The following is a 55189-nucleotide window of genomic DNA, read 5'->3' as shown; positions in this document are numbered from 1 at the left end:
TTTTTTTGAGAGGGAGTCTAGCTCTGTCACCCAGGCTGGAGTGTGCAGTGGCTCAACCTTGGCTCACTGCAAACTCCACCTCCCATGAATCACAAGTATCTGGGATTACAGGCGTGTGACACCATGCCCAACTAATTTTTGTATTTTTTAGTGGAGATGAGGTTTCTCCATGTTGGCCAGGCTGGTCTTGAACTCCTGGCTTTAAGTGATCCACTCTCCTTGGCCACCCAAAGTGCTGGGATTGTAGGCGTTAGCCACTTCACCTTGCCTATAATTTTTTTTTTTTAATGGGGTCTTGTTCTATCACCTAGGCTAAAGTGCAGTGGCAATCATAGCTCACTGCAGCTTTGAAATCCTGGGCTCAGGCAATCCTCCTGTCTCAGCCTCCCAGGTAGCTAGGGCTACAGGCACCCACCACCATGCCTGCCTGATTTTTAAACTTTTTATTTTATTTTTTATGAACAAGGACTCACTATGTTGTGCAGAGGCCTCAACCGCTTGGGCTCAAGTGACCCTCCTTGCCTCAGCCTCCTGAGTTTCTAGGATTACAGACATAAGCCACTGATCCTGGCTAATTTTAGATTTTGAGTGGGATGGGTGGGGACTGAATCATCAGCATGGAAAATGAAGGTGGGATTCAGTGGTGAGAGCTTTTGGAAGAAGAAAGAGGGGTGAGAAATTTAAACTCATCTTCTTGTTATTTTTAGGCATTAAACAAGTCAGCACATTTAATCTTAACCACCATACCAAATAAGGAAAAATCAAATCATTGTCCAAGGTCATACACTAATAAGATCATAAAATGAAACTTTACCTAACCAGGAATGAGTTCTTTTTGGAATTCAGAATGCTCTCTGAGAATACATTTATTCCCCTGGCAAAGTTCTCTCTTACAAAATTTCCTTTTAACTCTTTTTCATATCTCCTTTCATATCCTTCTTAATATAAGTAGTTTGCAGTTAACAGCAAGCTTCATTTAAAAAAACCCAATAACCCTATACTATAATGCCTTCATACATACATTCACTCATCCATTCAAAACATTTTATGAGCAGTTACTTAGTGCTCATGAGGGTTTTTTTTTTTTTTTTTTTTTTTTTTTTTGAGAAGGTTTTTTTTTTTTTTTTTTTTTTTTTTTTTTGGAGACAGAGTCTTGCTCTTATAGCCCAGGTTGGAGTGCAGAGGCATGATCTCAGCTCACTACGACCTCTGCCTCCTGGGTTCAAGTGATTCTCCTGCCTCTGTCCCCCAAGTACTTGGGATTACAGGTATGTACCACCACACCTGGCTAATTTTTATATTTTTAGTAGAGACAGGGTTTTATCACGTTGGCCTGGCTGGTTTTGAACTCCTGACCTCAGGTGATCCGCCCACCTCAACTTCCCAAACTGCTGGGATTACAGATGTGAACCACCATGCCTAGCCTAGTGCTCATAAACTGTTTTGAATGGATGAGTTAATGTATTACTATGTGCACTGTGCTAGGTGTTGGGAATTCAGAAATAAGCAAGAGACACAGGATACTTGCCCTTTTATAAGCATGACTAGTATTTTTATTGCTCCTTCTCTCTCTTTTCCTTTTCTTTTTTTGAGACAAGGTCTCACTCTGTCTCTTATACTTGAATGCAGTGGCATGATCTCAGCTCACTGGAGCCCTGACCTCCTGGGGTCAAGTGATCCTCCTCCTACCTCAGCCTCCCAAGTACGTAGCTGGGACTACAGGCGTGTGCCACCACACCCCCAATAGTTGCATTTTTTGTAGAGGTGGAGTTTTGCCATGTTGCCCAGGCTGGTCTCTAATTACAGAGCTCAAGTGGCCCACCCACCCAGCCTCCCAAAGTACTGGGATTACAGATGTGAGCCACTGTGCCCAGGCTTTACTGCTTCTTTTATTAATAGTGCTGAGAATCTCAATCGCACCTAAAAATTCTGCATGAAAGATTCCTATGAGATATTCTAATTATTTAGCCAAGACTTACTTTCCAGTGTTCTTCTAGGAAAGTTGATTTACATGTTACTGTAAATATAAATGTTTTGAATAAAAACAATGGAAACACATCTAAAACTGGAAATCTCCCGAGGAGTGTCTGCTTTTAATTTCTTGGTGAGAACATAGGTCTCAAAAAGGTGATAGTACTGTTAGCTCAGGATGAGTTTCTGAACATATACCTGGACCTGCTGCTATGGTCTGAATGTGTCCCTCTCAAATTCATATGTTGAAATCCTAACCTCTAAGTTGATGGCATTAGGGGTAGGGCCTTTGGGAGATGATTAGGTCATGCGAACTCCACTTCATGATTAAGATTAGTTCCTGCTATGGTTAAAGTCCATGTGTTAGAAACTGAATCCTCGGTGTAACAGTGTTGAGAGGTGGGGCTTTTAAGAGGTGACTAGGTCATGAGGGTTCTGCCCTCATGAATGGGAGTGGGTTTCTGATAAAAAAGGATGAATTTGGCCCCCTTTCTCTTGGTCTCAAGTGCTTGCCCTTCCACTTTCCGCCTTCCTCCACGGGATGATATCGCATGAAGGCCCTCACTGAATGCTGGTGTTGTGCTCTTAGACTTCCCAATCTCCAGAACTGTGAGCCAAATAAACTTCTGTTCTTTATAAATTACCCAGTCTGTGGTATTCTGTTATTGCAGCGGAAAATAGACTAACAGTGCCATTTAAAAAAAGACCCGAGAGACCTGGCTTGTCTTTTCTCCCATGTGAGGCTATAGTAAAGATGACTCTCTATGAGAAAGTAAGCCCCTCACCTGACCCCAAATCTGTAGAAGTTAGATCTTGGACTTTCCAGCCTCCAGAGTATAATAAATACATTTCTGTTGTTTATAAGCTACCCACTTCATGCAATTTTGTTGTGGCAGCCTGGACAGACTAAGAGACCTGTTTTCTCCAGAGACACTACAACCACTTTAAATCTAAAGGGCAAGAATGGGGAACCACTAGAATAAAGCTACATTCCAGTATCACTGCTGGGATGTAGAGGTGATGGTGGAAAAAGGCTTGGCAGAGCGCATGGATGATGGCAGCCCCACGTCTGTTCTCACCCTGGGACTTTAAGACATGAATGAGTTGAGGCCAGATAGGTGGCTTGAATTAAATACCAGGTGATGTTTTTATAGTTCTTGGCACCAGCAAATGGGTATCAGAGGGCCTGCATATGGAGAGAAGAGTAGAGGGTGGGGGTCTAGGCTAGCTGTATATTGCTATATGTTGATAGAAGCCATTGATGGTAGACTCTGGATGAGGAAGACTAGGCAGGCAGAAAGGGAATGGCACCAAGAAACATTAGGTTGGCCTCTAACAGTTGGGCTTGCCATCTCTGAGAGACTGGCTGGCAATAGGATAGGTCCTGCTGCAGTGGAGCAGTGGGTGCAGAGGAGGTTATTTTTGCTTTTAATACGAAGGTAGGTCCTTAATCATCAGAACAGGAGCTGAGTGATGATGAGGGATTCTGAAACAAGAGCCATGGGGGAATGGAACCAACCCTTTTTCACAATTTGTTTGGCAGTTTCACAAATTAGCTTCTTTGAAACTAACTTCCATTCTAGATAAGGAAGCCAAGGATCAGAGAAATCGCATAGCTTGTCTAAGTCACATCCCTGGTATGCAGGCAGAGTAGGGATTTGAACTCAACTGTCTTCAGAGGGTGTGGTCTTTCCAGAACTCAACTGTCTTCAGAGGGTGTGGTCTTTCCAGATCTTGTGTGGAAGACATGATGTTCCTCCTTTCCCTTTGTATCTAGCCCTTACCTTCCTCTTCAGCCACTCTCTCTTGTTTTTTCTGCTTCATGCAATTCATTCTCCTGCCATCGTTTCTTCTTAACTTGCCATAATTTGCAACAACTGTATTTATTAAGCAAAAACAATTTTTAAAGTAGACTAGTTGAAAATTTTATAATTTTCTAAAAAAACAGGATTCCAACTCTTTTAAAATTAAAGTTATTTTGTACTTATTTATATAGAGCCTATAACTCGTTTTCTCCTTTTTATGTGTCAGTATAATCAAGGGAAACAGTAGGGCCATGAATATATGATTAAAATATTAGAGTTGAGAGATGCAGAAACTAAAACACAATGAAGCTCAGTGACTTATTTAGAAAAAATTGTCTAGTTCCTGAATGATCCAAGTAATTGAGAGAAATAGGGAAAATCCTGATTTAACAAATAAGTTGAGTTTCAAAAGCGTGTTTGTAAATTAGTACTCTGCATTTGGTATATGTCTCTAATAAAAAGAAAACCAATGTGACCTGAGTGTCTCATAGAAAACAGCTGACACTCACTATTTACATCCAAGAATAGTATAACAAACTAGCCAAAATTATTATGTAGTACTTATAATGAACACAACACGAAGACAATACACTGAGAAAGAACTTTGATTTTAAATGTATAGGAAGAGAAACTTTAATTAGGAAGATCAGAGTCAATTGGAGAATCTGGCAGTGATTCTAAAGATGACATTTGGACACTGATAAAGGACATTGGGGGATGAATGACAGACACTTGATTTCAAGAGTGTAAAAGCTGTCAGCATTAAAATGGAGTCACTTGTGTTAAAACACAAGACAAATTCCTGGCAAATGGCTAGGGAAGGCCATGAAGGGAGAGTTCTAATACATAAATGCCTGATAACAAGAACTATTGAAAAATACTGAAAAACCACAACTTTGGACAAAGGCCATTGCAACCACACACACACACACACACACACACACACACACAGAACTTCTGCAGAGACATCTGCCCAGCAACTGCCTGTACAACGTTGGACTGGTGCCACTCTTGTTATTGATTACTACAGCCAAAGACAATTATCTCAAAACAATGATGTAATCCTCCTCCTTCTTCCTTGAAAAATCTTTGTTTTCCTTTACCTCCCTGAATACACAAAATAGTTTAATATGGCATGCATATTCCTACTGCAATGCCCATTCCCAAATAAATACCATTTTCCTTTTAGAAAGTCTCCCTCTCTGTTTGTTATTAGGCTGACAAGAGGTAGTGAAAGAGATTTCCTGAGTGCCTATCATTTATAACACTCAGAAGTTAGGAACATCAGTTGTTCCAAATCCATCAGTTAGATACATGATTCAACGCAGAATCTTTATGCGGCAATCCCTCTTTATGTACCTTCCACTGCAGCCATTTTAGACAGTTCAAATCACACAGATACAAAGAGATCCTTTCCTTCTTTTGGTTTTGCAGTTCACTTAACCAGACCACCCTTTCTTTCTTTCATAGTCTGATAAAATATCCTCTCTCAAATGCCTAATTCAAATGCCATCTCAGCCATTTGACAAAACATTAGCTCTTTCCTCTGAAACTAATCACATTTTGATTGTATTCTATGCATTTCTTTCATGATTTATAGTCTGTCTCTCATTGCAGTGTCCGTAAACCTGCTTTATCCATACTATTAACGTGCAAACTCTTGGTATGGCTTTTCCACAGGTGCTCAGTGTATAGTTGTCAAGTACAATTAAATTGTATCAATTTAAGTTTATGTTCAAGGCTTCTCAGAAATGGCTTCATATCATTTTTGCAAAATAGTGTTCCCTTTATATTCCCTAGCACTTTATTTCTTTATAGCACACATCACGCAGGACATATTAGTTATTTGTTTATTGTTTGTTTCCTCCACTAGAATGTATGACCTATGAGGGTAGGGCCTTTGTTTCACTTACTGTGTTATCCCCAGCACCTAAACCTGTGCCTGGTCCAGAGTAGGAGTTGAATAAACTGATATTACTGGGAGTGAAAGAAATGCTAACTGGGGTACATCAAGACTCTGGGTCCAATAACTCATCGATTCTGTCAGTATTTGGCTGCAGGACATACAGCTAGTCATTAACCCATGATGAGTCTCATGTCCCTATAAAATCAATGATCATTACATATAGGATCTCTGACGTCCTGTTTAATTTCATTAATGTAAGAGTAGAAAATGAGAAAAGCAAACGGAGTTCAAGTGGATGTGGGTGGGAAAGAAGAATGCTCTAGGCAAGATTAAAGGACCTGCTTTTTGGTGCGGGGAAGAGAGAAAGTAGAAAAGCAGGAGCAACAGAGACAGATGCTCAGAAAAGGGCTGCCTTCACATATATTAATGCATGTAAAGAAACCCCGGGGGAGGTGCTGACTTGGGGAGAGCCTGAGGCTTAGTAGGCAGCTGAGCTGGTAGAGAGGAGGCTCCCAGAGGAAAGGCAACCTGCCAGTGGAGTGGGGGTGATGGGGTTGCCAAGCTCCACATACTTTGCAATTTTGCCTCCTTTTCCAGAGAACAACCACTCTGTTGTGCCTTTGTCAGGGCTGGGATAAGCATGTGGTTCACACGTGAAAGCAAATGAGAACTTCTATACAAAGAACCGCACTTGCTATCCATTTAATTCTTCTTCATTCTCAAAGAAGACTAGCTCCTTATCTCTTACCCTTAACCTCCATGTTGAGAAGCACTCTGCACTTCTCATTCTAACATATGTTTAGAACACTGCATCTAGTGTCACAAACTTGTCCTCTTGCCTCTTCTGCCCTGGTACCTTCCCTCCCCATACTAGTAAGTCTGAGAAGGTCACTGTGTCTTCTACTCTTTCTTTCTCAGCACGTAGAGACAAAAGTGATTATATCCTGGATGTGAATCTGCCACGTCGGCCTTTGATGAACCTCAGTCTCATGAATACCTCCTGATTCCTAGGATTTTTTTTTAAACTGTCCTTAGCATAAGAACATGTCAAAGTTGATGCTATTGTACACATTATAGGCTATGACACATACAGCATTTTCACCTGTCCTGGAGGGCTGCCTTTAATTGTCTTGCACAGAGCAGTATGCTGTTTCCTTAAGGCACAAGGCCAGGGTCTGGGGAGTAACAGCTGAGAAATCTATCTGCTTGCCGCCGCCCAAGGCCACGCTTCTGTCTACAATATCCTCCAATATCCAGACAGACTGGATTTGTCTGCCTTGTTCTTTAGTGTCTTGGTTCCTTCGCATTTGGGGGCTGCTTTGTATATAGGGCCCTTTCACAGAACACAGCAGCATACTAGTACAATACGCTGCAGATTGTCCCTTCCTCTCCCCTCTCTCTCATATACTCATATTTTATGTTGAACCAATATGAGGCATGGCTCAAATTTAAGTCATTAAAGTTCTAGGCTAGTTCTGAAAACAGAAACTGATTGGAAATAGAGGCTATGGAATATGCTACTAGAAGGCCGTATATTTAAGAGAGGGCCATCTAGGAAGCAATCATTGGCGTTAAAAACAACAACAAAACATAACAGAAACAAAAACAACTTGGGAAACGGCCCTCCCTTCACGTTTTTTCTATCCCATGGTCAAAGGCGCACTGTCCTTAGCTGCACTGATTTTGTCTCGCCTCCAAAAGACGCCCAAGCACTGCTATGTGGAGCACCCGAGTGAGGCTATGTTCCTGCGGTAACAGAGGCAGGGAGGCTCAAACACTCCCAAACCCCGAGTCCCGGACAGCTCCCCACGCCCTTCCCGCGGTGCAAGGACCAGGCGGTCCCCAGGACACTCAGGGGAGCGGCGCCCCCTCCCGGTTCCAGCAGCGCGGCGGCCGCGCCCCACCCAGGCCCGCGGGACCCGCGGGACCCGCGGGACAATCCGCGCCCGGGGAAACCAACTGGGACGAGCCGCGCCCACGCAGGCGCGCTGAGGCCCGGGCAGGGACGGGCCGGGAAGGGGCAGCCGGCCTGTGGTCGAGGCCCCGGCGGGGTGGGCCGGGCCAAGCCGGGCAGGGCCGGGGCGGGGCCGCTGGCGTTTCCGTTGCCTGGATCAGTCTGGGTGCAGCTGCCGGATCCTTCAGCGTCCGCATCCCGTACCGCCGCCCCGCGCTCCGCTGCTCTCCCGCAGGTTCGGGGCACTTGGGTCCCACAGTCTGGGTGAGTGGCCGCCTGGCCTCGGGAGAGGACTCCCTCCGGAGAGGGGAGCGGGTCGCCGGGCACTGGGTTTGGGCGGCCGCGCGGCCGAGCGTTGTCCCGGTAGCTGCGAGAGGGCGGGTCGGCCTGTTGGCGGGGCCCTGGGGTCTGTCTGAGCGCTGCCGCGTCACCGCCGACCTGCGCTTGGGGAGGGCGCGAGTTGCGAGTGGCGCGCTAAGCCAGAGGTCTCTCGTCTCTTGCAGTCCTGCTTCACCTTCCCCTGACCTGACTCGTCGCCATGGCAAAGGTAAGGCCGTGCGCCCCGCACCGCGCTGGATTTACCCACAACTTTGTATGCTGGAATGAGGGACTTTTAGAATTTGTCTGAAAGTCACAAACTTTAGGAGGAAACGAACCTGCTTTGGGGACATCGCTTCCACCTTTCTTGTTTCCCTTTGGCTTCCCCACTCCAGTTCCTGTGTCCCGATTCTTCCCGTGGAGCACCAGCAGCGACGCCACCAAGCTGCCCTCTCGCGTAGCAGCCGGTGACGTGGCCGGATTTGTGTGCGCTCCCTTTTCATGAGTGAATGTGTAAAAGTGGGCCTTCCCCAAAATCCGGAGAGTCACTAAAATTAGAACCAGAATGAGAACAGCTCATCGTGGTCATGTGAGGGGAACGCAATTTTTCCCCCTCCTTGACTTCCTTTCTGTTTTTTTTCTACAAAGTATTTTAATACTGTGATCGAGCATTGGCTTTTTCCAGTTGCTCAGCCCAATTTTACTAAAAGAAACTGTTGGTTGTACGCTCTGATTATTTTTTTTTTTATGCAAAAGACTAAACACAAGCGCTTGTGTTTTTCTTAAGCAATGAACTCGTGGAACGAGTTCTCAATTGAATTTGCCTTGGGACAGTTTCAGAAATGGATAATCTAATACAGGCTATGCAGGCTTTCTTTACTGTGTTTTCCCCTTTTTAAAAATATTTATTTATTTATTTTTTATGAGAAGGAGTCTCACTTTGTCACCCAGGCTGGAGTGCAGTGATACGATCTCGGCTCACTACAACCTCTGCCTCCCAGTTCAAGCAATTCTCGTGTCTCAGTCTCGAGTAGCTGGGATTACAGACACGTGCCAGAACGCCCGGCTAATATTTGCATTTGTAGTAGGGACCGGATTTCACCATGTTGGCCAGGCTGGTCTCAAACTCCTGGCCTCAAGTGATCCTCCCGCCTCGACCTCTCAAAGTGCTGGTATTTCAGTCCTGTATCACCATGCCTGGCTTCTTTACTGTAATTAATGTTTTCAAAAATGTAGGAAAGAGAAAATGGTTTCAGGTTTTCAAAAATTGAGGATGTTATACAGTGTTTTATGAGTAAGATATCAGGGCTTAAAAATTGCAAAACTGATTCCACAGATCTTGTCAATCTAACTGGCTTGTCAGGGTCCAGATAGTTTTCTTTAAAGAAGTGTTTTAACTGCTAAAACAATGCTGTCTCTTATTTGTAGTTCACTTTTTATCAGATTGACTTATCAAAATTGAATAAGGTTTCTTGGTCCTTTCCAAGTGAAAATGGGAGGATTAAGATGAGTTGGCTACTTCATTAAACTTTTACAGTGCTCCCATTCTTACTTCCTCTTTTGCACTTAAATGTTACAGTAAACCAATTCTCATATTACTCAAGTGGAAAGTTTGGTTTAGGTTCTTCCCCATAGAAAGGATACTTTTATGTGGAATTAACTTTCCTGAGGAATGTTTTTCCTATCTTGATATGTTGGTGTGGTGATTACATGACGATTTAGCAAGCATCGAAGAATAATTCCCCTTATCTCTGCTCATTTGACAGTTTCTTGAGTCTTTTTTTTGAGTTCTGCAGTGATGTCTGAGGGTCCATCAATTCCTTTTCATTGTGTAGACTGTTTACCCAGATAGTATAAGTGAACACATTTTCCAGTCATGAACATTAATTTTAATAATTTCAAAGAATTATTAGTATCATGAAGGCCATGTGTATATAAAACCTAGGAGAATGGTGGTTTGCATATAAAATTATGTACCTGAGCCCTATGACAATACCAAACTGTTTTCTATCAAAACTGCAGTTTTTACTCATCATAAAAGTTACAAGTAATGTTTAAAAAAGATAGAGTGTTAAATTTTGTTCTAGTTTTGTTACTAGTTACTCTTGGAAACCATGAAAGTAAAACACTTTGTTAAAATGTTTAGTATTAAAGCTGGGTGGGGCGTCTGAGTGGTAAGAATGTCATGAAGGCAAAACTAGATTACGTAATTGTTCATTAGAAATTTCATAAATATCAGAATTATCTCCATGATATATGTTTAAGTTACAGGGTTTGATCAGAAATATTTTGGGTTGGTTTAACATTAAAATAGTAATTAAAAAAAAAAAAGCCCTGTGCCAAGCAAGCAAGATAAATGTAAGTAAGTAAATTTGAGATGAAGCTCATACCAGAGGAGCTGACTGGATATAGATTGTATCTTTTCATGCCATTCTTTTTTTTTTTTTTTGAGTTGGAGTCTTGCTCTGACTCCCAGGCTGGAGTGCAGTGGTACAATCTCAGCTCACTGCAACCGTGCTTCCCAGGTTCAAGCAATTCTCCTGCCTTAGCCTCCTGAGTAGCTGGGATTACTGGTGTGTGCTAACATACCCGGCTACTTTTTGTATTTTTAGTAGAGACGGGGTTTCACCATATTGGCCAGGGGGTTCTTGAACTCCTGACATTGTGATTCACCCACCTCAGCCTCCCAAAGTGCTGGAATTACAGGCATGAGCCACCGCACCCAGCCCATGCCATTCATTGTTAAAGTCAAGGCTCTCTGGAGCTAATGTTCGCTTTTAGGATTTTAGGCCATGGTTACCTGTTTACCTATGGCCTTTGCTGCTCCTGTTGGTCCCTCTCAGTTTCTTGTCTCTTTGACTCGTATCTTCATTTTAGCTGCTGAGAAATAATTAGATCTAAAACCGTTTGGCTGCTTTTTAGGGCACTGAGCAATTCATTGGCATTCAGCAAACCCTAATTTCCTTATCTAATATTCAGTTCTCTTTGGAGGGCCTGCATAGGTGATCAAGCCAGTTAGAGGTAGGCAGTTGGCTTTCTTCTTTTAATGACTTAGAAGTTCACAATGATAGAAATGTAACAATACTTTTACAGCATAGATTCATTCCTGAAGTATATTTTATTCCTATAACCTTCATACTATTCTAAAATTTCACAAATGCATCTGTTTCTTACAAATTAGTGTTCCTAAGACCTTTGCTTTAAGTGCCCCTTAGACCCAGTCTTTCAGTTTAGTAATTTGCATAATATGTAAACATATCATCAATTGATTAATTGCAAGGAATTATATTCCTGCTAGCTTCATTTCTTTGGTGACTTTTTTTTTTGCAACCCCGAGATGGAGTCTCACTCTGTCATCCAGGCTGAAGTGCAATGGCACACGATCTCAGCTCACTGCAACCTCTGCCTCTTGGGTTCAAGTGATTCTCCTGCCTCAGCCTCCTGATTAGCCGGGATTACAGGCCTATGCCCACCACATCTGGCTAATTTTTGTAGTTTTAGTAGAGACAGGGTTTTGCCATGTTAGCCAGGCTGGTCTTGAACTTCTGACCTTAGGTGATCTGCCTGCTTTGGCCTCCCAAAGTGCTGGGATTACAGGCATGAGCCACCATGACCAGCTGGACACTAGTTCTTAACTGTTCTCATTTTCATTAGTGCATGCATTCATGAATGTATGAGGCTTTTGCACTTTCACTATGTGCCAAGTATTGTTAAACATGAGTGCAATGGGAAATGGATCTAAGAATTATTGACATAATAGATGCAAGTTCTTTGTGTGTATTATTTAGTCCTCATAACACAATTTTGGAAATAAGTATTACTATTTTTGTTTCACAGAAGAGGAAATTGAGGTTACCTATCTGGCATCGTTTGTATGGGACAAAGAAGGGAAGCCATTATACAGAGAGGCAACAATAGCAAATAAGTACTTAGGGATATAAAAGCGTTTGGCATGATGAAGTGAAGCTGCAGTGAGGTAGGGAAATTAAGCCCTGACTTGGAAAGGGATGCCAGATAGGTAGACAGGAGCCAGCACTGAAGATTATATGTACCATTTTATAGGTAATGGAGCACTATCAAAGAGTTGCAGGTTGAGGTGTGCCATCGTCAGATTTATATTTAACAAAGCTCACCCTGGGTCCAGTGTGATGGTTGCATTTCTGGAAGATGCAAAGGCAGGGTGGTGGAGTGGGGGTTGAGAGAGGGGAGAGGGAGGCTGAGTACTGGAAAACCACGTAGGCTCTGTTGTGGTAATCCCAGGGAGACCTCAAAGGCTTAAACTAGGCAGTGTCTTAGGTTTCAGATAAGAGAGACCAGTGGGGCAGGGTGGGCAAATTTGGTACTTGAGTGGGGTAGTTTTTCACTGATGGAGGATCAGGGGAGGGTCAGGAGGACTGGCTTGCTTGACCATGGTTGATTATGGTTTTTTTTTTTTTTTCTGAGGAAAAAAATGCAGGTTTGAAGCAGGGAAGAAACAGTAGAGGATTTGTTGAATTTCAGTTTCTTATAAAACACTTAGGTGGTATTATCTGGTAAATAGTAAGGTATATATGATCTCTAAGTCTGTTAAATCCTCTTTTATTTCTGTAGGCTCTGTTTGTTTTTTGTTTTGTTTTGTTTTGAGACAGAGTCTCACCCTGTCACCCAGGCTGAAGTGCAGTGGCACTGTCTGGACTCACTGCAACCTCTGTCTCTGGGGCTCAAGTGATCCTCCCACCTCATCCTTCTGAGTAGCTGAGACTATAGTGGGGTGTGGTGGTGCCTGGCTAATTTTTGTGTTTTTTTGTAGAGATGAGGTTTCACTAAGTTGCCCAGGCTGGTCTCAAACTCCTGACCTCTGGTGCCCTGGTCTCCCAAAGTTCTTGGATTATAGGCATGAGCCACCGAGCCTGGCCAGATCCATTTGCTTATGTATTATTTATCTCGTCCTACCACTAAAAAAGATTTGAAGCTAACTTATTTCTTACCTTTGTCTAGGATCAGCCATGTTCATTGGATTTGTGCCCCTTGTTTAGATACAAAAGGAAATAAAATTGTGAATCTGTATACATTGTTATCTAATATGAGAAATCCATACCGCTGATTGTTTTTGAAGTGTTGGTGTGAATGAATCGGTTATTGATAGAGTTTTCAAGTGTTATTTATGAAATACCCAATGGAACAATTTGGTAAAACAGAATACTCTCCTCTGACCTCTAATGTGAACTCATGGGAGGTCAGTGCCATCTGCTCACTTTAACTCACTCAAGACATCACTGGAGTTATTCTTGGGTGACTTGTAGGAGCACACAATTTACCTTTCCATTGTATTGATGTTTGCCAAGGGAAGTCATTCTTACACTGGCAAAGAGACACAACATTAAACACAGAGCATTAAAGAAATACACAACAAAAATTTAAATTATTTTACAAATCTGTACTTTTTAATCAAAACTTTCTTTTCTATCACGATGCAAACAACTTAATCTGTTTTCCAGTGGTACTTTTTCTCTCTTGGATTTGATTTTAAGATATAGGTCAAAGGTAGTAGGATGGATAGACAAATGGAAAGAAGTAAAAACAAGTAAGAAGGGGCATGTAAAGGAAAGAAAGTTACACAGAAGCAACAGGCCAGTTCGAGTTTAACGCTTTGAAATATAACATTCACTTTTTCTAAGTTGGGATTGGAGCAAGGGTTAGGATTGGGGGTTGAGAGCATGTCTCTGACCTCTGATGTGTTTGTACTCCTCAGTCCTTTTGGAGGTCCTATTTTTCCCCCGATATTTATTTTACTTTGCAGTTCAAAGCATAATCAGGTCACACTGACATTTCCTCTTTTCATGCTTTTCTTATGTTTTTCTTAGTACAGTGATGTATATTTTTTTCTCATTAGTGGGAACCATTATTGCAGGAAATATTAACGGGCCTCTAGTATGTACATCAGGTAGGGCCCTGGTGTACCTACATGGAGTGGGGAGGCAATTGTCTTCCCAGCTTACTGGTTTTGGAGTGGCTCCAAGGTCTTTGGAAACCTGAGCCTCAGAAGAACCACCCCTAAAAATCACTACACAGCAGCTTAGCAGTTGCTATTTCGTGGTTTTCTTCATGATTTCTAGCTCCTAGTTAGTATTAGGTGGAATGCCGGGGTTGCGGGGGGAGAGGTATTTGAGTAAATATTGATTATGTGGAACAGGAGTGCAAAGAGGGTTTAGTCCTCGTCTGTGTCTTCAGGAAAGCTTTATTTAGTGTTCCAGACAGGCGAATACTTTCTCATCTTTAAACTTGAAATTGTTATTTATATCTAAGTTCTGTGTCTAGAAAAGCGACCCTTCCCTTGTTGTTTGGTTGGTTTTATTCATTTTATTTTGGCATACCTAGTCTTTGAGGGTAAAGAACTTTTTCATTTAGAGAAAAAAAAAGCCAACAAAATTATAGACCTAAGGCATGGATGTTTTTGAAGGTGAGAATTAAGAGTGAATTGTATCTTTTGGCCAAGTATTATCTAAGAATATATTATAATTCTCTTCATAAGGCATTGGTGGTAACAGATAAAGGAAATTGAGGATGAACTGAGTATGGGTGAGGGAGTAGGTATACTTAAGGGTTGGTGTTAAACTGGGTAAAGTATGGGGACTCCAGGAAACAGGGGAAGCCCTCTTAAATGAGTCATTTAAAGTCACAGTTGCAGTCAGTTTTGTGTGGGCAGTGATGGGGTTTGGGCAGGATGTCCAAACAAGGATTCTGCCCTTATGACTCATTTCTCTTATTCACATCTGGTCTCTTAATCCTGCTACGTGGCTTTGCTACCCTTGTTGGGTGACTCTGATTGTATGGAATGTAGCAAAAGTGTTTCACAATTTCTAGAAAGCTCTCAAAAACAGGACCAGCAGTTGTTCCTTCATACAACTGAAGATTTTTAAGATGCTTTTCTTCCATTCATCTTTCACCTAATTTCCTTCAGTGTCTGGTGTCAGATATTCAGATATCCTTTTTTCTTTAGGCAACTCCCTCATGTCTCTTCTGTTTTTAACTTCTCCCTGTTTTTAACCTCTCTGTCCAGAAGTTTCTTCATAGCCTACAAACTGGATCAAGCCCCCCCCCCTCCCTTTTTAAACTGTGTTTTTAAAAGCCTGGTTTATAAACTATTGTTTCATTGAGACAGTCTTTCCCTCAATTCATTCCTGAGAGTCCTATAGCCAGGCTGATAAACGCCGTCAAAGACCTCCTAGTTACCAAATCCAGGCGACCCTTTGCGTCTTAGCTCTTCCTTGACTTCCTGTAGTATTGGACACTGCCTCCTTTTCCTTTCCTCTTGGAATATTTGTCTTCTTCAGCTTCCATACCATCACCCTCCTTGGATTTTATTCTTGCCTTTGGGAGGGCAGTGTAGCCAAGGTCCTGTGGCTTCAAGTCCCATCTCTGCTTTTTGCTTGTTTGCTGGTCACTTGGATGACTCACTTGCTAAAACCTTTTTGAGCCAGTATGTTTCTTTGCCTGTAAGATGGGATTTCACTGAGATGATCTATGTGAAGCTCTGTGCATGGTGCCTGGTGCACTGCTGCACTCCGCGGATACTAGCTGCCACTCTGATTATAGGTCACCTTCCCTTTCCTTCTCCTCTGGTCTTTCCACCCCATTAATATTGCCTTGCATGGTGGCCTCCAGCTACTACTAAAGTATGCCGACAACTCACAAGCCTGCTATGGAGAAATGCAAAGCCAGCCATCCTCTTCCCCATCCAAAAAACAGAATCTTCCTAAATAGTTTCTGTTTACATGGGGCCTGCTTTTGTCCCTTTGTTTATGTCTTCCTTTCCTTCTTTATGTTGTTAGTTTCTAAGTGGTCTTTATCACTCTTGGACAGTCTGTTCCATTGTGTCCACTGCTGCCAGAGGCATATTGCTGTGCAGAGCTGACATTGTTCTTTTCTTCTTGAATGTTGTCCAGTGGCTCCTGTTGCCTACAGGATGAGGTCTGCACATTTTAGCATGGCTTTTATGCCCTTCCCCTCCCCTCACTGTGACCTTTCCCTTGCTTTTATTTCAGCCTTACTGCTTTTTCCAGTCTGTTGAAATACTTAACTCTTTATCAAAAGTACCAGATTGGCCTGGCAAATCCACAGGCAACTTTCAAGACTCTTTTTGGAATTTTTTTCTCGAATTTTTTCTCTTTTCACACTTCCCAATATAGTCCTCTCAAATGTGCTCACATTACCCTAATCCAGCCTATGTGTTCTACTGCACTTGATTAGTTATATGCCTGCCATTTCATACTCGAGGGATCCTGACTTTTAACTAGTGGTTAGTATAATACTTTGCATGTGGGAAGCATTCAAAAGATGGTTGAGTCAATGAGTGAAAAAACAGATGAACTGCAAAATAAATTCTCACATTAAGAAAACTGGTGGAGTGTATTCATTTTTACACTGATATGGATCAATTTGAAGTGGGCTTATTAAAGAGAAGCTGTAATTTGATCTGAGAGAAATAACTTTCCTAACTCACGCTAATGTTGCAAGGTCATCCTCCCAAATCTTACTGATTTCTCCTTTTAACTATGTTGAACCACTTGAAGTTGTCAGTATTCAACCATTCAGTTTCATATGGATTAAGCTATAGAATGAATGGCAGGGAATCTATTGGTCTTTAGGTATCTGCACTCCTTAGATGGGGTGGAAGTGGAGGCCAGCCTGGCTGTGGGCGGATTTCCCTCTTGGTAGAATGAACAGCTCTGGCCTAGTTTCATAACCTCTCACGAGACAAGTGGGAGAGAGGCTCCCATTTCCCCTTTTCCTAGTTGGCCACAGTCCCATGTTTAGCTGATGGTCAGAGGTAGTGAAAGCTGCTACTAGTGGTGCTTTCAACAGCCTGGGGCCGGGACATCAACCTGGAATCACCTCTTTTTTCTGTTGAATTGTATTCTTTTGGTCTCACGATCATACCACTTGACTTAGGAGTTAAGGTCATGTGGGGCTTCATGAGGTCAGGTTTTCTGATAAGTTCTGTCATAGATGACCCTGTTCACAGGAAAGAACACTGTGTCTTCTCTTCTTGAACAACAGTAAGGACTACAGTTGAAGAAAAAGTTATTATGACGATAAGGAAGACCTCAGTCAAGAATATTACAATATAAGTCATGACTATTACCACAGGGGAGAGAGATAAGGTTCAACTCCAAATACAGTGAGGACAGTTGGGGATTTATAGCCAAAAAGCAGAGTGAGGTCAGTGGATGGAAAGTTACAAAGAGGAAACATCAAGTTAGGGGGACTCGTGCTAAACTGACTTAATAGGATTCTTGCTGAAGGCAGGCCAGGATGATCAGATTTGTAGGGTGGGGATGAGGAAATTGATCAGAAGTAGGGTTCTGTAGTTCATTGGGCTGCTGTAACAGAATACTATAGACTGGATGGCTTATGAACAGCAGAAATTCATTTCTCACAGTTTTGGTGACTGGAAGTCTCAGGGTGCCAGCATGGTTGGGTGTGGTGAGGGCTCTCTTCTAGGCATGATCGTAGCCTCACATGACAGAGCAGAGAGAAGTAAGCTGTCTCCGGATTCTTACAAGGATGGTATTCTCATTTTGGGGGCCCTGCTTTAATGACTTCATCTAAGGCTCTATCTCTGATTTACCATCATGTTGTGCGGTAGGGTTTCAACATATGAATTTTGAGGGGTCACAGATACTCAGTTCATAACAGAGGGTGATCAGCCACCAAGAGTAGGGGTATCCTTCTTAAACTGACTTAGCAAGATTCTTGCCAGGCAGGCAAATGGGGCCCAAGGATAAGGACTAGTTGAGAAGAGGGCTCAGGGGAGCCTGTTCAAAGTGTGGCCAAAGAGAGAGTCTTTGTCACTCTCTCCTGGATCCATGAGTGTCACTTTTTTGGGAAGTCTAATTTAGTGCCACTAAAGAGAGAAGGCCACTGAACTGACCTTTGATACTGTCCAGGGGAAGTTCTTCACCATGCCTATCTCTCCCTGTTGTCATCATTTAAAATTTCATTGGTATGTTAATTGTTGGCATATGCAACAATTGGAGGCTGAGGTGTAAAAGAAACTTTCCCCCTTTTTGGTGACTGTGCTTTTGTGCATTTATAATAAGAGGCATAAGACTGTAAACTTGGCTAGCTTTACAGTCCTTTTAGCTGTTTGTTTCTCAGTTTAGATTGTACCTTAGCACGAGTTTTGAGGAAATACAAAAACATTTATTAGTAAAGTAAATGCAGGGAGCCTCCATTTAGCATAAGATAAATATTTATGGCTCAGTAGTAGTAAAGCCTTCTGACTCTAAGGATCTAATTCTATCACTAACTTTTTTTGAAATATTAAGATATTTTAATTATTAAAAGCAGTGTATGTATATGATAAAGTAATGTGTAACAGGAAGCTTTATGAAGAGTGTCTTCCAATACACCTTTATAAAGTTCTAAATTCAAAGATTTGTATTCTTCTGACACATGAACTGTCAAGTATCATTTCAGGCTTTGCCAGATTGTCTTAAAATCCCTATATAAGTATATAGAAACAGGACTTAGATGAAAAGGCATGTAATAAGAGCATTGCTTAGAATTGAACACTCAGGATAGGGCATTAAGATTTAATGTGGATTCTGTATTCTTGTAGATCAAAATGCTGTGAGACTTAATTGAAGGGAGCCTGCAAAGAAGTGCCCTCTGTGAACCAGGAGGTGTTGGTGGGGTTTGGTCACAGGGAACAGGGAGCCAGCCTTCCAACTGATGGCATTGCAGGTGGATCAGGGTAGCTTTTGTGCTGAATCGGTCCTGCCAATCCCCATTGTAAATGGTTCACTTCCCAGTTCAAAAGGGGTCACAAATCTTATCAAATGGTAAATTTATTCAATGACTGAATATGATATGTAGCAAGCAGCTTCCTGTTTATGTTATTTGCTTTGTCATATTAGTCATGATATGAATAATACCACTGTGTTTCCTGAATTAGGTTCTCAGAGGCACTGTGACTGACTTTCCTGGATTTGATGAGCGGGCTGATGCAGAAACTCTTCGGAAGGCCATGAAAGGCCTGGGTAAATTTAGCTTCCTCTTTCTAAAAAAATGTGATATTTGTTTTTCCGAACAAGTCATTAATTACAGTAAGAATAATTTTAGAATATTTGGATCTGAAATCTGTTGGAGAAGAGGTATGTTAAGATAATAAAATAATACTATAAACCAAGAGTGTCCCATCTTTTGGCTTCCCTGGGCCACAATGGAAGAAGAATTGTCTTGCGCCACACATAATGATAGCTGATTAGCTTTAAAAAAATCGCAAAAAAATCTCATAATACCTTAAGAAAGTTCATGAATTTGTGTTGGGTTGCATTCAGAGCTGAACTGGGCCACATGTAGCTTGCCGGCTGTGGTCTGAACAAGCTTGCTATAAACCATCCCTAACATTCAGTCTCTAGAGCTCAATAGGCAGTTAAATTCAGCCTCTGTGCTTTTCAGCTTGTTATCTTCACCTGTCTGGTAGAGGCCTGAGTCCATAAGGCAGCCGTCCCTGCGTGTGAGCAGCTCTGTTTCCAGTCAGATATTCCATTCTCATTCTGCAAGTCTATTCTCTTTCCCCAGCCTCTTTTCTAGTCATTTAAAGGATTCCCATGTGTCACTGATCTCCTGTGCTCAGCCTCCTTTGTACTACTGTTCATGTGCTTCCTGGCCCTCAAGTCCTTCCATTGTATCCAGCCCACCTTTTCAGACTCATTTCCCATTACTACTTAATGTGTTCTCAGACCCAACCATGCTGGCTTATCTGCTGTTTATGAAAGCCCTGTATTTCCCGACTGCTGAGCTTTTCTCTCATTCTAAAAGCTGTCCTTCCTTTCATCACTGCCTTTCACAATCCTTCCATCCTTCAAGACTGTTTTGGGTGTCACATTCTCCATGAGGCATTCTCCAAGACTCCCTTCCACCTTCTATCAGCTAGGAGACCCTTCTTTGAATCCTGTTTAACACCTAGACCTTTCCTGAGGCACTTATCACATTTTGCCTTAGCTCATAATTATTTGTGGGTTTTGGTATTTCTACCTTAAATTGTAATTTCACGCCAGAGTCTCTATCTTTCTCGTCTCTCAATCCCCTGTAACACCTAGCACATTATGCCTTATGAATAACTGTTATTTAAGTATCTGTTGCATGAAAAACTAGGTGCACTAAGTTTTTTAAGAGGCAGAAGTATTTTTCCATCTACTTTCCAATACATTGGGAATAGCGGGATAGAATATATTGGAAACAACATTTTATATATCGTAAATTTTTAATAAACTGTTTAGTAAAACATTTATGTGTGTGTGCATATATACGTGTGTGTGTGTGTGTGTGTGTGTGTGTGTGTGTGTCTATGTATTTTTTTTTTAAGAGATGGGGATCTCACTATGTTGACCAGGCAGGTCTCAAACTCCTGGCCTCAAGCAGTCCTCCCATCTTAGCCTCCCAAAGAGCTGGGATTACAGACGTGAGCCACCATGCCTGCCATAAAATATATTATATATTCGCATAGGGAGAGGCAAGGAAATAAGGTGACTGGGAAGTGGGTTGCAAAGATCATTGGGAGAGTATGCATGCAGGAGCCAAAATGTAATTATTAACCATAAATTACAGGCACAGATGAGGAGAGCATCCTAACTCTGTTGACATCCCGAAGTAATGCTCAGCGCCAGAAAATCTCTGAGGCTTTTAAGACTCTGTTTGGCAGGGTAAGACCATACTTCATCCCAGGAGAGAATGAGGGAACAGCTATCAATTATAAGACTAATTTGAAATATACTGGTATTCTTTTGTAAGCATCATTTATTTTGTGATTCCGAGTTCCCTATTTCTGTTTCTTTCCACTCTAAATTATCAGCTCTTGGGATGCAGTGCTCACCCAACTTATCCTCACGTAATTGTTTTTCCTTGCCTAATGCTGTAGAGGTGCCAAAAGATCCCGTGGTGAGAATTCTCCCTTTTCTTTTCCTCTGTGCTTCTCACTCATGTTCACATGGATGTCGTACTGTCTCTTTTCTAGGTGTAAGCCTGTATTACAATATGTTTTGTTTTAACACTGTCACAAATATTAGTTCCTTTTGTCATGATTTTAACGAATGGATTTTTAATTAGTTGATTTAAATGCTTTGAGTAACAATTTAAAAAATTTAAAATTTATTACTAAATGAATTAGTGCATGCATGAAAAACTTAAATGTAGTCTTGTTATTCTGAAACCATATGTCACTTAACTGAGAAAACAAATGCAAAAAAACTATTCTAAACACCATTTCTAGTTGTGTGGTGTGCTGAAACTTGTGGGTAGGAAATATTGTTGTTTTTTTTTTCATAATTACATATACAATTTCCCCATAGGAACAAATGTCTCTCAGTGGTCAGGAGCCATAGTAATGACTGTAATCTATTATGTATTTGAATATTATTATTGAGAGAAAAGAAAAAATTATTCTATTTGAGTATGAGAGACTAAATGTTACCCTTTGTAAAAATTCATTATATGATTATTTTTTAGAATTAAAAAAGGTATGTTTCTCAGAATAGTATTTTTAAAATAAAATCTTAGCCTACTTTTAAGGTATTCATTTTTTTTCAAGTTAAGGAAAACATCTTTTAAAAATAAACATCTTGACATGTAAGTGGGTTTGCCTTAGTTTAAGCTGTTGATCACAGGTTAAAGGTATATTATTCAAGGTTATGGGATTTTCTTTAGCTCATGGGCCCTCTACTTGGAGACAGCAACATAAAGAATTCATTAGAGCAAAGGGCTATCATTCATATTTAAGAAGAAGAATCTCATTACAATTTCTGCTGGTTAACAAGTTTGTCTTTTCTGTGAGTTAGGATCTTCTGGATGACCTGAAATCAGAACTGACTGGAAAATTTGAAAAATTAATCGTAGCTCTGATGAAACCCTCTCGGCTTTATGATGCCTATGAACTAAAGCATGCCTTGAAGGTAAAAAGGATGAGTGAAAGGAACACTTTTGTCATAAATAGTATTATGTTGTTTTGGTAACTACTTCATCTTATTTGTTATATTTTAAAAATTTTATCTGATTATTTCAGTGAGAGATGCTTGGAAAACAAAACTGGGAGGTAATAAGCAGTAAAGGAGGGAGAAAATTACAAGTGTGCCATTTCATTTTTTTTGCAGATTTAAACCCAATAATACTGGCTATTTAAAATTTTAATATTTTTGTAGCTTCTTGTATTTTATTTTCATGCCTGTCTTCTGATTTTGAGAGTGTTTAAAAAATATTACAGATGACCTATTTTATCTTTTTAAATAGAAAATTGCCTGATAAGGGAACAATAATATTACTTATTTTAAGTTAAAAGGTAAAGCTTCAGAGAGAATTTTCAAGATAAAGATTTTCTCATACTTATTCCTTCTTTCCTATTCCTCTAAACACTAAAATGAAGTAGCTGGTAAACTGCCTCATTTTAGGTGTAAGCCTATTGCAGAGAACTATAATTTCAGTTGCAGCAAAAACTAAATGTGTGTTCCCTTGACTGGTGTTTGGAATGTTGTATAAATAGGACAACCAACATTGGCACATTTGTTTAGGCTCATGGGACAGGATGCAGCTCAGTTGTTAGAAGTTAGATTTTGAATGGGGACATTGAGATTTAACAAGGAAATAATATTTCTCAAGGATTCCCACTTATGGAGTGGAGGGAGAAGGGTCATCCCCATAGGGCCTAGTTTGTGTTCAGTCTCTTCATTTTTCTATGGTGATTCTTTTGGAATAAACACAAATCTTAGGTTATTGAGAAAAATGTTTTCTAAGTGCTTCTGAAATGTCAGCAGTAGTTGAAATTCTGCCAGATAATTAACTCTAGGTTTTTCAGTGCTTAATTTTTGGCAAAATACAGAAATAGAAAGAAAATAAGGCTGAAATATGCTATCTTTTAAAAAACATTTAGTTCAGCTGTATTGTTGCATCTCCTACTTTAATGATGCAGATGTGATTTTTAAAAGCAGAAAAAGGAAAGCCAACTAAAATGATTTTTCAAAAATCCAGAAAGCAAGTTGCAATTCCTTTTTACTGCTCTAATTCCTAGTAACTAGGCAATGCTATATTTATTGTTACCTTTGATGTAGAATTTCCCTGTGACTGCACAGCACTTAACTTGGGGTGCATATCATTTAAGTATCAGTGCTCTTCCATGTACATTTATGTGAAGTTTTCATTTTTACTCTTTCAGTTTTTAAAAAATTACTTCATGTTTCATTAAAATGTTTTACTTTTAAACTAGAATTAACTGATCAAATTAAATGTTACAAATTTATATAACTGGTTATATATATGTACACATATATATATACACATATATACATGATAAACATTGTTTTCCATTAGACAAAAAGAATAAAATGGTCTTTGGAGAGAAAATTATTTAAAATTTCTTATTTCTATAACTAATAGAACTCATATATGAAGAAGTCCATGTTATACTGGATAATATTTATATAGCCATGCAATTGGGGGAGGATAACTTTCTTTTTAATCTTATTGACATGTTTTACTCTGTTAAAATCTCCAAACAGGGAGCTGGAACAGATGAAAAAGTACTGACAGAAATTATTGCTTCAAGGACACCTGAAGAACTAAGAGCAATAAAACAAGTTTATGAAGAAGGTAAATGTTTCAGAGTTATATTTTGCCTTTACCGCCACTGTCACTTCCTTCATTTCTCTGATTTGAGTGTAGTCCTTGTAGGTACAGGAGGCAGGCAGTAAATGATGGTTGAATGAATGAATGAATGACCTGCAATTCAAGCTGTTTTTCTCCTTCAGTAAGGAAAACACTGCCTTGTTATCCTCTACTATTTTAATATTTTATAAGAATCTGCTACTGAAGATGGAGTTTACTTTTGCATAGGATTTGCAATTAGTGTAGGGATACACAGGTTCTTTATGTTAACATTAAGGTAAAAATGGTTTTTCTTTCTTTAAAAAAATTTAGTTTTATGTTAGTAAACTTTAGGAGTTATATAAAAAGTACTTTTGATACTTTGGAAAAGAAATCTAAACCCTTTCCCACATCAGAGTTGATAAAGTACATTTGAGTAAATGTATGTTGTCTTAGCTAATGGCAGTGCTTGAATGAAATAGTCTGCATTATGATTTTTCTTTCTGGTGTGCCTTTTTCATGAACAGAAATCTACATTTCAGTCTAAAGTATGTCCCATGAGTAGAATCAAGGAAATGAAAAAAAAAAAAAAAAGTAGAGGTAGAGAGTCCTTTTCTTACAAGATTTCTTGTAGCCGACTCTTCTGCCTGACTGAGGAGGGTCATACTATCCAGTTTCTCAGCTCAGTCAACAGACACCAAGCCTTGTGTCTTTTACTAGGGGCTATATCTTGCCATTTGTTTGTTAATCTTAGAAATGGCTTTGTTAACCCAGCAAGTCAAAACACTGTGATTGTTTAGAGCAACCGAATAATTACCTTTCTAAAGGGCTGAATCTCTCCCACCTGCTTCTCTCTTTATGGGCAGTAAGTTCCCAACCACTAAGGCAGAAGTGATACATGTATCTCAACTTTGAACTTTATTTGATGTACTATTCAAAGACCTCTTTCTGGGGATGTTGACGTTGATGAGAGCCTTTGTGCTACTGGATTACAAATGGTGTGCTGATAGGGGCTAATAACTGTGTGGTCTGTCCTACTCAGCTGTGTAATTGAGCACTGGCTATGTGTCTGGCAGTGTGTTGGCTGTCATGAGTGACAAAAGGTGTGAGCAGTTTGCATGCAGTCTCTTCAGGGCTTTACATGACAGAATGACTACAATTGTTAAAGGATAATAAAATTCAAACTAAAGTAAAATACCAACAATGTTAAATGCAACAATGCATTCAGAAGAGAGAGGTCATCATAGCTTTGGATGTTAGAGAGGCTTCATGATGCAAATCACTCATGCAGTAGACTTTCAAGACTAGATAGGTTTACTTGGTGTCCATTGACAGATGAATAAGGAATACACACAAACACACACACACACAAACACAGACACACACACACAGGAGTACTATTCAGTCTTAAAGAGGGGAAATCCTGTAATTTCAACATCATGGATAAACCTGGAGGACATTATGCAAAGTGAAACAAACTAGGCACAAGGCATAAGCTATGGATGATCTCACTTCTTACGTTGAATCTAGAAAAATCAAACTTATGGAAACAGATAGTAAAATAGTGTTTGCTAGGGTGTATAGGGGTGGCATGGTGAATGGGAGAAGGGACTGGTGAGATATTGATCAAAGCTTACAAAATTTTAGTTAGGCAGGATAAGTAAGTTGGGGGGATCTAATGTACAGCATGGTGACTGTAGTAATAGTATAAGATATGCTTGAAATTTGCAAATAGAGTGTATTTTAAATGTCCTCACCACACACAAAAATATAGGCTGTCTGAAGTGATAGGTATGTTGATTAGCTTGATTGTGGCAATCATTTCACAATGTACACATATATCAAAACATTGTGTTGTATACTTTAAATATATACAATTTTTATTTGTCCATCATAACTCAATAAAGCTGGGAAAAAATACTAGATGCGTTTTGGGTAGGTAGAAAAGGTATTTTTGGTTGAGGTACTGCCTGTCTTTAATGGCATGGAGACTGGACTGTGGAGAGCGTATTGAGGGATGGAGAGGGCTTGGCTGTCGGGGAGGATGTGTGCACGTCCATTGCTGGAGGTAAATGGAACACGTGATGTTAGGCTTGGGTGTAGATGGTTTTGCATGACTGGATTAGGAATTTGGACGTAATGCAAAGGCACTGTAAATTCCTGAATGGGCAGTGAAGTGTTGAAGGAACAATTGAGGGAGGAAGGAGACTTGACTCAAGAGGCTAATTGGGTAGTTACGTGAATGGGGAGGTAAGCTAGGTATTTAGGAATTATGGCCCAACCCAGGTTAGTGAGAGGTGTGAGGAGGATAAATCAGGGACAGGAGAAACATGTGATAGGATTTGATGGTTAATATATACAGGTGTTGGCATAGAAGAAGGAATTAAATATTCCTACAAGGTTTTGTATTTGGGTAACTGGTTGAAATAAACATGTAACCCTTCTGGGTCTTTTAAAATAGAAGTTTCAGGCTTTTAAAGTTCGCTTTCTTTCACATAATGATTAAATATTTAAATACCTTAGAGGAAGGCCTCTTTTCCTTTAATAGCAACTATTTGAGAGTAGTGAGAAACACATGCAGACTCTTGTAGATCCCAGTTCTCTCCTTTTTTATGGCCTTACGTTATCAGCTGGAAATAGAGGTAGGAGGGGCCATACTTTAGAATATCATTGCTGTCTCTCAGAGTTAACTTTGTTTCTGCAGAGAAAAAATATCTTATTAGGGGGAGTGATGGTCATGCCTAAAGAAATCTTAGAACATTGGAGAATGGAAGACATTTGGAAAATAACCATTAAAAAGATTTGAAAGAAAGCAAAACAAAGTTTAAGCTTTTGATTAAGTGTATTTAGGAGACTTTCCATTACCTTGATGTGTCTATAGATTAAAGACTACATTGGTCAAGAGAATTTCTAAATGGCTAAGTCTTGATTTAAGTTTGAATAGAGTGCCTTTAGGAGACTTCAATTCATTTTTTTCCAACTACTCACCGAAAGGATTTGCTTAAAGCATTCAGAGATGGAATAGAGGGAATTTATGTTAACCAAATATAATATTTCTTCTTTTACGTCTCTTTCATTTTATTAATGGGGCAAGATTATTTTTCTAGTTGAAAGAAGATGTAAATAAGTATGAAATTATTTTGTTGCAGAATATGGCTCAAGCCTGGAAGATGATGTGGTGGGGGACACTTCAGGGTACTACCAGAGGATGTTGGTGGTTCTCCTTCAGGTATTGGGTGGAGATGAATTACGATTTGATTAAAAAGCCTGAGATTGAACGGGGCTGAATCTAGTCAAGTAAGGTCACTTAAAATTCTTTTAATAATTTCTGGTACTTGCTGATTCCTGCTGCAATGATTCTGGCTGTATGTCGCCTGTGCTTGTTTGTATTTCAGCATATCTGGTCTAAATTCTTAATAGCTAACTCATACATTTGTTTTAGATAGCAGTATCTTGTTTCTTTCATAGAATGATAACAGTATCTTGTTCCTTTCGTAGAATTTAAAATCAGGGGGCCCATATTGGTTTTAGACAGTGCTGTATGATGCTAATGGGAAATAGTGCAAGATTGATCTTAATAAAAGCATATTATTCCCAGAGAAAGAGTTTTATTGCATAACCATCAGGTGGAACCACTTTTCCTTTTGAATGAGAATGCTCTATAGTTCAGTAATGTGATGTATTACCTCTCATAGGCTAACAGAGACCCTGATGCTGGAATTGATGAAGCTCAAGTTGAGCAAGATGCTCAGGTGAGTGATGCCCAGGATATGATGGCTTTATTATGCTGTAGAAATGAAGAAGTAATTCATGGTAATGAAAAATCACAATGTATGTTATAATAGCCTCTAGTGACAATCTTGTTAGTGGGTTCTTTACATTGCATAAGACCTACATAAGTAGCTTTCTCTTATTCTGATCTGGTCAGCAAAATATTTTACCCCAAAGCTGAAATGCAATAAAATAAATTATATGAGTTCCAATTCTCTCTCTCTCTCTCTCTATATATATATATATATATACACACACACACACACACACACATATATATATATATATACACATATATATATATTATATATGTTTTTGGTGATTATTGAACATTCACAAAATAGAGAATTTTACAAGAAAAGAAAACAGGTGTTATTAATTCTACTGCCAGTTATACAGTGGATGTCTTAGCAGGAGAAAATAAAGAAGAAATAATAAATTATTTAACAGTATGTAGTGTTATAAGAGATGACAAGTTATTTTGGTATTAGGAAATTTCTCTTCATTTCCTTTGACAGAATTTTAGGTAGGATTGGTCTTTTGTCAGCTGCTTTTTAGTGACTCCAAATGAAAATTTCCACTTAAGTAACTTTTAAATCCTTATAAAGGCTCAGTATGTTTAATAAAACAGTTATTAAAATATAGGAAAGGAAATTTGAAACAGAGTTGACAACTGGAACTTGGTAATAAAGGAATTACTTAGATTCCTAGAACCACCAATCATAGACCTCTTTCTGGTTACAAGTTTCAGTTAAGAGAATATCCAATTCTTGGTTGGTTATCACATATCATTGAAAAAGGAAGAGCCATATTCACTCCTCCAGTGGAACAACCTATGGGTATGTGATCACACTTTGCTAACAGAAAAGAGGAGAGAGGTTATTCTTTTGGGTAGGTTGATTTTATAAGGGCTTCAGAATGCTGTCTTCTCTGTCTAGCTGGAGAGAGAAAAATAACTGAATGTTTACTGAGGGCTCTCTGTGTAGTACTTGACTCTTGCTTCACTTTGTTTTAGAAAATGCAAGCTAATTGTGTCCAGCCGCTGATCATAACCTTCAGGTTCCTGAATGGGTTATGAGCCCCTTTGTTATCTGCGTCTTTACTTATGCCTCTAGCCTCTCTCACATACCCTGTCTTCTGCCCTCTTGCCCCTCCCATACCGCTTCACCTGAGTCCTCTTCAAGAGTCAGTCTTCAGCTTAGATACTTTAGAGTTAGGTGCCCCTTATAGGGAAAACCATAGCCCCCCAGGCTTCCTGTCACAGTTCTTGCCACCTTCTCTGGAAGCCACCTATTTACTTGACTGCCTTCCTGGGCACTCTGAGCTGTCAGTTCAATTGTATCCTCAGCTTCTGGCATAGTTTAGGTGCTCAGTAAATAACTGATGAATGAATGAGCACTTAACTCTACCAGAGAGGGGCAATTTCCCTTTTATAAATAAGGAAATAAGCTCATGGCTTCCACTGAATAGCAGTGGAGTTGGGATTCCTAACCAGGCCTGTCTGACCCCAAAGCTCTTTCTCTTTCATTATAAGATAGTCATTGTTCTCAAATATTAATATTTCACTATAAGATATTTCACTATAAGATCTTGAATAGTAATATTTCACTGTAAGGTATTCAGTGTTCTTGAATATTAGCACCTTCTCTGATTATCTCTATCATTAAACGATTTATTAAATATTGATTGCAAGCATAGTTACAGCTTAACTTCACCTTCTTTCGGGGAAAGGGCTAGAGCAACCCTACAAAGTTGTACTCCTGTAAGGAGCTTTGTTCGGTACTGAGGTGATCTTACTGCTTTCCAAGCATTGTTTGTGGCTTTGCTAGGAGACAGTGCTGATTCTGTCATTCCTACTCTCAAGAGTAGGATAGGAGTTCTGGGAGCTTTTCAGTGGTCACAGTGTAAGAAGCCAACTCTAGTCCTCTCAGATGTCTGCAGTGAGGCCTGTATTTGTGAGCAGAGGTAGGGCAGATTTCCCAGCATAGTCAGTGATGTAATGAGAGCATTGCGGCAGTGTGAGGCTCCTGAGGGGAAAACAGTACACTTTAACCTTGTTTTCATTAATTTCCCTCCTCAGAGCACTCACTGGATAGCACCGCTGCTCAGACTTTCATGGGCATGTGAAGCACCTGGGGACCTTGAACTGCAGATTCTGATTCTGTGGGTCTGGGCGGGGGTTGGGAGTCTGCATTTTGAACACGCTCTCAGGTAATGCCTGCATCCTTGGTACTTTGATTGCCGAGGCTGTATAGGTGACACTTACCTGTCATGCAGTAGATATAACCATTCACAACCCTGAGAGTGCATGTGAGACTGTATATGTGAAAACTGCTTTATAGAGTTACTTTAAAATATCCCTTGAATGGAATCCAAGCTTTTCTTAGCCTTCCAGTGACCAGGAGCAACACAGAACATGTTACACTGGCTATTAGTTTTTGAATCTTTAAAATGTATTGTTATTAACTAATAAACCTGTTGAAAACATATAATCTTTTAGCATTATAAAAAGGAACACACCAACTTGTACCTTGTAGCAAGGGCAGCTAGACTGTTATCACTAGTGAGAATTTGAGATTTCTTAGTTGAGAGTAAGCTGAGAGAGCTGAAGGGCCCTTTCATAAGCTTTTGCATTTTTTTCTCTACTGATACCTGGCACTAAGAGGATTTCTATTACTTATGAGGTTTGATAAGCCATAGTGAATCATTCACTTGGGAACTGAACATTTTGTAGATAATCCAGTTTAATTTTTAACATTTTTAATGTGTTAAACTGATTTAATATTTTTAATGCATTAAAACAGATTTTATCTTCTTCCCCAATAAGTCCTTACTTCTTCTCTGGAGGCGGAGTTGAACTCTTAGAGGAAAGAGGGGGAAGGAGAAGGGAAGTAGTTTACTGGGCACTTGCTACTGAGTACCTGACACTGTTCATTCAAAGTATTATGTAAGTTATATAATCTTCATTAGTGACTATACATATATTCCTACTCTGCTTGCAAGGACCTAAGGCTGAAGAAATTAAGTAATTCATCTAAGATCTCACAGATAAGAACAAGGACCACATCTATGTTGATTCAAAGCCTTATCCTTTGCATTGAACCAGGGCTTATCAAACTGTACTTAGGCTGAACTGTAAAGCTGAGGGAAGGGATATAAGGGTCCCTCATCCAGATGGATCCATGAATATTGGGCATCCTCCTTTAGAAGAAAGCATGCTTAGATTAAAACAAAACTGTTAAATATCATTGTTTTATATGAAGAAGCCATCATCATTGTTGCGTATTACTTAATAATAGTTTTACAATAGATATTGATCCCAAACGTAATTCTCCCAAGAAAATTAAAAGATTATGGTAAACATAGTTGACATCTCACCAATTATTCCTATACAGGCTTAACTCCTGTACCTACTAGAGAAAATTTCTAGACATTTTAAACAGTTGATAAGAAGTGTGTGCATCAATGTCTGTGATATTGTCCAAGATGAGTCCCTCACCCATTTAGGTGTTAATATATTTGAATATTTTATCTACATATAGAAATATACTAGAAGAAGCAACCAGCCCCCTCAGGATATTGATATTAATGGTAACTTTTTTTTTCCTTTCCCTTCCCCCTTTTCCCCTTCCCCTTCCCCTTCCCCTTTCCCTTCACCTCCCCTTCCCCTTCCCCTTCCCCTTTCCCTTCACCTCCCCTTCCCCTCTCCTCCACTCCCCTTCCCTTCCTTCCCCTTAACTTTCCTTTTTGCTCTTGTTGCCCAGGCTGGAGTGCAGTGCCACCATCTGAGCTCACTGCAACCTCTGCCTCCCGGGTTCAGGTGATTCTTCTGCCTCACCTCCTGGGATTAGCTGGGATTACAGGCGCCCACCACCATGCCCAGATAAATTTTGTATTTTTAGTAGAGACAGGGTTTTGCCATGTTGCCCAGACTGGTCTTGAACTCTTGGGCTCAAGTGAACTACCTGCCTCAGGGGTTCCAAAGTGCTGGGATTACAGGCTTGAGCCACCATGCCTGACCTGCAACCTTTATTTTCTTATTTTTGTTTTTTTTTTTGTTTGTTTCTTTTACAAAATTTCTCAATGAACTTGTGTTGTTTTTGTAATTAGATTTTAAAAGTTATTTTAAGAAAGGTCTATGTCATCATGATATAGCTCTAAAGTTTAGATACATGCATGATTTTCATAGTTACTAACTTTTCAGGTCTGAAAAACATGTTCACATGACCAAATTGACATTATTCATTTTTATCATTAAAATAATTATTTTTAAAATTGAGTTTAAAGATACAAGTCTCATTTTTTTCTTATTCTCCAGAAATATAATAAAAATCAGATCTTTATCACCATAATCTATATTTTTAAACATACTGTGATCAAAACTTCTATATCCAAGCCATTATTTTACTTCCTGTCTTTATTTGGATTACTGCTTGGGGGCATAAGGCAAACTGCAAATAGCACCCTCAGCAAATTCCATTCTTCTGCTTTAATATGTATGCTTAGTTTGAAATGAATAAAAGGATAGTGTAATCATTGTAAAGATTGATTCTTTGGGTTTTAATAAATTATTTACATCTCAATAAGTGGATTCAGAGTTGATGTTGTGTATAAGCTTATTTTTTAGGTAGTTATGTGAACACAAGAAAGCATGTATTTTTTTCCCATGTCAAAAAGGAAGTATGGGCACTCAAAAGAGTCAACCGCTATTTATTGAGTGTTTCCATATGCCACACTGTGCTTTACCCACAACCTTTAAAAAATTTATTGTGATCTTTGGGAATACAAAAATATTTTATAGCTAGCCTTGGTTAAATCTCAGTTTTAAAGAGAAAATATGACGTGTACTCTTAATCATGTGCTATTGAACAGCTATAGAACAAGCAAAACAGAAAAGGCAGACAACTTAGCTTCCAGTTAAATCCTTTCCCTGTCTAAATAGATGTATCAACAGTGAGGGAGTCATAACTTTCTCTTGACCTGTACTACTGCTTCTGAAAGATTAGAGATTATGGCAGACATTTTGGGAACATGTAACCTTGTAGCATTGCAATGTGTTGTTGCTTGGACCCATTAATCTTCTGTGGCACAGTTCAGTGGCAAGTTCCAAAGTTGCTCCAAACTCAGTGAGCTGAGCTTCAGAATAGGAAACACTAGAAATAAAACTATTAATATAAGATGAATCAAGTGAACTATTTAGGGAGTAAAAAACAAGTATGATTAAGAACCTGGAAATGAGATGGAGGAGCAATTCATTAATTGAGTTTGAACTTTTTGCAGGCTTTATTTCAGGCTGGAGAACTTAAATGGGGGACAGATGAAGAAAAGTTTATTACTATCTTTGGAACACGAAGTGTGTCTCATTTGAGAAAGGGTGAGTGAAAAAAAATCTGTGTAGGGCAGATACATTGGTAAATTTGGAAAGTACATGAGCCAGTGTGCCAGAATACCTGCTACGTAGAAGGCAGTTAGTGAATGAATCAGCTTTTGTATTTCTTCTTTTTGGTGACCTGGAGAAATCTCACATTCTTTTTGCTGCTGTTGTAGCTTTTACAAACTAGAGATCATTAGTCCACCTTTTACTATTGGAGGGTGGCAAGGGAGGTCAGGTCTCTAGAATCTTCGTCTCATAGTCACACATCACTGAGTAGTAGCTCACTGTAAGTATTTCCTCCTAGAGCTTGGCACCCACAACCTCATCTCTGGATAGTCACCAACACTTGTGATGTTAGTTGAGAATGAATTTAGTGCAAGTGACAGAGAACCCTAATAATGGCTTTAAAAACTGGACTTTTTTCTGGAGGTGGGATTCCATGGTTGATTTGGCAGGACCTGAGATCTTTCTGGTTTTTGTTTTTGCTTTATTATCCCTAGTGTTTTGGTTTTCTTTCTCATGTTCATTTCTTCATTATCACAAGCTGCTTTAGTGCCAAACTTAACTATTTTCATAGCAGGAAGGAAAGGAAAGGGTAAACCAGTCATATCTGTGTATCACTTTTTTATAAGTGAAGAGACTTCTCAGCATCCCCTCCAGGAGATTTACCTTTAGGTCTCATTGGCTACAACTAGTAAGGAGGCTGGGAAATCAGTGAACAAAGTATGCTTGCAATCCATTACTTAGGGTTGGGCATGCTGAGGCTCTGAGCACAGGTTCTGTCAGCAAGGAAGAAGGGGAGATTTGTGTTCAGTAGGACACTACCTAATCAGAGTCAATATCTTCTTTCTGGAAAGAGTGATCCTATGTGATTAGGAAATCATTTTCATTTTTTCTAGTGTTTGACAAGTATATGACCATATCAGGATTTCAGATTGAGGAAACCATTGACCGGGAGACTTCTGGCAATTTGGAGCAACTACTCCTTGCTGTCGGTAAGTGATTTACAATGTATTGATATTTTTGGTGATAAGAGCTAAAGTATTTTATTTGATTGAGGCTGCATCTGAAAATAACTACCTAGGTGTAAAGGGAAGAGCTTGATATGATATTTGGATGATGCAAACTCCTAAATTTCCAATTCAGAAATTTATTTTGATGTTGGAAATATAGTATTGTCTGGTTAGTTCATCTGAATCCTATGGAAATACTAAGATAATTGTTTAAAAATTGTTTTGAAGCTGCATTAAAAATATTATTTCTTGATGAACCTGAAATGTTGTAGACATTATCTCAGGGGCTTGTAAATGTTATTTCTGATACCTGGAGAATTTTAGAATTCTTTTTTGTTTGTTTGTTTTTTGGAGACAGTCTTGCACTGTCACCCAGGCTGTTGTGCAATGGCACAATGTCGGCTCACTGCAACCTCCATCTCCCGCGTTCAAATGATTCTCCTGCCTCAGCCTCCCAAGTAGCTGAGATTACCAGCGCCCTAGAGTACATTTGAATACTGTTTTCTCAGCTTTGAGGCAAACTAAGAAATTGTCATCTGGTATAGAAAAAAAGAATATCTTTGGTGTAATAGAAGATGTGATGATGGTTGTTTTCAAATTAAATAATTTAGTTTTATTTTAATTAAATATTCAGAATAATCTGGAAAAATTGGAGAACTGAATCAGTGCAGTTGATTGCGGTATTATATGCTCTCCAAAGCTAGGGAGAACCTAGTTTGTGACTCCTGTGGTCCTTTTTTTCATATGGATCTGTGGTGAGTCTCTGTCTGCTGTTTGTTCCAAATATTTGGCGTTGAGCTGACACTTCAGTGCTCTCTGTCTTCAGGAGAGTAAGCTAAAGATGTGCATGAAACAACCCTAAAAGTAGCCTTTCACTTGAGTATGCAGTTAATGAACTTTTACTAGAAAACTTTTAGATAGGTCCTCCCTAATTAGAATACACATACAAATTATGACATTTTCAGTTACTGGTGGCTGTTTTTCTTAAGACTTAGAAAAGGGAGAATTAAGAAATCTCTCCATGCAAAGATTATTTTTGTATATTAAGGAATTTTCGTGATAGGTTTTCTGAAGCCAAGCAGACTGAGGTCTGAGCAGCCCCAACCTACATTCAACATGTACATGTTCAGAGAACATATCCTTTCTGATATTGATTCATCTGTGTTTGTACCGAAATGGGTAAATCTCATGCTGTTCTGTGAATTATTGATTTAAAGAATATGTAGAGAGTATAGGAACATCGCCCAAAAGTTTTAAACAAATTAGATAGCATAGTAATCTTGTATTATTTGCTTGAATGTCTTGGAATGAAACGTTCTGAGGGGTTTGTATAATTTATTGGTGATGAAGAAGGTTGTGGTATTATGGTAACCCAGCTGCCCAGACTGCAGTATCCTAAAAGTCCTCACAGAACAGAGGGGCATAGAAAAACCTGTGCCCTTATTCTCCATGCCTTTCTGTGCATACTTCAAAACTCCTAGGAAAACCCAAGCCAGTGTCTAAGAGAATACTTGATGAGTGAGGAAATCAGATAAGCTTACAACTCTTTAGCCTCTGGTATTTCTGTGTTTTTATAGAAGTAGAGCTATAAGCAGGAAGCAGCATTTGATTTTAAATTACTTAATCCTTTTCATATCAGAATAGCTTTTGACCATTGTATTGTTTATTTTCTTAGTGAAATCTATTCGAAGTATACCTGCCTACCTTGCAGAGACCCTCTACTATGCTATGAAGGTAAGTGAATACCATGAATCTTATATGTAATACATTTCTCTTTCTAAATACTATTCTTCATCTTTGTTTGTTTTGGATGATAGACCTTGGGAATTTTTCTCTTCTATAATATTCAACCCAGTTCTACTAAATTGTTATACTTTATTGATTCACCTGCACCTGGGAGCATTTGATCCTTTGAAGTTTTTAAACAATGTGCCTCTTTCTTTTTGCTTTTTTTTTTTAAAGGGAGCTGGGACAGATGATCATACCCTCATCAGAGTCATGGTGTCCAGGAGTGAGATTGATCTGTTTAATATCAGGAAGGAGTTTAGGAAGAATTTTGCCACCTCTCTTTATTCCATGGTTAAGGTAGTAGAACCTTTCTTTAAATTATGTTTGGGAATCCAAAACAGACCAGTTTGTTGCATGAAAGACAAGGATAGGAGAGCCTGATTCTTGTGTTAAGTCTAAAATTTTAGTGGCATGATTAAAGCAATGAGTTAAAAAGCTAAGCATGTTTCCTGGAGTAGAGATGATGGCTGCCAAGTGAAAGCATGGGTATTGATGTGGCTCTTGGTGAACTCAGAAGCATTATTTAGTACTGGTGACAGATGACTCAATGAACCAAACCCCTTGGCTATGATAATAATGTGTTCTTTCTGTCTTTTATCAGTTCCAGCTGTCTTTATTAGTCCTTCTTTTATTTCATGTCAGCTTTTCCTTTCTATCTTGTCTGTTATCACCTTATCTCTGATGCTGGTTTCTAATTCAGGAAAGAGCCAATCAGGTCATATTGGGAGTAAGTAAGGAGCCCCTGCGTATTAGTATCATTTTTGTTCTTTTTGAAACAAGGTATTCTGTGGCCTGTAATTACATTTAATTGAAGGTTAATGCAGACCATATGCAAAACAATATTTCAATGGAGCAAAAGCTTTTAGTTTAGTGTGCATGTGGTGTGGCTGGCCTGAAGGACACTAGAGAGCTTACCCGTGCACTCGTAGCTTGAAACATTAATTTATCATGCATGTGTGCATGTGAGATAAGCAGATGCAAGCATGTCCTGCCCCTCTGTCTCTGAGGCAGAGCCATGACAGCCCTGCAGCCCCAGCACTGCCTGTGTTAGCCAATATATACTAAGTGTTAGAAATCTATTTAGAAGGCTTGCTTTAAATATAGTTGTTAAAGTTTCCCTGTTCTTTGTGTTACCAGAGGGATTCTGAGTTTCTGAGGTTACAGTGGTAGGAAACTCCCAGCCTAACATTCCTGATGTGAAGGTCATAGATTACCCACTTGGGAGAAGTCTTATGAATATAATTTGTTGCCAGTCATTTGTTGGTTTTAAAATTTTCTATGGCTTCTGTGAGTCATGGAGGTTAATGGAATACATTTGGTTTCAGGGAGATACATCTGGGGACTATAAGAAAGCGCTTCTGCTGCTCTGTGGAGGAGAAGATGACTAATGTGTCACGGGGAAGAGCTGTCTGCTGTGTGCCTGAACTGCCCCACTGCCTTCCTTTAGCACCTCTAGCTGCATTTGTATGCCAGTGCTTGACACATGGCCTTATTCACACTAGCATGCTCTCGACCAACACATATGCATCTTAGAAGAAAATAGTGGTGCTTCCTTCTGATCTCTGGTGGAGATCTCACTGTCTCTTCAACCGCTATAGCACTAAAGTGTACTTATGTTACTAAGTTTAATGCCTGGCCATTTATATTTTTTTCTTTAAGAGGCCAGATTGCTTTTAGCCTTTTTTAAAAACTTCATTTATATTACATTTATAACCATGATACCTTAATCAGAACCTTAGCCTTGGAATTGTGAACTCCTGGAAATGTTATTAGTCAAGTTTGCAACTAAACTAAACCGGCAAAATTATGGTGATTGTATTCAAAAGCTTAATGAAAAATAAACATTTCTGTCCCCCTGAATTATGTGTGCCTGTGTGTTTAGATTTATTGTTAAATTTATCTATTTAACAATGATATCTTTTTTTAAGCTAATAATTAACAGTGGTGTTAGTTGAGAACTGAATTTACAGTTGGTTTTTTGGGCAATAAGAAATGCAACACCATAGACTGAATTTCCTATTTAGTGAATAGAGGGAAAATTGAAGGAATTTCTGGTTTATTTGCACCATGTTTATTTAGGTGTCTATTAAACCAATGCTTGTGGTACTACTTGCTTAGTAGAAAAGCTAATTATAAAACTTAATGCAAAAATTCAAAGTACTACCTTTCTCTTTCCTCTTTCCTATTGTGAACTTCCCCTCCATTTACCATCTGTCACCTTCTTTGAGGTAAATAAAAAAGACAGTACCTTTTTTTTTTTTTTTTAGAAAGAAGCAGTTTATCGATCTCTTCTACTATTTACCTTTCAGTTTTCTGTTTTCAAATTGCCATTATAGTTGGTGTCATTTTTTTTTTTTTTTGTATTTATGCCCTTCTGTATGCATTTTTTTTAAAAGCAAAGTGATTGCCATTAATAAGATTTTTTTAAATAAAATGAACTAATATTCCTTTGAAAACTTTAAAATAGTGATAATATTCTTTTCACAACCTTTGATGCTCATCAGAATAACCAGGGGAATCTTAAAAATTGTGTATATGTGAAATTGGATTTTTTTTTTTTTTTTTGAGAGGCCTCATAGGTAATTTTGATATAGAGGCAAGTTGAGAATCAATTGCTTATATTTTTCATATGGAAGATGATATGTTTCAAAGAGTTATGTTATCTAAAATAGACAATGTGTTTTAAATATAAGCCCTGGATTATTTATTTGTCATACTTCAAAAGAAATCAACCAGTGAGCTTTAACATTTTCTATATTTTCTGAGGGTCTAATTAATAGATCTGAAAATTTATTAACAAAAGAATAAAAAAATAAAAAACACAAAAACCATTTGCTATATTTATCTACTTAGTGACCTTCTTCCTAGCTCTTTCTGTGAGTTTATTGAGAGACAAGTAAGTTTTTATGGAACTAGATATGCTGATTCTAAACGCCATACCAAAAAAAAAAAAAAAAAAAAAGAATTGTTTGTAAAACTTAAGAGAGTGGTGAGGGAGCACTATTCTTTACATGAGTCAGACTATAGATCCTGAATGAATAGCTGAAACAGCATAATACTGGAGCATGAATAGACAGAAAGACCAAATAGCAAGTTCAGATATGGAAACAAATCATTTGGAAATTTAGTGTATATTGAAGGTAGGTCTTAATTTGCTGGGTAAAGATAGTGTATTTTTCTAACAAATGGCATGAAGACGTTTGGGCAGCCATCTAGGAAAATAAAAGGCTGGTTCTGTACCTCATGTATCAGGTAACTCTCAAAATGAAACAGATGTAAACTTAAAAATCAAATCATACGAGAAAGAAGCATGGGGGTATTTCATCATAGCTGTGCCTTTTAGGTTCTCTGGGAAGCAGATGCTGAGATGGAGTTAGGGATGCAACAGGTTTATTGAATGGAGCAGGCAGAAAGCGGGATTGGGGAAGGGGTGTCATCAGACTGCACTGCAGACCTGACCAAATCTCTGCCTGTCCCATGTGGAACTCTGAGGCAAAGATTTCTCACAAAGAGCCCTGTGTGAGACAGAGTGCCTGGGCCCTGTGCCACCACCTTGCTCAATTATTGGCTAAGTGTCTTCTGGAGAAGAGCTTGGCTTAGCTGAAAAGCTGAGGCAAAATTTGAAGGAGATTAAGAGTTGGAGGCTGTCAACAACCCACACTTTTCACAGCTTGAAACTGAGTCTTCTTGAAAGGAGATCTGAGTGGTGCAGTCCCATATCTGCCATAATAAACTTGAAGTGGGAGGTCTTTCTATCACCCAAAATCCAGAAGCCATAAGAGAAAAGATAATTATTTTTGATTATCTAAAAATCAAAAACTACATGAAGAAGGAAGGAAGACCAGGCACAGTTGCTCATGCCTGTAATTCCAGCACTTTGGGAGGCTGAGGTGGGTGGATCACTTGAGCACAGGAATTTGAGACCAGCATGGGGAACATGGCAAAACCCCATTTTTATTAAAAAAAAAAAAAACAAAAATTAGCCAGATGTGGTGGCACACACCTGTGATCCCAGCCATTTGCGAGGCTGAGGTGAGAGGATTGTTTGAGCTCCGGAGGACAAGGCTCCAGTGAGCCTGGAAGGAGGGAAGGAGGGAAAAGGGAAGGAAGGAGGGAAGGAGGGAAAAGGGAAGTAAGGAGGGAAGGAGGGAAAAGGGAAGGAAGGAGGGAAGGAGGGAGGAGGGAAGGAGGGGAGGAGGAAAGGGAGGGAAGGAGGGGAGGGGGGAAGGAGGGGAGGGGGGAAGGAGGGGAGAGGGGAAGGAGGGGAGGAGGGGAGGGAGTAAGGGAGTAAAGGGAGTAAGGGAGGGAGATGACCACCAAGGAAATTTAAAGGACAAATGAAAAACGGGAAAACATTTGCAGTTCATACAACAAAGATCTAATTTCCTTAGTACATGCAGATACACCTTGTTTTATTGTACTTTGCCAATAATGAAAAAAAAATGAATTGTAAGTTTGTGGCAACCCTGCATCGAGTAAGTCTATCAGCCCCATTTTTCCAACAGCATGTGCTCACTATATCTGTGTGTCACATTTTGGTAATTCTTGCAATATTTTAAACTTTTTCATCATTATTATGTATCTTATCATTGTACATAATAGTATGTGATCAATGATCTTCAATGTTAGTATTATAATTAAGGTGCCATGAACCATGCTTATTGAAGGCAGTGGGCTTAATTGATAAATATGTGAGTTCTGGCTGCTCCACCGACTGGCTGTTCCCTCATGTCTCTCACTCTGTCTCTCTCTCTCTCTGGTCTTCCCTATTCCCTGAGAGAAAACAATGTTGTTAGGCCAATTAATAAGACTGTAATGGCCTTTAAGTGTTCAAGTGAAAGAGAGACTCACACATTTCTTACTTTAAATCAAAAGTTAGAAATGATTCAGCTTAGTGAAGAAGACATGCCAAAAGTCAAGGTAGACTGAAAGCTAGACTACTGGTGCCAAATAGCCAAATTGTGAATATGTACCGGAAAAGTTCTTGAAGAATATTAAAAGTGCTACTCCATTGAACACATAAATGGTTAAGACAGTGAAATAGCTGTATTGCCGATACAAAGAAAATTTGAGTGGTCTGGACAGAGGATCAAAGAAGTCACAACATTCCCTTAAGTCAAAGGCTACTCCAGAGGAAGATCCTAATTCTTCAGTTCTATGAAGGCTGAGAGGTGAGGAAGCTGCAGAAGAAAAACTGGAAACTAGCAGTTTTGGTTCATGAGGTTTAAGGAAGGAAGCTGTCTCTGCAATAGAAGAGTGCAAATTGAGGCAGAAAGTGCTGATGCAGAAAAAGCAGCCAGTTCCTCAGATGACCCAGCTAAGATAATTGATAAAGGTTGCTACATTAAACCACAGATTTTTAATGCAAACAAAACAGCTTTCTACTAGAAGATGCCACTTATATCTAGAGAGGAGACATCAACACCTGGCTTCAGCTTCAAAAAGCAGGCTGAGTCTTTAGGGGCCAATGCAGCTGGTGACATTAAGTTGAAGCCAATGCTCATTTACCATACCCCGAATCCTAGGGCCCTGAAAAATCATGCTAGATCTACTCTACCTGCATTCTATAAATGGTACAACAATTCCTGGATGATAGCACATCTGTTTATAGCATGATTTGCTGAATATTTTAAGCTCACTTTTGAGATCCACTGCTCAGAAAAAAAAATCCTTTTCAAAATACTACTGTACATTCACAATACTCCTTGTCACTTAAGAGCTCTGACAGAGATTTAGGAGGACCTGAATGTTGTTTTCAGTTCTGCTAACACAACATATATTCTGCAGCTCATAGATCAAGAAGTAATTTCAACTTTTAAATTTTATTAAGAAATATATTTTATAAGGGGATAGCTGCCATAGATACATGATTCCTTTGATGATCTGGACAAAGTAAATAGCAAACATTCTGGGAAAGAGTCACCATTTTAGATGCCATTGATACGGTGTGTGATTTTCATATATAAATATCAAATATATATACCTAATACAAACACAGTGGCTTAAAATATTACAAATGATTATCTTATAGTTCTGAAAGTCAGACGTCCAAAATTACTATCACTGGACTAAAGTAGAGGTGTGGGCAGGACCATATTCCTTTCTGTGTGCTCTCAGGAACATCTATTTCCCTGCCTATTTCAGCTTCTGGAGACTGCACACATTCCTTAGGTTATGGTCCTCCTCTATCTTCAAAGCCAGCAATTGGTTAACTCTGACATTGGCTTTCTGTCACCATATCCTCTTCTCTGAAGTGAAGTCCTTCTCTGAAGGACTCTCCTTCCTCCCTCTTTCTCTTTTGAGGAACTTGTGATTAAATTCAACCCACTTGGGCAATCCAAAATAATTTCCCCATCTCAAGATCACATCTGCAAAATCCCTTTTGCCATGTAAGATCCCACATTCACAGGTTTTGGGAATTAAGACAAAGATGTTCATACATCTTTGTGGGTGAGGAAAGCTTTTTCTGCTTAGCTTATAAGCAGATCATGTCAAGAACCGTGATTTTGTAGCATGCACACCATTTTATTCTTGTTAGGGTAAAAGTGATGCTCTTTCCAGCTTTCTATGTCTTAGGCAGAAGTACAACCTCCAAATAACATGCCTTCAGTTAATTTAGCTGAGATGAATGAGGCAAAACAGTTATTTATTACTTGATTTAGAACTTATACTTAATTTTAGTTATCAAAAACTTCTGTGGATGTTTTTCCTTGTGTGTGTGTGTGTGTGTGTGTGTGTGTGTGTGTGTGTGTGTGTACATCCCAAGTCTGAGCAGTCTATTTTGTGCCCAGCGGGTGGTGCTGTTGGCATAGGTTTACTTCCATTACCTTCCAACTACATTTTTATTTATAGTAAACTTTTTTTCTTTTTTCAGCATTACAGGATACTCTTTTATTTTATTTTAAGTTCTGGGATACATGTGCAGGACGTGCAGGTTTGTTATGTAGCTAAACATGTGACATGGTGGTTTGCTGCATCTATCAACCCGTCACCTAGGTATTAAGTCCAGCACACATTAGCGTTTCCTAATGCTCTTCCCCCATCCCCCTTCCTCCCTCAATAGGCCCCAGCAAGTGTTGTTTCCTTCCTGTGTCCATATGTTCTCATTGTTCAGCTCCCACTTGCAACTGAGCACGTGTGGTGTTTGGTTTTCTGTTCCTGTGTTATCACAGGGTAATCTTACAAAATTTTCCTCACCCCAACACTCAGACAAAAAGTGAATCTAGATTTTAATTTTCTTTGTTAGTCATTTGCTGCTTGGTGGTTTAGAATCACTTTATATTTTCATTTTAGGACATTCAGGTTTTTTTTGAAAGCACTGGTTTATATTCCTTCGTCTGATTCCCACCCTCTCTCCTGCTCCCAGTCCTTCAGTGGATCAGGGAATATGTCTCTCTTTTGTAAAGTTTTAAAATTTTTTCTATGAATATTGTACATTTCTCTCCATTGTTGTTCCCTGACAGCAATGAGCTATATAGCTGCAGATGCACATAAGAAAAAATATTCCCTTCTGCAGAATCCATTTGCCAGCTAGGTTTTGACATTTGAAATAAAAAAATATTTTAGAAATGTAAATTCACTTACTGCTACCATTATCTTCTCATACACAAATGGCTCAAAGTACATGCCTCATATTTCCCACAGACAAATATGCCCTCCTAATTTTTCTATTTTTGGTGGCTCTAAAGAACCTTCTGAGTAAAAGGCTTCAGATTCAAATATTTGGGAATATTTTTGTTTCACCCTTCTTTGTCTTTTGCATTAAATTAATGATCAAGTCTGGACACTTCTTTCTTCATTCTGTCTTTTCCATCTACTCTTTCTTTCCATTTCTGCTGCTATCCTATTTTTGGAACCAATTACTGCATTTGAATTATACAAATGAATTATTTTTATTAGAGAAAAAATTTAATATTTTTATTAAGGTAATAAATACAACTGTTTAAAAAGTTAAATAGTATGGAAGTGTTCCTAGGGAAAAAAAAAGTCCTTATCTCTCAGTTTCCCATCCCATTTCATTTCCCATGGTGTGGAACTCTTTTTAACATTTTTATCATTTTCCATTGTTATTTGTTCTAGGTAGTTCTATCCATACTTATAAATAATATGCATAAACTATGATTTCTTCATTCCTTCATTTCAGGTTTTTCTATTGGATTCCTGCCATGATAGATGGTGGTTAAACTCATTTACCCCATTTACCTTTCATTTTCTCTTCTACCTTCTTCAGCAGACTTAAGTGACTGTTCTTAGTTCCTCTTTTCATTATCTATGTAACTTTAAATAATATATTTGCATTTTGATTTCTTGTTCCAATATCTATAGAAAGGATCTACTCATTTTGAAAGGTTAGAGCACTAGAGATGCTCCTTCATCTCTCCTCTTCTCTTTTCATCTTCCAATACGTCACCTGTAATTCTGCTTTGAAATTCTTAGGGTTGATTCTATTTATATTCTCTGATCCCAATTAAGTCTTGTGTGCTTTGTCAGTATATTGGTTCTGCAATTAGGAATAAAAACGTTTAGATAATTGGCTAATAGCTAACCCAGCTGTGCCATTTGATTTCATTCCTCTTCTTGTGTACTTGTCCTTCCCACCCTCACGACACCTGCCTTTATTGTTTCTTAAATGTTTGTAATATCCAAGCATTATGGAATGTTGATGGCACCTTATCCATATTTTTCTTCCTGAAAGTTTTCCCCTGGAGTCTCCATCCTTTGATTGCATTGATTTCTCTCTAGGCTTGCTGCACAGCCATCATCCTGGGGTCCTCAAAATGTCAGCATGTGTGGGTGGCTGTTTTAGTCCGTTTGTGTCATAAAGGAATACCTGAGGCTGCGTAATTTATAAGGAAGAGAGGTTTATTTAGCGCAAGATTCCATGGATTGTACAGAAAGTGCGGTGCTGGCATCTATATTTGGGGAGGACCTCAGACTGCTTCCACTCATGGCAGAAAGGGGAGGAAAGTTGGCTTTTGCAGAGGTCAAGAGAGGGCGGAGGAGCTGACAGGCTGTTTTAAACAACCAGCTCTCAGGGACACTAGCAGAGCCAGAACTCACCATCCCCCTTTGGCTGAGGGCAAAACAGGAAGACCTTTAAACTACAGAACAAGGAATTGGGGTTTTAGATGATTGACTATGGGAGCTACTGAAGGTTCCTGGGCAAGTGGAGACATGACGAAAATGATATCTGGAAAGTAAACTGGCAAATGTTATTACAGTATTTTTCAGACATTTTTTTCGTTATTGCCCCCACCCCAGAACATTGATAGACATTTTTTCCCTAATTGCCACTTCTCATGAAATTTTAAGAGCACAGATAAACTGTACGTCTGCCTTTGGAGAGAGCTTTCTCCTCATCTGCAGTCTCTTTTCTGTGCATTTCCAGTTAGGTTTCCATCAGTCACCATTTCTTAGCTTTCCATTTCTCGAAAACTTGATGACCTCTCCCTTGTGCTGACGGCTTTCCTTCCTCTCTCTTAGAAATGTTTTTTACTCCCATTATTCTCATGTAATTGAGTCCACGACTCAGACTTCCATCTTGAACTGGATGTTCTGAAATGACTTCTTAAGCGTCCATGCTGTTTAGCCTCTTCTGCCATTTGGCCAACTCTGCCTAATTTCTGGTGCCTTTGTCACCCCTAGATTCCTTTGTATGACCAGTATATCTCCTTTCTTGAAAACTCAGCCTTATTTCTATTACTAGGCCAAGTCTGCCTGTCATAAAGAAGGTCATGGTTAACCATCCCTGTACCTCCTTCACCAAATATCACCAGTTGCTCTCCCGGGTTGTGGGCCGGGTCTGAATGCCCATCTTTGGGTCCCAGATTAGTCTGCAAATCAGAGCTTCTCTTGTCCCTATGTCCTGGGTTCCTAGGACTTAATGTCTGCCTTGCTTCTGTTTCTAGCAGCTTTGTCTGTGTCAACCTCTCCTCTTTCCGGTTGGCAATCTTATGAATCTGCCACAGCTTCAAGATGATTGTGGCTCTCAGGCTCTAGTCTTCAGCTCAGATTCCCTGTTAGTGGGTGCTGTCTGCCTCCTTGGGACCTCATAGTCTTCTCCTGGAAACCCAGTGCAAACTACTACCTGCACCTACCCTGAGGTGGCCACCTCTTTAGAGCACTTCCTTATCCTTCCTCCTGGTTGACTGTCCTGCTGTTAGCTCAGTCTACCTACAAACTGCTCTGATCTGGCGTATTGTCTTTCATTAGGCCCTGTCTTCTTTATCCCCTCTGCTGGTTTGGGCTTTTACTTGGAATACAGAAATACCTCCTACTCTTATCTGTTGATATCATCCTCTGCTATGGTTTGAATGTTTGTGTCTCTCCAAATTTATGTTAAAAATCTTCACTCCCAAAATGGTGATATTAGGAATTGGGACCTTGTGGGAAGTGGAGCCTCATGCATGGGATTAGTGCTTTTATTCAAAAGCCCCATGGAGCGTGTTTGCCCCTTCCACTATCTAAAGACATCTTTGGAAAGTACTATGTATGAACCAGGGAAGAGGCTCTTACTGGCAATCATATCTGCTGGCACTTCAATCCTGGACATCCCAGTCTCTAGCACTGTAAGAAATAAATTTCTGTTGTTTATAACCTACTTAGTCTGTGATATTCTGTTATAGCACCCCAAATGGACTAAGACATCCTCCAGTTTTATACATCTTGCAATGTACACATTCTCAGTGGGGGCAATGTCACTCGTAAGAGGGTGAAAACTGGTTATTAGGAGCTGAAAAATCTTACTCTTTTTATGTTTATATATAAAAAGCGCACATACACATACGCACACACACATATATATATGTGTGTATATATATATATATATATATATATACACACACACACACACAGTCCATAAACAGATATACAGTTTATCTATGAAGGTTCTGGGGTAGGGAGACAATAATGAAAACAATTTCTTTTTTGAGATGGAACCCTGCTGTGTTGCTCAGGTTGGAGTGCAGTGGTGTGGCTCTATCTATCTATCTATCTGTCTATCTAGATGGAGTCTCCCTCTGTCACTAGGCTGGATTGCGGTGGTGTGATCTCGCCTCACTGCAACCTCTGCCTCCCAGGTTCAAGCAGTTCTCCGGCCTCAGCCTCCCAAGTAGTTGGGACTACAGGCATGCACCACCATGCCCAGGTAAGTTTTGTATTTTTAGTAGAGACAAGTTTTCACCATGTTGGCCAGGATGGTCTTGAACTTCTGACCTCGTGATCCACCTGTCTTGGCCTCCCAAAGTGCTGGGATTACTCCAGCCTAGCAACAGAGAGAGACTCCACCTCTCTGTCTCAAAAAAAATTGTTTTCCTTATTGTCTCCCCACCCCAGAACCTTCACAGATAAATTGTATGTCTGTTTATGGACTGTGTGTACATATATCTGTGCTTTTTATATATAAACATAAAAAGAATAAGTAAATATATATGTATATATGTATATATTTATCTTTCTAACTAAGACAATGAGTACATTTATCATCAAGCAGAGCACAGTGTTTTGCAGACATAAACCAAAAACTCCACAGAAGACTAAGGTCATGGTATTCTCTTTTCTCCTGTTTAAAAGACAAAAAACTAAGCAAACAGTTGTTTATAACAGCTAGAGCCAGGTAGAATTTTAGAAGTCATAAGAACTTCAAGAAGTTACAGATAATCACCGATACTGAGGATCGTCTCTTTCTGTGAAGAAATGTAATCTCTGCTTAAGAGCTTAAAGTAATTTCAATCTAATGGAGCAGCCTCCCCTGTGGGCCTGCTAAATAGGAGACAGGGGGAAAAAAAGGGAGAAAAAGAAGAGATGTTGATTCAGCTTCAATAAACTTTTACATAATTTTTATATCTAAAAATGTAGAACAAAATGATTTCCTTTTTTTTCTTTGAGACAGGTCTTACTTTGTCACCCAGGCTGGAATGCAGTGACTCAAATGTGACTCACCACAGCCTCGACCTACCAGGCTCAAGTGATCCTCTTGCCTCAGCCTCCCGAGTAGCTTGGACTACAGGTGTGCACTACCACACCCAGCTAATTTTTGTATTTTTTGTAGAGACAAGGTTTCACCATGTTGCCCAGGCTGGCATCAAATTCCTGGGCTCAAGTGATCCCCCAGCCTTGGCCTCCCAAAGTGCTAGGATAACAGGCATGAGTCACCATGGCTGGCCTGAAAAAATGATTTTTCTTATAGTGTAGCTAAGCTTATATCATTTCAAAATATTAAATTGTGTTTTTCAGTACATATAGGTGGGAATGCCCACCAAAATCTTTTTAGTGTTTAGGGTGTTAAAAGTCTTTAGCCTGGGGAAGTGCAGATCAGGGTTTTGACTGGAGATCTTGGATGCATCTGAGTGAGGTGGGTCTAAGGGAAAGGGGTGCTGGAATGGGAAACCCCGGGGTTCAGCAGGGGGATGTGGATGGGGTGTCTGGCAATCATTCTGCTAATATGGGTGCTATACAGAAATACCTAATGTATCTCAGGATACTGAAAAAGAGTATGGCTCTCAGGCCAGACTGACTAAGTTAGACTCCCTTCTCCTCCAATTACCAGCAGGTAATTTAGCAGTTTACTTGATTTCTCTGACATTTTCCTCATGTATAAAAAGAAGATAATATTAGTGCACTTCACTGAGAATTACATAAGTTAATAATAGAGAAGATACAGCTGGGCAGAGGATATGCTCAAGCATGGACATTTCTATAACCCTAGCCTCCAGTGCCATGGCTGGCATGTGGAAAGCATGTGACAAATACTTGCTGAATAATAAATGTGGGACTGCCTGTGAGATGAATGAAGCAGACTGTTCTTGAGTTGTTAGTAATGAATGATGCTGAGAAGATCCTGATTCCAGTGGATCTTTGTCAAAATACAATCTTAGGTAAAATGATTACTTTTATGTTATCAATGTCTATTGCTAGGTTCTGTACACACACACACACACACACACACACACACACACACGTGAAAGGGTCATTATTACTACTTTCATGTTTTTTTTTTCTGTTTTTGTTGCTGCTGCTGAATTCTCACCAGGAAGGAATTAAGATCTCAATTCCTCACTGACACCCAGAAAGAAAAGGTTGGCATTGCGTTCCCCTAGGTTTGAGCTGTGAGAAACATCTCTGGTTCATGAGTTTTGAGGGGTAGGATTGGAAGTAGGGTGAGGGGATTATGTAGTATTACCTCTGAGCAGGAAGGCAGGCTATGAATAGAGAAGGTGAGGTACAGCCCTAAGGCTGGGACGGCAGGGAGAATACAGTGGGGCCCTTTCTGAGGGATTGTTTGTATCCCAGCCCCAGTTCCCATGAAGTACCTCGGAAGACTGCAAGGTCTTTGATGCGGTCGCTGAGGTTGGGCAGTAGGGGCTGAGGAATGAGAGTGTCCTGGAGCTGCCCCTGCAAGTGAATCATCCAAACTTGTATCTTTTCAGAGAACAAAGATGAACTGATTACCTTAGAAGCCCTTATAATATATATTTTTAATGAGATTGTGTAAGCCCTGTCAGTTTCTTGTGTGATATCAAGGGAAGGGGAGTAACTCACAAAGCATGATGAAGCTTGGGGAGATCTTTTATTAATATAGAAGAAGGTGAATTTAGATTCTGACATAATATGATTTTTAAAAAGAGAGAATAGCATGAAATGGCTGCATCTTAGTGTTGTGGGGCAACTTCGAAGCATCTGTAGTATACAGTTTAGCTGATAATTAGCTGATGATGGACATAAAAGGAAGATTTCTAAAATTATTATTATTTTGTTTTTTGAGATGGATTCTCACTCTGTCACTCAGGCTGGAGTGCAATGGTGCAATGTTGGCTCACTGCAACCTCTGCCTCCTGGGTTCAAGAGATTCTCCTGTCTCAGCCTCCCAAGTAGCTGGGATTACAGGTGTGCACCACCATGCCCAGCTAATTTTTGTATTTTTAGTAGAGACAGAGTTTTGCCATGTTGGCCAGGCTAGCCTTGAACTCCTGACTTCAGGTGATCCACGCTCCTTGGCTTACAGACGTAAGCCACCATGCCCAGCCTCTTCAATTAATTTTTGATGACAGACATTGCTCTGTAAATTTGGAGTTTTAAGGTGTATATTCACAGATTATTTTCTCCTTAGGAACTGGATTGCTAAATTTGTGTAGGTTATTATTGAGGCACACAGGCAGCCTAAAACATGCCACAGTCATTTCAATAGTCTGCTGTGGTGACTTGCTGGGTGGTTCATTTAAGAGGCAGCTCCACAGCATTCCCCATCTGTTATTGCTTCCCATCAACTGCTGAATCAAAGGCCTTACCATATTCCAGGGCACCTCATGGGACTTGGAAGTGGAGTGCAGGCTGAAAATCATTGAGAAGGAATCTCTCTTCTGCCCTTCTATGGCCTCACCTCACTTTCCTTCACTCAAAATGTATAAGTACATGGCCTTCATATTTAAAATATAAGACAATTTATTATGACATTAGCTAAATATAAATGACTAATTTTCAATTTCTATAATTATAAGAAACATAATTTAGAAATGGGAAGATGTAGGCCCCCTTATATATATGGAAAAAAAACCAAAACAAAACAGAGCCTGTAGGCACTCAGTGATTGGTTGTTGAATGAATGCACCGTAGTCCCTATGTATTTTATATAGCCTCTGTATACGAAACACTTACAGCAAGCAGCATGAGACAGTGTGACGAGCTTGGCTTTTGCCATCAGAGGAACTTAGATTTAAATTCTGAATCTTCCATCTTGGGCAAATCACTTGTGTTTAATTGGGTAAATCATTTACTTTCAACATGATACTAATAAGAACTACTGCATAAAATTGCTATAAGGATTAAATAGAAAAGACATAAGTAACACATCTACCAAAGCACCTAGAATATAGTAATTATTCAAGAAATACTTTGTAATAGTTAAGGTAAACAATTCCAGTTGCTGTTAATATCTAAATCCAGAATTCTCAGACACTTAACCTTATAAAATTGATTCCTCACTCATTTCAATGTGAGTATTTCTGGATGGGAAGAATTTTATGTGATCATTTAGGGAATTTCATGTAATTATGTAGGAACTAAGGCTCCTTTCTTTTTATGGCTCTGCCCTCCATGTCCTTAGATTTTTCTTTATTTAGCCTATGGATGAAGTAAGCAGGGTGAGGTGTGAGAAGTTTTGTTGGCATGCACCACTTCTCTTCACATTCTGTTAACTAGAACTCTGTTATAGACACAGCTGTAAGGGAGACTAGTTAATGGAATTTTGTTGTGTGCTTAGAAGAGAACGTGTGTTTGGTGAACATCTAGTTAGTATCTGCTACAGTTTTATTCTCCTTCCCCTTCTATTTTTCTCTTTACAAATCCAGGGATATTTTTTATTTATTATTATTTAATGCTTTTTCTTTTTGAAAGTCTAATTCATCTAGAATTTCTTATAGATAAAAAGTCATTTTTTGGTACCTGACTGAGTAGTGATCAAGGTTTGCATCAGAACCCTTGAAGGAGATGAGAGAGAGGGACAGGGTGGAGAGAGGGAGAGACAGGGAACAACATGCAAGCATATTTAGTGCTCATAAGGATGAGGTGAAATAGGCATTCTCATTTCTTCCTAATGAAAGAATAAATCAGTCCAACCCTTCTGCAGAGAAATTTAATTTAAAATATTTATACTGCTTGACATGGTAATTCTAGCTTTTGGAAATGACCTAAGGAAATACTTTGAAATACAGACGTAAATCTATGTATAAAAATGTTTACTATAACATTATTCATAGTAACAAATAATGGAAAACAATCTAAGTGAAAACCCTAGGGAAATGGTTAAATAAATTATAGTATGTACACATAATGAAATGTTACACAACTGAAGAGGCATTCTGGTCTTTGATGGTTTCGTCTTTCTCGCGCTATTTTTCTCCCATCTTTGTGGATTTATCTAGCTCTGATCTCAGCGAGCTGCTTGATGAGGTTGCTTCTCTGCCTAAGGAGTTGCTACTGGGTTTCCAGGGACTCCTTCAGGTTGCTAGGTAGGCTTCCCGTGTCCTTTTTGTTTACACTGGGAGGTTAGGCCCATCTCTTCCGCTGACCGGGAGGCGCTGCTGGGTGGTCAAGAACACTGTCCTGTTGCTTTCTGTGTTTTTTGTTAAAACATGAAGCCTAGTCTCGCCTCTTTAATGGTGGGTTGGCCTTTCCTCCACAGAGCTGGATCATTCAGATTCAGCTCAGACTGATGCACTGGCTGCATAACCCTCTAGAGTTAGTGCTTCAGCCCTCTGGGTTTGTGGGGGAGGGTAGGGACCTGCCCAGCTGCACCATCAATGTCCCCGCTTTCAGCTCCCTCTCTCTCTGGGGAGCGGGAGAGGGTGACAGCTCTGTCCATAGGCTTTCCCGGCCGGCTTATGGGCTTATGCATTTGGTTAGATCTCTGCGACAATCTGGGACACCATCCTGGATTATAATTCAACTCTGCGCTTGTAGTTCCTCGCGTTTGACTGACAAAGATCCCCTGTTCTGTGTATTGCTGAGGCTTTGGGGAAAGCACTGTGTCTGGACTGGGGTGCCGGAGGGGGAGCCTCTGACTCACTGGTCAGATGCACTTTCTGGGTGGAGTAGCACCCCTCCCTGCCTTGGTCTACTCTGCCTGGGCTTTGCTCACCACCTGACCAGACCTGTTGAAATGCACCTGGTACCTCGGTTGGAGCTAGGAGATCTCTTGATTTCTGCGTCTCTCTTGCTAGGTGTTGTACACCAGGGTTGTGTCTATTCGGCCGTCTTGTTCCTTCCCACCTTGAGAGAGTTTTCATCATAACCAGAACTGATAAGAGAAGCTCACTGTGCCTAAATTGTTCAAAAAATATGGTTTATGTGGAACTCCTGCTTTCCTTCTGGGAATTTGGAATTTTGAAATATGTTAAACAGCGAGTTGCCTACACAACTAGCCGTCAACAAAAATCTTGGGAAGTGAATCTCTAATGATCTTCCTTTAACTTATTGCTGGGATAATAAGGGTTTCCTATAGGAATCCACTGGAAGAGGGCTCTTGGAAGCTTGTGTGTGGCCTCCTCTGGACTTTGCCCCGTAGGATTTTTCCTCTGCTGATTTTGCTTTGGGCCCCTTTGCTGTAATAACTCTTTACTGTGACTTTATACTAAGACCTTGGAGGCCTCCTAGAGTATCACTGAAATGGGAGGTGTTTTTGGAGCCCTCCAAAACAGCATGGCTAGTGTGGTTTCTATGGTTCCATTGGTTCCCAGTGTAAAATCAAGTTTAACCTAAAGCTGCCTCCTTACATATATTAAGTTTGGCCTAAAGAGTTCTCTGTACTTTGTGAACTATAACCTAAATGGAACTTTAAACAGACCAGGCCCACCTGGTCGACATCGTACCATAGTGGGACCTGCATCAACTGCAGCTCCTTCCTCGTTCTCCTTCAGCCTCCCCATGTATTTCACTTTATGATGAAAAAACACTGGTCTTGCCTGCAGGACATACCCATCATCAAAGTGGGAGACTTGGAAGTGGTGAGAAATAAGGAAAGGTTCCAATCCGTTTTTTATTGGTTTCAACTGAGTCTCAGAGGTACCGGAAGAGGCGATCCACCATGGGCTCTGAGTATGCCTTTGTGTTTTTGTTGAATGTGCCAAGAATTTGAGGCACCTTTTATTTGGTCATTTATCAAGGTTGTGTTTATAGCAAGAATGCCGAAGATGAGGTATTTCCCACTGTGACAAAGAACAGGCTGCTTACTGCTTACTACAGAAGTAATGGATTTTCCAAACTCAGAGTTTCTCAGCTGTGATACTGATTTGCTGCATGTGCAGTATCCATCTGAGATTTTCTGCATGGCCCCCGTGGGATTTGGGGAGCAGGGGGGACTATGACAAACATGATGTTCATGCCATTTGCTGTATTGTGAATAACAAAGTACTTTATCTGTGATCCAAGAGTCTCGTGTCTTCTCCCAACATTCATGAAACAGTAGAAGGTGAATCTATCAACTTGCTAGTAGGGAAATATCTTAGCCTGACAGAAAGTTCTGGTTTGCCCTTGTTCTTTCCTCTTCGTGTCCATCTTTCTTTTTCAACTGCCCGCCCTGTGGACTTAAGGCACTAGACACAGAGACAGCAGATTCACATAGATTGTTTAACTAGATCCTACAATTGGGTAGGGGAAAATCCCCATAGTAAATGCATTTTCTGTACGTTTCCTAGTTGATTTTCTTCTCTGATCAAACTGTGCTATTATAGTTCCACTCACAACCAACCTAATCCATCTTCTGAGATTTCATATTGTTGCGATTCTGTATAAACATCATCTTTTATGGCAGAAGAATATTTCATATTGAGTCGATTAGACATACTTTATTTACTTAAACTTTTGACACAAAAATATTTGTTCAGTCTAATTAATCCAAGAGAAAAAGAGATTTGTTCAATGGAATTAAACTTTGAAAATAATCATCTCTTTATGCACTACTGATTTTATGTTAAATATTGGAACACTCTAAAATATACTATTCTGGTATTTCAGTTTCACTTATTTAGATCTGAAGTACTAGCAATGAAAGCTTGGGAGAGAGAAAGAAAATTGAGTTAAACTATCCAAGGCCTTAGAACCAACATTTTTTTGTCAGAAGAAAGGACTCTAAGATGAAGGGGCAATGAAGCTAAGTTCGGCTAAGTCCTTTTATAATATCCATTACCATTTTCATGTGTTTACTTGCTATAAGGGCTTATTTTATAGTATAGGCAACACAGAAACAACCCAAGTCCTAGATGTGAGGAAATGTGAAAATGGGCATGGTGACAAATAATATCTGCATTTTTTCCACTTACAGAACCCAAGGGATTCTGTTCATTAAATGTGATTTTTTTTTTTTTTTGAGACAGTTTTACTCTTGTTGCCCAGGTTGGAGTGCAATGGTGTAATCTCAGGTCACTGCAACCTCCATCTCCCATGTTCAAGTGATTTTCCTGCCTCAGACTACCAAGTAGCTGGGATTACAGGTATCTGCAGCCATGCCTAGCTATTTTTTTTGTACTTTTAGTAGAGATGGGGTTTCACCATGCTGGCCAGGCTGGTCTTGAACTCCTGACCTCAGGTGATCTGCCCGCCTTGGCCTCCCAAAGTGCTGGGATTACAGGCATGAGCCACCATGCTCAGCCATTAAATGTAATCTTTAAAGTGGAAGGAAATCATTATTTAAGTTTCTTGGTAATGAAAATTGCTATTACTTTGCTCTGTGCAATTCTGCTTTTTGGGAGGGGAAACAAAAGACCTTTTGTATAATTCTTCTGGCACAGTTTCCCAACTATAAAATAGTTTAACTATTGTTCTTAAAATGCTGAACTATAATAATATCTGTTATTTTAAGCAGACCTCATATTTGAGAAGAAATGCTTGCTAAATTGAGGGTGAAGAATGTGACTCAATAATTATTTCTACTAGAAAAGGAAAAGAACTGAAATAATTAGACTGCAGAATTACTTGAAGCAGAGGCTACAACTATCTTTTTTTTTTCCCATTTATTTATTTTATTGCATTTTAGGTTTTGGGATACATGTGAAGAACATGCAAAATTGTTGCATAGGTACACACGTGGCAGTGTGATTTGCTGCCTTCCTCCCCATCACCTACATCTGGCATTTCTCCCCTTGCTATCTCTCCCCAGCTCCCCACCCCCCACCGTCCCTC

At 39.6% G+C, this 55189-nt stretch overlaps 1 protein-coding gene across 1 annotated transcript; it reads left to right on the top strand.

Annotated features, from left to right (window-relative positions):
• Nucleotides 1-7668: 7668 nt before the first annotated feature.
• ANXA5 (annexin A5) lies at nt 7669-37378 on the top strand. The gene is made up of 13 exons (XM_017497581.2): nt 7669-7900; nt 8140-8183; nt 18894-18978; nt 20552-20646; nt 21778-21891; nt 23488-23578; nt 26722-26801; nt 27268-27324; nt 32624-32717; nt 33617-33712; nt 35406-35464; nt 35693-35815; nt 36844-37378. The coding sequence occupies exons 2-13, from the start codon at nt 8175-8177 to the stop codon at nt 36904-36906; spliced, it is 966 nt and encodes a 321-aa protein (XP_017353070.1). The 5' UTR covers nt 7669-7900; nt 8140-8174; the 3' UTR covers nt 36907-37378.
• Nucleotides 37379-55189: the final 17811 nt, after the last annotated feature.

Source organism: Cebus imitator, unplaced genomic scaffold, assembly GCF_001604975.1.
Source record: "Cebus imitator isolate Cc_AM_T3 unplaced genomic scaffold, Cebus_imitator-1.0 Scaffold233, whole genome shotgun sequence".
Classification (NCBI taxonomy): domain Eukaryota; kingdom Metazoa; phylum Chordata; class Mammalia; order Primates; family Cebidae; genus Cebus; species Cebus imitator.
Note: the sequence above shows the minus strand (reverse complement) of the source record. Positions and strands in the feature narration are given on the sequence as shown.

Coding starts and splice junctions, on each gene's coding strand:
- ANXA5 (XM_017497581.2), top strand. Junction 20,647..21,777: donor TTAAGACTCTGTTTGGCAGG/GTAAGACCATAC, acceptor TCTGTGAGTTAG/GATCTTCTGGATGACCTGAA. Junction 23,579..26,721: donor AAAACAAGTTTATGAAGAAG/GTAAATGTTTCA, acceptor ATTTTGTTGCAG/AATATGGCTCAAGCCTGGAA.